General features: G+C 39.0%; 5 protein-coding genes across 6 annotated transcripts; 1 reads left to right on the top strand and 4 right to left on the bottom strand.

Moving 5' to 3' along the window:
* Positions 1-22,496: 22,496 nt before the first annotated feature.
* LOC129775300 (zinc finger protein Xfin) lies at positions 22,497-24,964 on the bottom strand. The gene is made up of 3 exons (XM_055779869.1): positions 23,774-24,964; positions 23,517-23,714; positions 22,497-23,451 (listed from the first exon to the last, which is right to left on the bottom strand). The coding sequence occupies exons 1-3, from the start codon at positions 24,834-24,836 to the stop codon at positions 22,826-22,828; spliced, it is 1,887 nt and encodes a 628-aa protein (XP_055635844.1). The 5' UTR covers positions 24,837-24,964; the 3' UTR covers positions 22,497-22,825.
* A 352-nt stretch (positions 24,965-25,316) lies between these two features.
* Positions 25,317-43,078, top strand: LOC129775298 (coiled-coil domain-containing protein 39). Of its 2 annotated transcripts, none has more exons than XM_055779866.1 (3): positions 25,317-25,766; positions 40,106-42,451; positions 42,512-43,078. In XM_055779866.1, the coding sequence occupies exons 1-3, from the start codon at positions 25,394-25,396 to the stop codon at positions 42,670-42,672; spliced, it is 2,880 nt and encodes a 959-aa protein (XP_055635841.1). In that variant the 5' UTR covers positions 25,317-25,393; the 3' UTR covers positions 42,673-43,078. The 2 variants fall into 2 exon arrangements, with proteins under 2 accessions (XP_055635841.1, XP_055635842.1); XM_055779867.1 differs by lacking the exon at positions 25,317-25,766 and adding an exon at positions 34,567-34,715.
* Positions 42,718-60,694, bottom strand: LOC129775299 (E3 ubiquitin-protein ligase RNF168-like). The gene is made up of 4 exons (XM_055779868.1): positions 59,853-60,694; positions 49,843-50,311; positions 49,420-49,779; positions 42,718-49,350 (listed from the first exon to the last, which is right to left on the bottom strand). The coding sequence occupies exons 1-4, from the start codon at positions 60,277-60,279 to the stop codon at positions 48,423-48,425; spliced, it is 2,184 nt and encodes a 727-aa protein (XP_055635843.1). The 5' UTR covers positions 60,280-60,694; the 3' UTR covers positions 42,718-48,422.
* A 1,261-nt stretch (positions 60,695-61,955) lies between these two features.
* LOC129774495 (uncharacterized) lies at positions 61,956-64,082 on the bottom strand. The gene has a single exon (XM_055778240.1). It carries the CDS (start codon positions 64,080-64,082, stop codon positions 61,956-61,958), a length of 2,127 nt encoding a protein of 708 aa, XP_055634215.1.
* Positions 64,083-64,200: 118 nt separating this feature from the next.
* LOC129774494 (uncharacterized) lies at positions 64,201-67,305 on the bottom strand. The gene is made up of 4 exons (XM_055778239.1): positions 66,759-67,305; positions 64,909-66,609; positions 64,547-64,849; positions 64,201-64,502 (listed from the first exon to the last, which is right to left on the bottom strand). The coding sequence occupies exons 1-4, from the start codon at positions 67,303-67,305 to the stop codon at positions 64,201-64,203; spliced, it is 2,853 nt and encodes a 950-aa protein (XP_055634214.1).
* Positions 67,306-72,089: the final 4,784 nt, after the last annotated feature.

The raw sequence follows: 72,089 nt of genomic DNA, 5'->3' as shown, positions 1-72,089 counted from the left end.
TCCCGATTATCCGTGAATAGTTGGGATGATTTTTAAACATAGAAACTATTTTTTATCAATACAAAAATAGATACAGATACAGATAATCGGGGTACAGATACAGATACAGATAATCGGGGTTCTACTGTCATAGTCTTATTTATCGAATAAAAACATTTGATTGCAGATAATATAATTTGCATATATTTTCACAATCTAAAATAATCTGGCATCCCTGAAACTGAAAGGATCAGTCTGTATTTGTGAAGCGAGTATTATGATGTGTTTTTGAGAAGGAAAAACGTTTTAAAGTTTTAAAGTGTAAATTATGAATGAAAATTAACTTTTCCAAATCAAATTAGTATTCTATGTGAATGCAAATCACTTTTTTTCTGCAAGTGGTGAGAAAATCCCATACAAATATTGTATCTGAAACTGACGTTATATAATAATAATAAATTTTAGTAGGAATATCTGAAAATTCATAGAAAATAGGTTATGTTAGAGTTAGGACTACGCGCTTCAACTAGTTAAATAATACCAAGTAGATATTTTCATTCAAATTTTATCAATTGAAAATTGCAATTTAGCCTTCTAATCTAATGGAGAATAGTTTGGATCCCAAACTCGAATGTCACCACTAGCCATCGCGGATATTTTCGTTGTCTCGGGTTGAGGGCGATATTGACCGTGTAAGGTGGCAAAATATTGATTGAGGTTAGATCGGATGTCGAAAGTCTAGCTGTCACGATATTGAAGGCACTTATTGTCAATCAGTTTGATCGTGTAAGGTGCCCATAAGGTGCTCAATAATGAAGTAATGCAACTCTTTTCGAGGTTATTGAGAATGACAGAAAGTGTTTATTTTGTTCATTTAGTCACCCACAAAGTAAATGTCGTTCTGGAATTATGTATGTGATTTGGCTTCACTTTCTCCACTAAAGATGACAGCTGTGCTTATCTCGAGAATGAGGAAATATTGCAACTTTTCTCGAGGCCAGTAATATTAACACTAAACCTACCACGAGGGGTCAAATGACCCATTTTAAACTTTTAGTCAAAATTTTCTTGCAAATTATATTGTCACAACATAATTTGCCTACACTACTTTTCTTAAAACATACATCGAATGTATTTTGCCGCTACCGCAACGGGTCATTTGACCCGTGCAAACATTCATATCAGAAAGATTTGTATGTGTAGTTGTGATACAAAACCATTGCATTACACATTTTTGCTATTGCTTTATATATTTTGTTGTATTAGTGAATGAATAGTGAATGATTAGAATTAATTGTATTGCTTGTCCGATCGAGCTAACAGTAACCATTCCAAGCTACAGTGCTATTTTGCGTGTCAAAAAAATATTTTCTAATAATTCTTCTTCTTTTTGGCTTTAAGAGGGTTTAAACTTTTCAGTTCATTCGCCTCTACGAGTTTTCTAATATTTGTTATCCAAAAATTGTCGAAATATACAAGAGAAATATGGTATGCCACGTTTTTCAACAAAACTATATAAATCGAGTCATTGTTTACTAACTATTCATAAAGGGTCGTTTGACCCGCTGTGGTAGGAATAGGTATACATGAAACATCGGTAGGTTTATTGTTAACAGAAACGTTTCTTTTGAGAATAGCGCAAAATGAAAATTTTGCAGCATTCCAAAATAATATCCGAAGTTATAAACAAGCAACTTGAATAAAATAACAGCGTATTTCTACGTCAACAAGGCGGTCATTTCATGGACACAATCTCCCATATTTTTTTTTTACTTCTTCCTATAAAGACTTTCAACACTTCTGGTGTTTGCCGTTAACTTTATAATTCAACTAGAATGAAGTAGAAATATATTTTAAAGGATCATTGGCAATCTTGCAGAATTTGTTGCCACGGGAACGATTCAAAGGAAAGGAGAATGAGTATCACTTGAATTACTGAAAATGTCATTCACAACCATTTCAATATCACGGTTTCCTTTCTTCCGGACAAAGAAAGAAGAGTTTTACGTATTATGACCAGCAATAAAAAGCAGATCTACGAAAATTCCAAATGCAAGAAATCACAGATAAATTCAAGAAGTTTAGAAATATATCCTAAGGAGGGCCGTCTGAAAATGCTGCCGTCTTGAAATTATATTGTGTTTTGGTGGTAAACACTGTTGATCAATTTTGGTCGTTTGTTCTTAAGGCAGTATTCTAGTCTAGAAATTTGAGAAAAATCAATTTTTTCCCTTCATATTTCTGTAGTTTAGGCATTCAAGAATATACCCTAGAAAGGACTTATCGAAAATCCCATTATTCACCGAGTTAGAGCCATTTTAGTGATGCGGTATCCAACCTGGTACGGCCAATGAACTTCAAACGCGTTTTTCTAAAAACTTTTTTTTTCAAATTGGCGGACACAATATCTCAAGTTCTACTGAACCGATTCATGTCGAACTTATATGAATACAATCTGTATGCATCTCTCTATTCCATGAACCTCTAAAAAATATTTTTTTAAATTTTACTATTTTTAAAAGATCGGGCGGCCGCCATTTTGTCAAAAAAGATGTTTTTGACCTGTCCGAGGTTCCTGCGATAGCGGCATTTTTACTGATTTAGAATCTGTTCGATTTTTTTGTTTCAGATAACCATAAGGGCTGGAATCGTGTACGCCATGGCACAAATTTTTTTGAACCGCCTCACTTCATCAACTTGTAACTGTTCTGGTTATGAATATTTTTTCTCCATTCAATTTTAGTTTTACTTTTAGAAGATAGATGAACAAGTAATGATATAATGGAATTTAAGAATACTATTTGTTTTATTTTCACGGAGCTCGAAAAAACGTCCGAAATTCGTGTCTCTACACTAAAATACCCCCTTAATCGCTCAGTGTAAACTATTCCGTTGTGGAGAGTAGAGCCCTGAAGTAATCGCTGGGCCATATGATAGTAGATAGTCGGGAGCTTCACAAATTTTCCTGCATGTGTCTGCTGCGCATTCGTCTTTGACATAATTGAATAACCCAATAGAAGAATTATTTCTTGTTAGGTTTCATCACATTTATGTCAATGTATGAAATACATTACATATCGATTCAAGGGCAGTCCAAGTCCAATAAACTAAAATTATTGGACGTTTCAGAATTTCATAAAGCTTCGGTCACTTAAAAATCGGTATCACTGCTTATAACAGTGTCCCTATTGGTCGACTCCGTAACGTTTCGACAATAGTTCGATTCAGAAATGTGAAATCTTCGTTACATTTTATTTTGTATTCCGTGTGTTTTGTTGAGAGAAGAAAATTGGTTTAGACATTCACGTAAAAAAAACGTTCTAATGAAAAAACTGGTTTCGAATTATTTAATTTTTGTCAGCAGGAGTCGGAGTCGGAGTCGTTACTAATAATTGTGGAGGATCAGAGTCAGAGTCGGAGTAGGGAGATTTTTCTCCGATTCCACAGCCCTGAAAAAATGTTCGTAATATATTCCAAATTGAAAGTTGAAGTTTCAAAATGAGGTATATCCTATCTTCAGGCGTTGGTTTTCATGAAGTTACAGCATTTCAAAAACCACCTAAAAATTTCTGTATTTTTATGTTTAGTGTAGTACAAAATTGGAACAGATTTTGCAACAAATTATGTCTTGTTGTTAATCTATGTCATGAAAACTAGTTCGAGAGTGTGTAAATTAGGGTGCCAATGAAAATTGTCATCTCGAATTTCGAAAAGTTACCCCAGAAAAATTTTCACCACCTCGAAAAAACACCCCATGCAAAATATTAGAATTAAAAAGAAAAATATTATTATTAAATTTTTTTTGTCAAAAATCGACACTCTGGAACATAGTTTTTCTTTCAGAATGCCAGACAAAACGTACGGTTTTGGGTGGCAAAAAAATTGTTATATCAATTTTTCATTCGGAATTTGTTGCAAAATGTTGTTTCGCACGATAATATACCCAATGCAAGTGTCGATTTTTGACAAAAAAAACAGGAAGTGGGTTATATCTATGGTATAACCGCAAGGGTGACGTAGGACTATCGTTGATTTAGAGATCATTTGTTTGAAGTTGAATCTGAATTCATTCTGAATGAATGAATATTTGGGGGACCTCGAAAACGAGAGTGTTACGAGATTGGATACGGAAATATTCTACTGATGGGGAAGAATAATCTTCAGAAGCTATTCTGTTAATTGCGATTGATCGAAAAATCACAAAACCAAATGTATTTGGTCACAGTGTTACATGGATAAAAAACATTAAAATAAACTCTTTCACATGAATGTAATTTTAAATTCCCAGAGGAACTGGCAGATTATTTTCAGTAACGATTAGATATTACCACATTTCCCTCGATACTGGAAGCCCACCAGTGGTTAATGCTAACTCGATAACCATCTGTTAATAGCACTTGATTGAAACATATTTGGTCACAGTGGTACATGGATAGAAAACATTCAAATAAACTCTTTCACATGAATGTATTTATAAATTCCCAGAGGAACTGGCAGATTATTTTCCGGATCTTTCTCGATGCTGAATGGCATCCAAACGGAAAGAATTCCGTGCGTGTATGTGTGTGTGTAGCGGCTGCTTCGATGGTCACCTTCTCTTCTCCTGAAGGAAGGAAAAAGGTCTTGTATTATAGAGACTTTAAACTTTTGCAGTTCATTCGTCTCTAGCCTTGAGAAAGGCCCTTTGAAAACTCTACTCTACTCCAGCGCTACCACCTCCGCCCTCTTGCCTTGAGAAAGGCACTCGATCCCTGGCCGTCCAGCTCGTCCAGCAACGATGTTGTCCAGTCGGTGTCCACACAAAGAATGTTCTCCTGAAGGATCGGCTTCTCTGTGCTCCCTCACAGGTTCAAACAAACTGCCTGCGTTTCAGGGCAGTCTCGATCCTTCGATCCTCCACCCTCAGCAACGATGTTGTCTTGTCGATGTCCTCACGAAAAATGAATGCGTCTCACCACCAGAATATCGCTTAAGTATGCTTTTTGTGCGTGATTGAATCGAGAGAAGGCGTGGTTTACGATGGCAATTTGGAAGGCAAACTAGAGGGGAATGAACTCTCTGAGCTCGGAACTTTCGGCGACTGAGCAATAGTCGATTGCGGGCGCATACAATATTGGATACGAAAATATCCTACTGATGGGGAAGAATAATCTTCAGAAGCTATTCTGTTAATTGCGATTGATTGAAAAATCACAAAACCAAATGTATTTGGTCAGTGTTACATGGATAGAAAACATTAAAATAAACTCTTTCACATGAATGTAATTTTAAATTCCCAGAGGAACTGGCAGATTATTTTCAGTAACGATTAGATATTTCCACATTTTCCTCGATACTGGAAGCCCACCAGTGGTTAATGCTAACTCGATAACCATCTGTTAATAGCACTTGATTGAAACATATTTGGTCACAGTGTTACATGCATAGAAAACATTCAAATAAACTCTTTCACATGAATGTATTTTTAAATTCCCAGAGGAACTGGCAGATTATTTTCCGGATCTTTCTCGATGCTGAATGGCATCCAAACGGAAACAATTCCGCGCGTGTATGTGTGTGTGTGTGTGTAGCGGCTGCTTCGAGATCTTCCCGGGGAACAGTTTGTGGCATCACTCTCCTCCTGATGGATTCCCTTCTGGCCTAAGGTGCACAAACAGGCTCTTGGTGACACCGTTCATTCGCGCTTTCATGATAAACGAAGAGCTTCACCACAACAGCGACAACATGCTCCAATCGCTGTTCAATTAGAACTGAGTGGATTTCCGAGCGGCGCTCGCTTATATACCGATTGGTGATTTCAATAGCCTGTTTTGAAAGCAATTTTAAGACTATTGAAACAAGTTTTAGGATCAGAAAGTAACTAGTATAGAACGCGTAGACATTTTATCTATCGAATGAAGTGTTTATCATACCATTTCGTTCAGTTGTTTAGGAGCTATTAACGCTCAAAATCTCGGTCTCCGGCGTAAAGCTTTCGTTTTCGAAACTTTGATTTTACACCCCGGTATAGAAATGAAAGACGTAGTCCTACGTCAAAAATTTTCAAGATGACAGTAATTCTCTACGTTTCTTGCAATTTTAAGACATTTGGCATTAAATGATTTTTTTGAAACCCTCGATTTCCTCTACTCAGTGATTTTTTGATTTTAAAAAAACTCAAACTTTGACCGCTTTGCGCCATTCTCGCTTAGGTCCGATTGAGCTGAAATTCTCATAGGATGTTTTTAGAGGTGGTGAACATTTTGTATAGGGTAACTTTTTGAAATTTTAAGGTCGATCTTTCCCATACATTCATTGGCACCCTAATGTACATTATGTAGAAGTGTATTTTCAAATATTCTTGGAAACCCTTTAGAATTGGTCAATCAGTAGCTGATTCGAGTTTGGCAGTTAACTGATCCAGACTCGACCTCTTTGTTGTCTGGTTTCGTTTCAGTGATCAGTATTCGGGTTGTCGGTATTTAAAGAAATTTTTGCATTTTTTTCAAAACGAAACCAGAATCTTCTTCTTCTTCTTTTTGGCTTTGAGAGGCTTTAAACATGTCAGTTCATTCGCCTCCAATAATTTTTTTAAACGCAATAAATTTTAATCTACATTTGGACTCCTTAATTTTTTTTGTCATCAAAATCTTACCAAGTTCTAATTGATTTTATGATTTCTATCTGAAATTGGGAATCTTAGAATCCAGATTCTAAGTATTTAGTACAGGGCGCACTCGATTATCTACAGTCTCCGATTTATTTTCACTTGGTATATAATCGAGGCAAATTTTTTAAAAAATTTGTTCGTTTTTTGAATATACAATAAAAATTATTTTGATTCATCTACTTGAAGCCAAAAAACACCTTTCTCACATAAAAAAATATCCAGAATCACTCGAGAGGTTGATAGATAGTTGATATGAAAAGTTCATATTCCAGGCATAACTGTACCACCATGTATTTTTCGTAGATCCATAATAAATAAATCGGTACTAGTACAAGAATTTTATGACACGCTTTCAGCAAGGCTAATGTACTCATTTCTGGTTTGGAAGAACGAACTAATTCTTAAAAAAATAAAAAAAAGTTTAACAGAACACGTGTACACCTTGTTAGCGAATGCCTTATAACAATGAGATTTATATTCAGCAAAAGTAATGCAGATACTCCTTTATTCATAAAACGATGTTTTTCTGCATAATCTTTCGGAAAAATAATTGAGTGAAACGAGCGCAATAGTTAAATAGTGTCTCAGTTCGTAGGAAATTCCTCTCATTATTTCCGTGTTAACATCAGATTTTTGGGATCCGAAACGACTTTTCTATCGTTGGTTTTGATTACTGTTTATATAGCAATAACTTGGGTTGTTCTTGTCACGTTTTGGATCAGCTAGATGTAAGAAATCCTAAGGAATAGGATCGATTCAAAAGTATTACAGATCACTCTTTTATTCATAAGAATATGTTTTTCTGCATAATCTTTCGGAAAAACACTAAAAAACATATTGTTTGTCCCTAGTATTTCAAATAACAACAGCAAGTTCAATTGTCTCATGTTGATATTCTAGGCATAACTGTCTCACCATGAATTTTTAAGCCCGTAACCAAAATTGATTGATTCAAATGAGGTGTTTTGTTCACATTTCATTAAACAACAGTTTTCTGCTTATAAAGAACCCAGTGTATTGCTAAACTGAAATGTTTAAAGCTTCTGGTAGACAAATATGTTAGAAAACATTGATTGCGTTTATCAACTGGCGATGTAGTTGTTACGACCCATCACAGGCACTGTTCCAGACAAAGATAATACCGACGAGGCAACGAAGAAATAAATTATATTTTTTTATATTGTTCTGTAGTTTTAGCTAATTAGACCTAAGTTAATGATTATGTAGTTATAATATATTCAAATAGTTTAAGAAGGTACTGTTTGATGATGGCTCTTTATCCACTTGAGCCTAATTAAATAAATAAAGGAAAAAAAATTGCGTGTTTCTCAGTTGCTGATTTTGGAACATGGGACAACTATGCGTAGAACGGCAGTGTAGCATTTGATACTACTTGTATGCCGACAAAAAAAATGGAGGAACTTTGAGCAATCGTTTTATTGTTACTTAAATGAACTTGTGAGCTTATGAAAGTTCAGATTTAATCATAAATGTACCTGCCTGTACAGTGCAACGTTTCTAATTGCATTTTCTCAATCTTAATCATTGTGAAAAATGATACACAAAATATTTCCGCAATTTCATCAAATGATTTTTGTCATACGAAAATAATGTAAACTTTTGTAACACCTCAACATATATTCTCTTCAGGTCTAATATGACGTCTATTATCTATTATTACCTAGGTAGTGCGGACTGAATCAAAACGGCTGTCAAAAAAGATCCAATGATCAGGAGTGTTATTTTTCTTATGATAACCAACACTATGAAAAAGGTATTGTTATCAAAGACAAAAATAATTAAACTAAATAAAATGAACGAACTACATTTTTCCGTAAAATTTTAATGACCATTGCATCTCTGAAAGAGCATCTTATATTGCAAGATATCAGAACCTGAATGAATATAAACAATCTACGAATAACGCTTAGTTCACTCCAAGATTTTGATGTGGGAGCAAAATTCGACATTGGCGAATTTCGATACGTACATACATAGCAAAAGTGAAATTTTTGGGAGACGTTTTTTTCTAACGTCGGTGAAAACAGCTTTGCTAGTGAAACTGACTGAATGAAATCTGATTAATTATGATCCGCTAGTCCTGGTGATGAATATAACGGTAAAGCAATCTGCGCTTCGTGTTGATGATGGACGTAATCTTCTGAGTCAACTACCGGCTTAATTGTGGAGAAGGCATTACGGTTTCTCACGAGGTTTCTTTTCCGTTTGGAATGTAACGATGTATTTCTATCAAAATAAACCTGAAAATGTGTATGAAAGGTTTGCTACACTTTTGGTTTTCAATAGTTGAAACATCGTACTTACTCCACAGACACGGGAACCCTTATTCAGAACTAGTTTGTCGTCTCCGCAAAAATCGACCCAGCGCATTTGTAAATACGTTTCCGAGGGTATACGATAAAAGCTAACGCGAACATTTTCACTCGTATTCGAGTAGCCTTTCACTGAGCAACGCATTTTTAATATTCACTTTCCCTGATATAATATTTCTCCGAACGTAATAAAAACAAACGAAGTCACAGTCACGTAAATGTTTACTCCTGCGATTTGAAAACATTCGATAAAAAGTGGAACGAAAAGTTGCCAGATGATTGTTAAAAAAAATCTGTAAAAATATGTGAAAGTCTTTTAAAAATGTGGAAATGTCTGTAAAAGTGTGCGGATCTGTAGAAATGTCTTCTAACGTTAATTTTCATAGATTCATATTTTGTATATATATACAGCCATTCCATACCAAACCGATATAGTGGATCTCAGATTTCGATGAAAAGTGGTAGTTTTGTTCTTTATCGCAAGACATTAGACCCGTATTTTTTTATTTTTTCATTAGGGTGAACATTTCCATTTTAGGGTGGTCCAAAAAATAATATTTTCCCCATCTTTTCCCAAAAATTCATATCTTCAGAATCACTGAGCCGGTTCAGATTATCGACATATCTGTGAGCCAATGGGCTAGCTTTTCATTAAAAAAATATTGAACTTGCAAAAAAATGAATTTTATTTTCGTAACTATCGATTGTATTTGTTTTGTATTGTATTCATGGCTTTGGACTAGAAGGCGCTATATTTTTTATATTTTTCTTGAAAGCTAAGGATGTTTTACATAACATATCTCGATTTCAGAGATGCAATTTTTTTTTCGTTTTTTAGACATGATTTTTCAAAGTTAACCGGTGGTCCGGAAAATTATTTTTCCCCTTGAAAACGAATGGAATGGCTATATATATATATATATATATATATATATATATATATATATATATATATATATATATATATACTAGCTGACCCGGCGAACTTCGTCCCGCCCAAAATTATTGTTTTGATATGAATTCTTCAGAACGAATTTCTAAACTTTTTCTCATCTTAACTTTGTTCTATGGGCTGAATACAACAAATACAACAAAATGAAGATTGCTCAAAAGGGACCCTTCATTGGATTTTGCGATTAGCAACACATCTGGCCTTCCATTTTTATCATTTTTATTTATATAGTTAGATGGATAGAATATATAGGAATGCGTTGTTTTGCCTAAAAATCCATTTCCACTTTCAAACAAATATCAACTTTGCTAGCGCAAATATCGAATGGCCTAACAACGCGTATTATGATGTAATTTCCGAACACGTTGGAATTAAATTTTCCGAATTTTCCGACCTTCCTTTAGAGTTTTCCGAAAATTTTCCGATTTTGCTCTCCACTAAAAGAGACAAATACAACAAAATAAAGAAGCCTAAAATCGGGCCATCATTCTTCGGGTTTTGCTTACGAACAGATTTGGCTTTCCATTTTTATTTGTATAGATAGATATACGCTAACAGTGCGAGGTTGAAGAGATGCTCATGAACTGGGATGAAACGATCTCCGTTATCACTTGGATGTAGTCAATCTCAATATTACTCAAAGATGTTCAGTCAGGGCTTTGAGAATCCACTCATTGTCGTTTGCTCAAAAGAGACCCCTCTGGGAGTCATTTTTAAGGAAATTAGCGACGCACTTGTCCCCGTCCGCACGTTTGCTAAAAATGATTCGCTTGGCGCCGGTAGCGCTAATTCGGTTTACTTGGTTTGTCGCCGGCCGTTCTTGACATTATCGGGAAATTACAATCTGATAGGTTTCACCAATCTCATCGATAGTTCTCTTTTCCCTCACTGTCATGAAATTTCGAAGTGTAGTATAGTAAATGTATAGTATGTATAGTAAATGAATGCAATTTTTCATTCATCGTAAAGAATCGTATCGTCTGTTTCGTCTGCAATGATGTCAGGGCAAAAATACTCATGAAATCATAAGGTACGTTGACGTGCACAAGTTATTTTTTTTTTAATAATTCGTTTATTTTTACAGGCTCAGTTACTTAAGTTTGAGGGAGCCGAATTCTTAAATATAATTTTAAAACTATATATATAAACAATTTCCTTACATCTATGGTTAGTAAGGTGGAAAACCGATTACTCGCGGTGTACTCGAGTTTAGGAGGGTGACATATTGGAGAAGGATGGGATATAAGGAAATTGTAACAATGTTGATGAACACTCATTTCATAAATCTATTCGTATATCTATAGTGTATTTACATTTCAACTTATTCTACTGTTTATAGCAAGGGGACGAATTACCCGCAAAGGAAGGAAAGGATAAGGATGTAGGAACAATCACACACGAAGATCTATAGCTTTAAGGAAAACATATATATGGGACATGTAATCAAGGTCTAACCGAGCCAACACATCTCTCACCGGCACATTGGGCTGTCTTCCTCGGGCCCGAAGGGAGTTTTCTAAATTCGATCTGGCGACCAGATACACCTCGCACGATCAAACAATGTGCTCGATGTCGTGATAACCTTGGCCACAAATGCAGAGATTGCTGCTGGCAAGATTGAAACGAAAGAGTAGTGCATCTAACGAACAGTGATTGGACATGAGTCGGGAGAAGGTGCGAATAAAGTCCCGACTCAAGTCTAGACTCTTGAACCACGGTTTGAGGCTAACCTTAGGGATAATCGAGTGAAACCACCGGCCCAATTAATCTTCATTCCACTTGCGTTGCCAGTTAGCGATGGTATTTCTGCGGACTAAAGAATAAAACTCATTGAAGGCGATTTAACGCTGATAAATATCGCCTTCAATTGCACCTACCTTTGCTAATGAGTCAGCCCTCTCATTACCCGGAATGGAGCAATGTGAAGGGACCCAGATAAAGGTAATGACATAACAGCGTCTGGATGAAGCACTCAAAATTTCTCATATTCTCTCAAGGAAGTACGGCGAGTGCTTTTCCGGCCTCACAGAACGGATAGCTTCGACAGAGCTAAGACTATCCGTTACAATGTAATAGTGTTCAACAGGTCATGAGGCGACGCTGTCCAGCGCCCAATGAATTGCTGCAAATTCAGCAATATACACTGAGCAAGGATTCTGAAGACTGTGTGAGGTGCTAAAAAATTCGTTGAACACTCCAAATCCTGTGGACTCGTTTATAGTGGACCCATCAGTAAAGTACATATTATCACAATTGATACCCCCATACTTTCCATGGAAGATCGTTGGAGCGATCCTCGATCGTTGGTAATCTGAATATCCATGGATATCTTGCTTCATGGACAGATCAAAATGCACAGAGGAATTGATGTAGTCAGGGAAACAAACACGGTTGGGAATATACGAAGAAGGATCAACCTGCATGGAGATGAATTCATGATATGAACTCATGAATCCGGAGTGAAAATTTAGCTCGATCAGCTGCTCAAAATTTCCGATCACCAATGGGTTCATGACCTTACACCGGATGAAGAACCGAAGAGATAATAAATTGAAGCGATCTTTTAGTGGGAGTAGGCCTGCCAAAACCTCGAGACTCATGGTATGCGTTGAGGGTATACATCCCAACGCGATACGGAGACAAAGATACTGAATTCGCTCGAGTTTAATGAGGTGTGTTTTGGCAGCTGATTGAAAACAGAAACTGCCATACTCCATCACTGAGAGAATAGTTGTTCGATACAACATTATAAGATCTTCTGGGTGGGCTCCCCACCAGGTGCCGGTAATTGTACGGAGAAAGTTTATTCTTTGTTGGCATTTTTTACTCAGATACCTAATATAGGCCCCCCAAGTACATTTGGAGTCGAACCAGACCCCAAGATACTTGAATGACATAGCATGAGTGATCGGTTTACCCAAAAGTTGAAGCTTTGGTTTTGCTGGTCTATGCTTCCTAGAAAAAACCACCATCTCTGTTTTCTCCGTGGAGAATTCGATCCCTAGCCCAATGGCCCAGGTTGAAAAATTGTTCAAATTATCTTGTAAGGGTCCTTGCAGGTCGGATTCGTTTGATCCTACGACAGACACCACTCCGTCATCTGCAAGTTGTCTTAGGCTGCAATTTTGTGTAAGTCAATTGTCGATGTCGCTTACATAGAAGTTGTACAAAAGGGGGCTTAAACATGAGCCCTGGGGGAGGACAAGTTATTGTTACCAAACAAAACACCAATAGAATGCAAAAGATACTGAAGTACTGTCGTCGGACACTGAGTGATACTATGCTCACAACATCACCGCGATGCGACCTATTTTGCGAACGTAACCACTGTGGTTACGCCGGACGGCAAAGTATTAATGAATGACTCAAAAAATAGGTCTAACGTCATGTCATGTGTATTGATATAAACTATATATGAAAACTCTTTATGTATTAAAACTATGGAAAAACGTTATACGGTGAGTCAAATATATTTTATGTGATGAATAGAGCCTCTCATTTGTCATAAACCTGTGAAATATTGTTATATCCAAAAAGTCTGCAACAAAAATTAAAAGTATTTTACAGATATGTCTGTGAATTTACAAACATATCTGTAATTCTGGCATCTCTGGTGGTTTGAGAATTTATTGCAAGAAATCACTTGAAAAAATGCATGAATCTGCTTGAAAATGAAATGAATGAGTCCGCACCAATTAGATTAATACTAGTAAATGCAGGCCCAGTTAGCAAACGACTACTGTATCTGAAACTATTGCATCTAATCGGAACCGCAATTCATGTGACTCGCCTGAAAACAATTCATCGATCTCATTGATTGAATGGGAAATGCATTCAATAAAATCAGCACCAAATATTGACATAGATGGGAACAGTAAAATAGAAGCAATCTCGAGCTCAACGAATTTTATATGTAACCGCAATCAAAGTAACACCGGAGGCGATATGTGTTGTGGCAAATACATTACCTGTCGAGTGTATTGTTTTTGTTATCGGCAATTTCACACACAAACACAGCGACCGCTGATCACTCTTTATTTTCTGCACACACAGCTGTTCTTGATTCATCGCATCGCATTGAGCTTTTCAGCGGAGTCAACGTCACACACAAACACACCGTCACTGCACACTTGGTTTTCCCTCAATGTTTATCTTCCTCTTTGCTTCGCAAGCAACAGAGCGTTTGGTGATAGAGGTGAATGAAAAATGGAACCCTCTTGGAAATACATAGACAGCGCATCAAAACCACACAGAGCGCACGAAGCAAGGCGAACAACGCAAAAGTAAAACGAGCGAAGATAACAGGGTAGAATGTCACTCTGCTTATCACTAATGATTTCGATATTGTTATAAAATTTCTTCCATTACTGCGCTGCTAAGTGTCTTTTCTGTTTATCTGCGGTAAAACATTAGCATTTCGTGTGCTCTTTTGTGGAACATATCTCTACCATACGCACAAGACCTCCAAGTTTTCCCATAAATCAAGCTATCGCGTGAGAAAATTGAAAATCAATACTTGGATTGGACCTTGCAGTAGGTTCAATGGTTTATTGCAGAATATGCAAGAGTCTACCATATGAATTCTTCACTTTTCTTCGCTGTTCATGATTTTAGCACGTTCCATAACGTTTAATTACCGAGGGTTATACTTTCCCAGCTGGAATGAAAATAATTTTCACACCCGAATCTTTTCAAAATGTCTGTTCACAACACACACCCGCAGTGAGTGCGAAAGAGAGCGAGATAAGGATTTTCCTCGGGCAGCACAACCACAGTCGAGGAATCGCGCCGTGTATACGTCTGCCGTCACTGAACTCAATTCGCGGATTGAATTGAGTGTGTGAAGCTCCGAGCTATCGAGCCTACGCGACGAGTCGCCCCGATGAATTTGAGAACGTGGGGATGTTACGGATATTACGAAGTGGTCCGGTAGAATATCTTTCTGATTACAAACTTCCGGGAAAAATGACTGGTGCGATTGTCAATATATTTGCCAGATGTTGAATCAGCTATAATTGATAGCAGAATTCGTGGATGCTCCTTTCACAAGCAATCAGCTGTGATCTGAAATGAACTCCGTTCACAGGTTTCGCTCCAATCGCTCGTTGGAAAAACAAGATTTATACTATAGTAGGTGCAGTATGAATGTAGAAGAGAGCGGTTCATACATAAAAAGGTTTACAGTTCACTCGAAGCACAATCATTGATCATTTCCGGGAGGCCTAGTGTTTTTCAGCAAATTGAAGAACAAAAAGTATGTATTTATCTGTTTTTTTGACGTAGGACTACGTCTTTCATTTCTATACCGGGGTGTAAAATCAAAGTTTCGAAAAGGAAAGCGTTACGCCGGAGACCGAGATTTTGAGCGTTAATAGCTCCTAAACAACTGAACGAAATGGTATGATAAACACTTCATTCGAAAGATAAAATGCCTACGCGTTCTATACTTGTTACTTTTTGATCCAAAAACTTGTTTCAATAGTCTTAAAATTGCTTTCAAAGCAGGCTATTGAAATTACCAATCGGTATATAAGCGAGCGTCGCTCGGAAATCCACTCAGTTCTAATTGAACAGCGATTGGAGCATGTTGTCGCTGTTGTGGTGAAGCTCTTCGTTTATCAGCGCTTTCAGCTGATGAACGGTGTCACCAAGAGCCTGTTTGTGCACCTTAGGCCAGACATGAATCCATCAGGAGGAGAGTGATGCCACAAACGGTTCCCCGGGAAGATCTCGAAGCAGCCGCTACACACACACACACATACACGCGCGGAATTCTTTCCGTTTGGATGCCATTCAGCATCGAGAAAGATCCGGAAAATAATCTGCCAGTTCCTCTGGGAATTTAAAATTACATTCATGTGAAAGAGTTTATTTTGATGTTTCCTATCCATGTAACACTGTGACCAAATATTTTTCAATCAAGTGCTATTAACAGATGGTTATCGAGTTAGCATTAACCACTGTTGGGCTTCCAGTATCGAGGAAAATGTGGAAATATCTAATCGTTACTGAAAATAATCTGCCAGTTCCTCTGGGAATTTAAAAATACATTCATGTGAAAGAGTTTATTTTAATGTTTTCTATCCATGTAACTCTGTAACCAAATACATTTGGTTTTGTGATTTTTTAATCAATCGCAATTAACAGGATAGCTTCTGAATATTATTCTTCCCCATTAGTAGGATATTTTCGTATCCAATATTGGATGCATAAAACCTTGTACCTCCAACGTAACGCTCTCGTTTCCGAAGTCCCTCAAATATTCATTTATTCATTCATTCAGAATGGATTCAGATTTAACTTCAAACAAAGGATCACTGAAACAACGATAGTCCTACGTTACCATTGCGGTTATACCATAGATATAACCCACTTTCTGTTTTTAATTGGAGTTTCCAAAATTGGCGATTTTCGCTTGATGATTATAAATATCGATGCTGTAACAGATTTATCTCAGATGAAAAGATGAAACAACCATTCACGAAAAGTTTATAACCGTTCTGTGACTAAATTCATCCATATTCATTCAGTTTGGGTAACCAAAGCGAGTGATTTCTCCCCTGATGGGATGCTCTGGCAGATGTATGATAAACCCCTCGAGTTGACGTTATCTTCAAAAATTCGTGATTATAGATGTTGGTTTAGTTCGACCAATTTGTTTTTTTTGCAAATGTACGGATCAGCACATACTTGCCGCACAAATGAAGCATTTTCATCAATTATTGTAGCCGATGCATTATGTGAGACTCCTCAAGCGCATAGTTGTAGTCCAGCCGTTCCAATATTGGATTGCTTACCGTTCCAAAATTGCTTTTCAGTAGAATATTACATAAGTAATTGAGTGAAGCGAGCGCAATAATTGAATAGTTTCTCAGTTTGTAGGAAATTCCTCTCATTATTTCCGTGTTAACACCAGATTTTTGGGATCCGAAACGACTTTTCTATCGTTGGATTATGAAACTACGATGTCCGCTTAGGCGTCGTGCACAAATTACCTAACGCTTAAAATTCGGATTTTGCCCCCCTCCTTCATGTAACGCAATTTCCTATCTTTAAAACACAGTGAGTAACGCAACCCCCTCCCCCCTTCTCGCGTTACGTAATTTGTGCACGACGCCTTACTAAGCAAACGAGGGTACAGATTGGTACAGATTTTTTCCACTTGTGAAATTACTTAGATTTAAACCAAGGCGCCTAGAAGTATATCCTAAGGTGGGCCAACTTCCTAAAACCACTCTTCAGCCATCTTGGAAGTCTACTGTGTTTTGTTTGTAAACAAAACACAATACGCTAGGGCCGAAGCTCGCTCGTGATCAGTCTATCTCTTTCACGCTACAAGCAAATAATTCCCCTTCTGCTTTCTTCCGTTCTGTTTTCATATACCGCTCCCCTAACCAACTTAGTGACGAAACGGCCTCACCTAGTACCATAGACCCGTCTTGATTTAAACGAAGCAGCATTAAGGTACATGACGACTTTTACGCCGCAATATCGCTTGGTGCTGCTGATCATGAAAGCATCTATAATGCAATGATTGATCAGTTTCATAAGGACGGAATTCCTAACAAGGATCGTCTGAAAGGATTCGCGTCGGACGGTGTGACGTATATTTTGCTTCAGATCATCAGATTGTCAGATCATTTCAAATGATCATCATTTGCGTAGTTTGCGTAGGTTCGATCTTCCGACGCTCAAAGCTGCGGCAATGTTAAATCCCAGAAACTTTTCCACTTTGACAAGCATTAACGTTGTGTTAGAGGCGTTTCCAGGGTTCTACAATAAGAATATACAAGATCTGGGGAATGAGTTCCGTACCCTAAAGGTAAAATTACTCCCTAAGGAAATCACAGTTTCAGAAAACGAGCATGTGCAGTATTGGTGGACAAAAATTGAATGCCTGAAAAGAATTGACGGTTCGCTCGCATTTTCGGCGCTTCGATGCCTTGTTTATATCGTTCTCATTATGTCTCACTCCTCGACAACCGTCGAGCGATTTTTTTTTCTGAATATAATCAGAACAAAAAAAGCTTCTAAATCGACACAGCAACGATACGATGAACGCTATTTTAAGATCAAAAGATTTGAATAAACATTGTGAAACCAATTTAGGCGAACTACGATGGGCCGATCATAGCCATTAGAGTTTTGTGCGACTCAAATACTAAATCAATTACACGGTCTCTCCCAGCAGCAGGTTTATGATTTGATACACCTGTGTTATTTGTACTTCTGGTGCGACGTACAACGAGAAGTAGACCTAGCGCAGAACTATTTGCAAATCAAAGGATTGTCTCTGGGTAACGTTGTGACGAATATTAATTTGCTACTGGAAGAAGAATTCCTCATAAGATAAAAAGGCGGGAATGTTGGAGTATATTGGTCATTCTTATCGGATACTAGCTGACCCGGCAAACTTCGTCCCGCCCAAAATTTGATTTTTGTTATCAATACCTTAAAACATTCACGTTTTCTTACTACGTGCAAGTTCATGGGTCCAATCGCAGAACTGTTCATTGATTGATCTTCCAATCGACCCCGTTGAATTTACCTTTTACTATAAAATTTCTAGTACTCCTACCAAAACTCATCATTATAATATCAAATTATTTTCAGACACAATTCTCGTTCAAGATTTTTCAACCACTTTCAAACAACATGTTTCTCCGTTACATGGAATAAATGTTTGATACAGACCCCTCCCCTCTTCTCCCCTTAGAGAGGGGGGAGGAGTATCTAACCACCATAGAATCATTTATTGCACCTTGAAACCTTCACATGCCAAATTTGGTTTCATTTGCCTGATTAATTCTCGAGTAATGTAGAAATTAGTGTTTCATTTGTATGGCTGCCCCCACTTAGAGAGGGGGGGTGGAGCGTCTAACCACCATAGAAACATTTATTGCACCCTAAAACCTCAACATGCCAAATTTTGTTTTATTTGCTTGATTAATTTTCGAGTAATGCAGAAATTTGTGTTTCATTTGTATGGCAGCCCCTCCTTTGAGAGGGGGGAGGAGTATCTAACCACTATAGAATCATTTATTGCACCCTAAAACCTCCACATGCCAAATTTCGTTTCATTTGGTTAATTAATTCTCGAGTAATGTAGACATTTGTGTTTCAATTGTATGGCAGCACCTTAGAGCTACCAATTTTCATGTCGATCGGTTCAGTAGTTTCCGAGTCCATAAGAATCAGACAGACAGACAGAAATCCATTTATATATATATATATATATATATATATATATATATATATATATATATATATATATATATATATATATATATATATATATATATATATATATATATATATATATATATATATATATATATATATATATATATATATATATATATATATATATATATATATATATATATATATATATATATATATATATATATATATATATATATATATATATATATATATATATATATGGTGGATATATATATATAGATTTTAAAAGCGGCAAAAGCAAAGCCGAAATATTTTAATCAATTCATGATCGACAAATGTAATCAGCACCTGACAGCGAACTGAAAACATCGATTTGACAAACTGGTAAATTCCTACATTAGCTAGATATACCAAGATATACCAAGGATATTCGAAGACCGCTTAAATTGAACTGGACGATGTCAATCATTAGACTGCTTTGGGTCGGTTACAGTTCATCGTGAAGTGTAACTTCCAATAATTGCTTCCAATTCTTACAGTGAGTTTGAAGCGGCTACTAACTGTTTGCGTTTCTGTTGCGTCCTGTGGAAGAGGCTCATCAAAGTTTAAATTATTGAAAAAAATGCAGTCAACGATGGGGCAGGGTTGGCTTTGTTGTCAATTAAAAGTGATTGTGCTTACTTTATTGAATTTGTGACTTCTTGTTCATTCTATTTAATATAATAATAAATACATTTCTTGCTACGTTTAATTTGACAAAGAGTTGATAACAAGATTTTACCCAAGAAATCCACCTCAGGTGTCACCCAGTCAGGCTATGCCACTGTCCCAGAGAAAAACCTTTCTGGCCAATAGTTTTCCACACAAAAATAGCTGCAATAATAGAATGTATAAATGTCTGCCTCAAAAGAAAATATAGACATGCTAACATCTGCACCTTCTCAGACCAGTGTTGAAAAAATCGTCTTCGCTAAGCTCAAATGCATAGATTTTCGGATCTATACATCGGATGAATCGAAAACCTATACATCCAAACGAAAATCAAAATGTCACATTTAGACAACCAGTGAATATGGGCAAATTAACTTTTGTTCTTCAATATGTTTTGAAGTTTATTTTTCCACCCAGTTTCATTTTCATCTTGATTATTAAAGACATCAGAATTGAATTTCTTTTTAGCCAAATGAATATCAGCTGTTGTTTACTTTTAACCTGAGACTGCTGTGTGCGATTTGTTTTTATTTAGTTCGAACTTTTATTGTACTGCTGCTTAAGTCTTTCAATTGCAATACAGCATTTAAGGATTGTTCGCGGTTTTTTGCTTATCACTATCCAAATGTTTCATGAGCCCGTGCTTCTTTGCAGCTGCCGGATGCTGTGTTCGGAAATGAAATTCCCGATATTGCAAATCACTTGACGGTAGCTACAGTCACTCGGTGTATCCTTTCTGCATAAGCCGGTGTTACCGTCTCGCCAAATAAAATCCTTCGCGATTTCTTGCAATATTCGTTTCATCGAACTCTGGCGTTTTTGTTTTCTAAATGGTCCAGCCTTTTTTTTTATATTGAATTTTTACTCAAATTCACTGCCAGAACGAATGTCATTTCGAATGTGATGAATACCAATTTGTTGCTTCTGATATTCAAAGTATAAATAACAGTGAAGTTATGAACCCCACTCAATGCCGCACTCGTTCTTTATAGCAAATTTGTTCATGCATCAACGATATGAACAAAATGAGCTCGTTTGTTATTGTCATCAATATAATGAGGCAAGTGTGTTTCAAGCTGAAAGAAGTCATTTACATTGATGAATGAACTAGCAAGATGCGGCTCAAGCTCACCCTTCACTGGTCCAGAACCATTCTGTGGAATTTCTGATTGTGTGTTGAAGAGTGAGCTGAAAAAAATGAGAAGACCGAGTGGTAATCGCCAATTGGATGGCTGTACAACTTAACACATTAAGGCTGATGTCACATTAGGCGGATTCCGCGAGTAAAACCGCAGCGGAGGATCTACAGTGTATTGTGAATGAGCCATGTCACACAGAACGGGGCGGTTTTGAAAGCGAATTTTTATTGAGCTACGAATGAGATCGTTTTCTTCGGTGTGGATGAGACGAAGGCGAACCATCGGTAGGTCTTGTGAGATTCTTGGCAGACCATTGATTCAACCATCAAGTGTAGAAAACACGCGTTATTTCGTGTTCCATCCGTAATAGACGGAAGGCGAAGCACGAGAAATCTCGTGAGCGGTCCGCAAGGTGTTAACCGGTAAAAAAATTGTCACGTCGAATCTTAAAATTATTCAACAATTGCTGAATCTTATTAAGAAAGACTTCAGCGCATTCCTTGGTCTTATAACAGGACACTGTTCGAGCAAATACCATCTTAAAAATGTTCAGTACACGATGATATTTGTCGCTTTTGTAATGCCGAAAGTGAAACCTCGGAACATTTGCTCTGCAATTGCGGAGCTGTAACAAGACGCAGACTTAAACACCTTGATAAGGCTATTCTGAAGCCCAAGGATGTTTGTGTCGCCGATCAGGATTATTATTTTCACCAGACAGATTATTCCTGATTGGCACCTATCTTGTTATAGCTTTCAGTCCACTTCTTCATCAATAAGCAGTAGAAAAGCGTGGAGCGTAGTAGGAAAAATGGGGCATACCACAATAGTTCAAAATAATGGACGCAGTGGTTCATACCCAACAAGGAGATAAAAGGATCAAGTTCTTTAGGAACGTCAGTGCTTTTTTTTGTTCTTAGTTACGGTTTTCTTTCCTGACTACTTTTTTAGTTTAATGAGACTCGCCTCCTGAATAATCATGCGAATCAAAATCTTGCGATATAAATATTTGTTCCTCTTAACTAGGGATCCTCAAAGTGGACGATATCGACGCCTTGGGGGTCTTAGTCCTTAGTCCGTAGACTTAAACAGTAGAGCACCGATCATTCGCGGAATTGGATGGCATGGACGCCGTGGTGATCAAATCGCAGAAAACGCAATAACAGACTGAAATTGAGGTCTCACCACGAAAAAGATATTTCGGCGTGGAAACTATGTTTTATTGGTGAGGATCGTGTACATCAGTAATGTGCAAGCGATGACCGAAACTAAAGAAAAAAAGCCTGACGTAGTTTGAATAAAAAAATTCCGAGATGATTTGAAACATAGAACTTTTGCTGTGATTACAATTCGGATCTTCAACTGAAACACCCGAATACGTCATTTCTATAACTTCACTAACAAACATAGCTAATATTATGCAGGCGGCTAATGCTGAATCCTCAAGCATTGTAATTGCAACTGTATCTCGCGCGCGGAGAATTGAATTCACTCCCCAAAGTATTGAATATAGTAGCCGATGGATTACCAATTAACTCTTCTTCAATCCTGAACGGATTACGGCAATGATGGACTTGATTGTTTCTTTTTGATATAAAGTACTGTTCAGTCGAAACATTTCGAGTTATCCTCGAGTCCGTTCGCATTCGAAGAACTCTACTTTGTAGGTGGTAGAAGACAAAGTCATTCAATTTATATTTGTATTTACATTGCAATATTAATAATGAAATCGACACGAACATAAAAAAAGCTTACTTTTTATGTTGAACACCCATTAATCTCGAACAGATATAATGGCCAGCATTAACGCGAGTATTAACACCACCAATCAGTTTGATGCGTTGGATACCACAACATCCCAAACATCCCATGCATCTCATTCTCCCAACAAATCTAATTTGATCGAATCGATCACCTCCATCGATTCTCCGTCGAACGCTATTACATCGCGAGGGCCAGGCGACATCAGACACAGATTCTCGATCCGTGGGACGATCCCCGACTCCCCATTGCTCCCCGATTGCAACTGATTGGTGTGATGTTGCGACGTCGTGTTAGACATGGTTCCGTAAAAGTTTTGCGACATCTGTTGACGATGATCGGTGTTGTCCTCATAGCTGATTGTATTTTCGCATATGCCCATCTTGTCGTAGGATTCGTTGAGTATTTCATCCAAGGCTCGGTTGATGTATTCCTCGGATTTAATGCAGTCGTTCAACTCGGACTGATGCTGTTCAAGGTTCTTCGCAGACGAAGGCCGTTCCGGATCCTGACCCGATGGCTCCCCGAGGGTTGGCAGAATGGCGGACGATTGGAGTAACTTCTGCAGAAGATCGCCCGTTTGACGAACGACGGTTCCCGGTGGTTGTGCGAGACACTTGTGCGTTCTCTGGGACACTTTGTAGCGGAAGCTTTTGTCACAGGCGGTGCACTTGTACGGTTGCGTGTTTGTGTGGATACGTCTGTGAACAAGATAGGAAACTCGCTGCCGAAAGCATTTGCCTGTTTGGATGGGAAGCAGAATAAAGGGACGCTGAAGTGAGGGTCATTAGTTTGCCGGAGGTTACCACAAGTTTCGCAGGAGAATGGCTTCTCGCCGCTGTGAATTCGCTCGTGATTGTGGAGAGTGGACAGTTCCTTGAAAGCTCGGCCACAGATCGAACATATGTGAGGCTTTTCGTCGCTGTGATAGAGAAGATGTTTGTGGTACGATTGTTGGAAAGTGAACGATTTGCCACAGATTTGGCAAGAGTATGGCATTTCACCTGCAACAAACCCACGATTAGTTGATTAGGGTGGGAGGGGATTTCATCGGTGCACTAACCTGTGTGGAGTCGTTTGTGTTTCTTCAGAAAGTATTTTGTTGTAAAACTCTTCAGACAAACGTCGCACTCCCATTGCTTGTTGCTTTCTACGGAATTGGGATGTGGCAGTGGCGACGGTTGGGATGGAGAAGGAATGGATCCTACACTCTTTGGGGATGGAATATTAGGATGCATGGGATTCACCATGGTGCGTTCAACGATTTGCTGGTGTTGATTAGTAACGTAGATAAATTCGGCAAGTTGCCTTGGATCGATAATTTCGATTATCTGTGGATGATTGATTGGAGCAGCGATCGTCAGTGGTTGTGGCTGCTGTGGTTGCGGCTGTTGTGGTTGAGGTTGTTGGGGTGGTGGCGTACGCACGTTATTCGGTACGATGTTTTGCATCATGCCATTATTTTGGTAAATTGGTGACGCAGTAATGGTCGTGACTGTGGGGGTTGTACCACTACTATCGCCGCTGCAGTTCGATGAATTCTTTTTTGAGTAACCTAAATGTACGACCCGAATGTGGATTTTCAGCGAGCCTTTCATTTTAAATGTTTTTGAGCACATGTTGCACTGGAAGCGATTCTCTTCTTTGTTTACGTTGATTCCTTCTCCTGTGGGGATCTGTGGACTACCGCTTGGTGTGCTGGGAAATCCGTGAAATACCGTTGTATGCATTCTCAGTAGACTTTGGTCGCGAAATTCATCCCCACAAATGTTGCACTTGTTGCTGTTGTTCACTTGAACTGTCTGAACTGTCTGTGTTGGCTGTTTTCGGGCAGCTGTCAGTGCACCATCCCCCGAAGGCGATTCTTTTTTAGGTTTCCGAACATTTTTCAATTGGTTTGTTGACACTTTCTTTTTCTCCGCGGGGACAGGCTTCTCCTTTTCCTGACCAAAGATCGAATGACCAAACAGATGAATGGTTAGCTTATCCAATCCGAGTAGTTCGTCAGTACATATCGGACATTTTAATGGCCGCGACGTAACTTTCAGCAGACTAATACGTAAGGCGTCGATGTTTGGAAAGTTCGTCTTACAGCAGAGTGGACATGACAGACTTTTTGTACACATCTCGGGTAATCAATTCTGACCGTAACCACTTTAAATCCCGTACACTTTCCCAATCTGGGCAAATTTATTTTTCTCCAATTGCTCACATTTCCTTTGATCGAAAATTTTTCACATCTTTCCCTGCTGATTAATGTGTTACGAATGGTAGACTTTTCTCTTGGCCTCACTCTCGGCTGAGAAAGGATGCGCCAAAGGCAGTCATTTTTCAACCGTTGACTAAACTGACTGCGCATCTCTCTCGCGTGTTTGTCATCAAAACATGCAAGACGCGCGCTTTAAAAATAGACCCGTTCCGATGACTGTGAGACGATTCAACGGTTCCATCTGTTGCAGTGCTGGAGTATTCCAACCACCAAAGCAAAATGCAACACGTGGTCGCAACCGCATGCGCGCGCCTTTTCTTTCAGCTCGCCTTGGATACATCCTAGTAACCGCTTCTTACCACGAGTTGTGAGGTTTGTTTATTCGGAAAAACTTATATCCTACCGTTGGTGGAAAATTTCATCACTTGTATTCTTTAGTCAGACACAGTGTTGAAGTGGTGAAAAGTTCGCAAAATGGCACAACCGTACGTAATCCGGGTGATGGAAGAGATGGGCTTGGGTACGGATGGAAGCTTCATACCCATTGCCAGCGAGGAGAACAAGAAACTCCTGGAGAGCGTCAATCGATTGGGCGATCGAAAAACGGAAGTGCTCGATCGGGTTCAGTTGAGCAACCAGCGGTTGGGAAACTTGCAAGTGCATTTGAAGAACGCTCGGGTGGAGTTTGATCAGAACCTAAAACTGCTGAGCGAGGACAAACGGCAAATCGACACGGAACATGGGATGCTCAAGGTGGCGGAAAACGATAGCGGCCGGCTGCGAAAGCTCGCCAAGGAGGTGCAGTACGGACGGGAGGAGCTGGAAAAGCATGACCAGCGGACACAGAGTAGGTTCGATGATGCAATAGAACGGAGAAAACCTTCCATTATTTGAATTCTAAATTGGAATTTATGCTTAATTTTAATGGATGATGTGGTAGGGTAAATGATCTTGGTTTGTTCGATTTGGGGTGTTTTTACGTAACTAGTAAATGCAAATTGAATTTTCTTCATGAAACTCACATATAATCGATACGAGTTTGGGTTTGTTGAAAAGCCCCAAGTCTATAGTTGCAAATACTACCATAAGGCGTTGAAATTATTCAAATTTTCTATGTTTTTTAACGATTTTCCTCAAAGAGGAATTATGATCATGGTTTGACCACTTCTGATCATGGTATGTCTAAAAAATGATCATGGTTTGTTCAGATTTAGAAATCACCATTTTTGAATGAAAATATTGGAATTCTCAAGTAGATGTTGCATTTATTATTGCTTTAGTTTACTGTCATCATATTAATCCATTCATAATTTGGGCTTTCTTCAGAATATCGCATTTTCTTGGGCATTTTAAAAGTGTTCACCTCAAGACACTCAACATAAAGAAACTTTATTTCTGCTGTACGCGAAGGACACACTAAACAAACTGCAGCGCGCCAAGCGGTTGCCATAGAAATCATATGGACAGAACAACATTTTTGAATTGGACAACTCATGAATTGAGTTCATCAAACTCAGAATTGAGTTCATCAAAAAGCGTTAATTTAATGGTTTAGCTATGTAAATATCATACAAATGGTGTGCAGGAATGATGTTTACAATATTTGTAAGTGTTATAATCCAGAAAAGGTCTGAATACGTGCGAAATAATCATCTGGTGATCGATTAAAAGGTAGCTCAATTGAGGGAAAAAAAATAAATATACCATCCGTAAAAATATACTATAAAACTACTGTAAATCATGAAAAAGACAATTTTATTTATATGTTTTGAAACATTCGAATACCTGATTTGACAAAGGAGTGTTGAATTAGAGCATTCAAAAAAGTGGACAAACCATGATCACATTTTGAATCATTTACCTTATTTGATCTGCAGTGAAAATGTGCATGTGATTTCGCAGCCCGGACAGGGGCTTTAGACCGCATTTTAATGAAATACATTCTATAAAAATCATTCTATGATTTACAACTAAAATACTGTATTATGTTTTTCTATACAACAGGTTTCACAAATTGATCCTATAGCTTAGAGTTTGCCACCATCACAGACCGAGAATAATTCAGTTACTGTTCTGGTTCGACCCACGGAACAAACAGTTAGTGAGCGCCATTCCGCAGGAAAGACAATCCCTACACTGAAGTCCTGCGGATTTTATCAGTTTCACGTTTTCTGGAATACTGTTGCTGCTACATTTCACATTAGCTCTATTCTGCTTTGATACTACCATGTGTGCATGGCCATTCAATTGCACGATAGCACACAAAATTTAGGTTGAGAGATTTGTTGTGTGCGATCAGGCAAACCATCTACTCTAATATCAATTCTAAATTCAGACGATTTGTAAACAAGTAGCCCAAATATCACGGAAATTTTAGTCAATTTGGGCAATGCGAGAGTTTCATTTCCAATGTTGGAGGACTCCTGTAATAATCACCCTTATTCCTATTTTTCGTTCGAAAGTTTTGTCAAAGTTTTAGTTAGAAGCAGGATTCGAACGAAAACGAGAATGTCTCTTTGAGAGTAGTAGTAATAGAATTAGTATTTGGCGATCTTTATGAATAGATGAAATGACCTTGACGAATCGATTTTCTAAACGACGTAGAGATGGATTCACTGACTAAATCGGTATTATAGAATCGATACTTTTTGAATCGATTTTTGATTCATTTTTCAATTCATCTACTTATTCAGTGTGGTCTTTTCTTTGAACAGGAAATAACAGTTTCAAAAAAGCATTTCCAGAGCATTTAGCTTATGTCACCATGGAGTCATGCAATTATGTCAAAGCCAATTCTTGGGCGATAAACCTTCAAAGTTGTAGTAAACAACCTTTCGGCTGGTACTGATGTCACTATTTATTTCTGTGATCGCATGAGCCACTGATTACAGTACATCGCTCCCCTGAATAACTGCCGCAAGTTCTGATCCTGTCAGCATTTGTACGGAAGTAAATCGCATAATAAACAGACTGGCTTTGTCAGCAAGCTTATTAAAGCGATCCAAATGATGACATATATATATATATATATATATATATATATATATATATATATAAAATTCTCGTGTCTCGGCTCGACCTATTTTGACGAAATTATGCACAAAATAAACTATATATGATACCGTTAGGATACCGATTACCATATATTTAATACTGATTAAAGTGACCCTATGCAAAAAAAAAATCTGAATAATTTTATTTTTGTAAAATTTTTCTTCAAACCGTATATATATATACAGTAGGGTGCCAATGTGGGAAAAAATCGACCCTTAAATTTCGAAAAGTTACCCTATACAAAATGTTCACCACCTCGAAAAAACACCCTATGCCAAATATCAGCTCAATCGGACATAAGGGAGAGTGGCGCAAAGTGGTCAGAGTTTGAGTTTTTTGAAAATCGAAAAATCACCCAAGGGGGGAGTAAAGGAAATCGGGGTTTTCGAAAAAAAAAAATTATTTAAATTAAATCCGCCATTAAATCCGCCAGGATGAAGACACCCAATAACAAAAAAAAAGTTGGATTTTTGTAGTACAGTGGAACCTCGATTATCCACGAGCGGATGATCCGCGGTGCGGTTTATCCGTGGAAGTGAGTTCCATAGTAATTCTATGGACTTTCCCGGAATTGATCAGTGAGTGATAGGCTTTTGCTATTTTGTTTTGGTTATGGCTTTTACATTAATTGACCCCTGGTGTGTACGACTTTACAGATGCATAGTTTAATGATGCCTGTATTCATAAAACTTAGTTATCATGCCGAAATATTTTTTTTTTGTGTTCGAATCTCATTTTTAGTAATTTATTACGTTATCCGCGATTTTCGTAATCCGCGGAGGCCTTGCCGCACTATTCCGCAGATGATCGGGGTTCTACTATATTCACGACTTAAGTGCGGGTTGAATTCAGCTTTTGCTCTTGATGACAAAACTGTTTTTTTTTTCGAGAACTCCCAAGGATTTCTGAACATTGAAACGAACAACAATTTCTTCCATGAGTGTACGGGCCGTATCTCTGGAGATCTATTTCTTGCAATGATGTTGTTCTTCATTGATGTCTGGTAATTTTTGTAATGCGCTTCTTTTGAGTTGTCTGGAAAGTTCATGCTGCTACTGTTGATTAATTAAAAGACAAGATTAATCTTTCATGCACATGAATTAGTAGATTCGCTACAGATGTCGAAAATCACCGAAATCACAGAAACAAAACATCACGAAAAACATGCATGCAACATGCAAACATGCAACACTGCGTGGACTACATATTAACCCATATTACGGAACCCGATCGGATTTGACATATCGCAATCCGACGAAATAAACTTTTGCATTCCGCATTTCAAGGTTGCAACATTTGTACAATCCGATAGGATCTGACTCGATCAGATTAAGGGGGATAGAGACCGAATTTCGGACGTTTCTTCGAGCTCCGAAAAAGTAAAACAAAGAATATTTTTACCATCCATTATATCACTATTCGTTTATCTATCTTTCAACAATAAAAAATATATCCATAATTAGAAGCTGATCAAGTGAGGGGGTTCAAAAAAAAGTTTTGCCATGGCGTACAAGATTCCAGCACTTCAGGTTCTCGAACAAATCGAACAGATTCTGAATCAGTAAAGATGCTACTATCGCATGAACCTCGGACAAGTCAAAAACGTGTTTTTTGATAAAATGGCGGTAATTTGAAGAAAAAAATGCTGTTTAAAACATTTTTTCAAGTTTCTTGATTTTTTTAAAATAGTAAAGTTACAAAATCATGATTTTTTATAGGTTCATGCGATAGAAAGATACATACAGATTGTATTCATATAAACATAGATCGGATAAGTAGAACTTGAGATATCGTGTAAGCCAGTTTGAAAAAAACATGTTTCGAGAAAAACGCGTTTGAAGTTAATTGTTATGGCCGTACTAGATAAGATATCGCATCACTAAAATGGCTATAACTTGGTAAATAATGAGATTTTCGAAAAGGCTCTCCTATGGTATATTCTTAAATGTCTGAATTAGAGAAATATGATGAAAAGAAATTGATTTTTTCAAAATTCTAGACTAGAATACCCTCTTAAAGAACGCAACATTGTGCTAATTTCAAATCCGACCGGATTCCGGAATAAGGGTTTGTTTTACCGAAAAACACTTGAAGGGACTTATCGCAATCTGCGATTCGTTTCATAAACGCGACAAAAATACATATTTGTAACGAATTGGAAAGGGCAAATCATTTACAAGAATGTTGAGTTAAAAAAATCTTAGCAAGTGAATGGAACCCCGAAGCAGGTTTTCGCTTGAAGAAAGCTATGGCTGGGTCTGGTAGGACTGGAAGAAAATCTGTATCATGAGCATCTACCAAGCAACTAGTTCCGATGAATTCCAACAAGTACTGCTAGCAGCTGAACGTTTGAAAATCAACGATCCAGAACGCTTCTAGGGCACTTCTAAAACTCCACCCGCCTTACACACCAGATATTGCATCTTCAGATTCTTAACTGTTAAGATTCTTGTAAGAACTTCAACTTACTGCATAGCATAAGTTCTGAGAGGATGGAATTCTCAAGTTGCATGAAGGATGCTGAAATACTCAGTTAAAAACGGTGCATCTATGATCGAAAAAATGTATGTCTACAAAAGTATGCTTTTGGTTTTTTCCTTAGAATCGGCACCAAGTTTTCAGGACAATATTTAGCATGATTTAACAATTATGAGTTGAAGGTCAACGGAATCATCGATCACGATGATATTGCAGATGTTTTGTTTTTACTAGGTTCATTATAGCCATCAGGCACTACCGAACCTGTAAAAGCGAAAGTCATTGTTGTTTAGACGAGAAAATTTTCAAACAAAGTGCTTGATTTCATTGTCTGATTTTTTGAAAACTCAAACAGCCAGCCAGCTTTAATAAAAATCCTCGAGAATAAGCTCACAATCGATATTTTAAAATGGATATGGAGATAACGTAAATAGAATTCGGAAAAAAATTATGAGCTCCCGGACAATGTTGAAAAAAATCGAAGATTTCAAGACAAATCGTTACCATTGGTAAGGCTATAATTTTTATCAATATACATATGGAATAGAAAATAGAAACAAACCTGAAATGAAATTTAAGCGAAAAAAATAGAATTTCTTGATTTTTTCCTTAAAACCGGAGGAATGTCCACGTGGACAACAGGGGGAGGGGTATAAGAAATGTCCACGCTTGTCCACGGAGGGGGAGGGGGGTGTCTAAAATCATGCTTTTTCTGTCCACGTGGTATGTGGACAGCCCCTTAAAAGACTTAGTGCCAAAATATTTTGTTTTTCGAGATAACAGTAAATCTCGAATGCATTTTAAGACATCTGGCATCAATTTTTTTTCGAAAACCCCGATTTCCTTTATTCCCCCCTTGGGTGACTTTTCGATTTTCAAAAATCTCAAACTTTGACCGCTTTGCTCCGATCTCCCTTATGTTCGATTGAGTTGATATTAGGCATAGGGTGCTTTTTCGAGGTGGTGAACATTTTTTATAGAGTAACTTTTTGAAATTAGAGATGACAATTTTCATTGGCACCCTAATATACAGCCATTCCATGCCAAACCGATATGTGATTCTCAGATTTTCGTGAATATAACCCCAAATTTTAAACCCCATCCCATATTTTTAATCGCGATTTTAGTAGATTTGTATAAACAATATTCAAATTTTAAAGTGTGTCAAACCCTAGAATATGTGTGACTATAGTGCAAGCAAGAAGGGTTTCTTTGACGAAAAGTCACAGGAGGGTTGTGTCTGAGACACGACCGCATAGTTGACGTAGGATTCCGTTAGGCTATCTGTTGATTTTGGATATGTTTGAAGAATTACATCGTTAAACTCTTTGATAATGATTTGGTGGCCCTGAAAATGGCCGTTTTGTTTGGTTGTTGGGTATTGTTTGTTCACTCCACCAGTGTTTACCGAGTGATGATGACAGAAGAATGGTGAACAGTCGTTGGATGGTGCGTATGATGTAAAAGACACCGAAGTGGAACGAGCTATGATGAAAACCGCCCTCTGTGATCCTAGACGAGATGCCTCCTGTGATGAAATAAGAAAAACTCACCAATGTGAGTATATAAGATAATTACCAATGCCGAACAAAATTATTAATTTTTCTCATCAGTTACATCAAAACATGTTACTTTAATATAGAGAAAACATATTTGAAATGGAAAAGGTAATTTTATTTTATAATTTTTACTTTATGAGTGTTTATTCAACCCAGTGCGAATTTTAATTGGACTAACAACACCAAATACTATATGTAGATCATATGGGAAATCTTTTTTTCTAATATTTCTTCGCCTTTCCAATTTTTCTATCCATATAAATTTTCCTTGGGTGAAATGAACACAACAAAATAGACAGCTTAAACCAAATGACTCGTTCTCGAGCGGGAACATACATTGGTTTTTATTTATGAACATTGAAATAAATCGTTTCATATATGAAGTCATTTTTAACACAACTGCTACCATATACAATTTTACACTTACACTCGGCTAAATTTTTCACAAGACGGTCATTGATATGAAATTTCATGAAGCAACCAACATTAAAGTTCCAAATTTAAATTTTATTTGCTAGAATTTATCGTATCACTCACCTTACTTGCAATACAAAAATGCCTCTGACTTGCATATATTCGCAATGCCGATTTCCCCCAGGCAGCTTGGCTTTGATGTCTCTGTTGGGGAACACATTTCGGAACAAATGTTCCCCCTACTTTGATGTATTTGTAATGTCGATTTCCCTCATGCAGCTTGGTTTTGATGTCTCTGTTAGGGGCCTTTCGCATGTGTCGTCAATTTCGACCAATCAGAAGTGGGTATTTCCGTTAGGATAGGGGTTGAGATTTTTCAATAGTTCGATAGTTATTTTCATGACATATATTATTTTCTTCAATGTAAAAAATTGTTATGGAGTGCCGAAATCGATTGACGCAAAAATTTCATCAATCCATCATGAAATGACTTAGCAATAAGCGTTTGAAATTGGACAATTTTCACGATGTGCTCGATTTTCGATTTTCAATTTGTACCCCAATATGTTCCCGAAAGACGTAATCCTACGTAAAAATTACCCCAGCCGTTCTGAAGAAAACACAACAGATATTGCATAAACATTTAACATCGAAACCCCGCCACAGCTACTTCATTCATTATGAACATCATTTATCATTTTGAATTAATATTTCTGAACATGCGGTTAGAGGAGACGAAACAAACAAGAGAATGGAGGGTTCTAGATGGATGTTTATGTGTATCGTATGATGATTCCATGCGGCCAGGACAACGTCATTCTACGATTTCGTGAGCAGTACCAAGGTAGAGGTAGAGAGCGAACGACTACGATTCTTACGACACAATAAACAGGAACGGCGTAAGGAAGTACAAAGTAACACATTTACTTGCGAGACGCTATCATAAGAAATGCCGACACAACCTTTGCTTTTGCCAGACCAAGACGCAATGCACATAACATTACAGTACGCGCGTTCCAACACAGTCAAACAAGTCAGTTCTACATTTGTCATCGCAAATATAAACAAATCAGACTATTTCACGAACACTAACAAACCACCGAGTTCGTGAAACTGAAAACTTTTTTTTTTATTACAGAGTCAGTTTGGCACTAACTCAGTTTTAAAAACGAATTCGCTATGAGTTGATTTCATCAGGTGCGCAAATGCTTTAAAACGTGAAGCGACCCTAATTCCTCCATATATGTATGTAGAGACGCTTGGAGAATGCTTCGCTCCATTTTTTCATATTTCATTGAAGCACACTTGCGCTTTGTCGTCAAGATCCAAAAGTGCATCACCCTTGTCGAAAATCGAACACTTCTCTAATTACATTATGTTGTTACCGAGTCTATATTTTTTTTCCGTACATCAATTTTGTTATTTTTGTGCGAGTGAAACAAATCTCAAGTTTCCATTCGGTTCGTGGCAGTTCAACACACACGGGACATTTTTTGATTACTCGGCGCATAATTATTTATCGGCAGATATAGCGGGGTAACTCCAAGCGCCTCCCCAGAAATTCGAAGGTAGAAGAATTAGTTTGTAGAATTAATTTCGGAAAAATAGAAGAGTCGAGAGTTGCACGCTAAAACGATTGGTCGAGTTTTAGTTGTATGAAAGAAAGCCAAGACCGTTCAGGCAACGCTACAAGTGGTGACAGCGGTGGGATGCTGTCCAAGTGGGGACAGCAGCCCACCCATCGTGGTGTTTACAAAGTGTTGATTTCCTTGAAGGTAATCTGGGAATCGAACAGAATCCCTAGTTGAGAAAATGTGCGTGGACAGAGATTGTAGTGAAAGAAGAAAAAAATCGAAAAAAATATGAATCAGCATAATGCGGTACAAGAAGTGACGTTCGAAAATGAACATATCGTAGTGAAAAAAAAAAATGTGGGAAGTTATTAGTATAGTTGAGCCAAGTAAAACCATCCCCCTGTGGTAGTGATCTCCAAAGAAGAAAATTCCTGTAATGAAACGATTGTTCCGGATCGATCGAACAATAAGGATATGCTGTCGAGCATATACAGCAAAGTGAAAAACATGTTGAAGAAAAATGATTCCCACACGGAGTCGGTTGGAGAAGTTCATTTGGTTGAGCCATCGTTGTCTGCTGAGAAGTTTGATTCACGATTCATGTTTTCGCTGGACTGTGGTCCCGAGATGTCTATCTACATCGGATCAAATGTGGTAAACTATCCGTTGGTCAAAGGAGGAAGACAGGAACAAACGTCAGTTCTCGGAGGAGCAAATGTGAGTCGGACAGACAGTAATCTCACTGCGATACGGATCTAACAAGGTGACAATCTAGAGGAGCACTAATTTCGGTAATACTAGACATAGGAGCTATATGATATTCCATCAACTTTCCCATAAAGCATTAAAGTTAAAAAAATTATCAAAATTAAAAGCCAATTAATTCATCAAGGGAAATAATCGTATTAGATGCGAGGCAGTTATTTTTTTGTCAATATTTAGACGATTGTCATATTTGGAAAATATTCAAAGTTAACATGAAGTATCTAAATCGGATTCCGCGTTCCATGATCTTTTATTATGTACTGAAAATCCAACACTAAAATAAATAGAATAGCAACCATGTTTGGAAACCAGATAAAGAATTCTAGTAAATTATGTAAAACAAATAATGTGAGGTCGTGCGAGCTGTATCTTGTCGCCAGATCGAATTTAGTAGTCACCCTTCGGGCCCGAGGAAGGCAGCCCAATGTGCCGGTGAGAGACGTGTTGGCTCGGTTAGACCTTGATTACATGTCCCATATATATGTTTTCCTTAAAGCTATAGATCTTCGTGTGTGATTGTCCTTATACCCTTAGTTTTTCTTTTCCTTTTCCTTTGTGAGAGATCGGATCCCTTCTTAAGAATAAGATGAAATGTAAATACATGTTAGATATAAGATAAGTTTAAGAATTGAGTGTGATGAGTGTGATTGAGAGTGTGAGTGTGATCATTGTCAACATATCCTCATATCCCCTCCTTTTCCTGAAGAAAATATGTCACCCTTCTAAACTCGAGTTGACCGCGAGTAATCGGTTTCCTATATTATTAACATTAGAATTAAGGAAAAATGTATATATACTAGTAACAATACAGTAAGGAGTTCGGCTCCTTTAAACCTATGTAACTGAGCCTGTAAAAATAAACGATTTAAATAAAAAAAAAATAATGTGAGACCGATTTAAACCTTGCAAATCGTTGGTTCAAAGTGTAAAAAAAACAGATGTAATATATGAAAAATTTATATAAAAGCTAGACTACTATAAACGAAAAAACAATTGTTGGCGACTGCAAACTATTTCATTGTAACAAATTAGGACAGCAGTGAGAAAGTGAAAAGGACCAATTTTTTTTTTCTCTCAAAACAACCAAATTTTAAAAAAGTGAAAAGAAAAAGCTTTTTCCTAATCAATTCAAATCAACTGTTGGAAGTATAATCAATTTTTAAATAAATTAGGAGATTTTTAGAATAAGAGCGATACAATGTGTGTGAAAGGAAACTATGCACCTAGAAGAAAGTTGTACGATCTAATTCTTCTAATGCTTCAAGAATGTAATACACAGACTGAATTAATTTAGCAGAGAAATTTGAACCCGGCATAAAAATATGAATCAAAGAAGGGATAATTATTATTTAACAATATTCCGTCAATTCTGGGAAGACTGCTTATTCTGTTTAGAAAGACACAATCATATCTCCCGTACTTTAATTGTATGGACAGGGAAAAATGGGGAAATGTACTTATCGATAATTTGAATAGGTGTGATTCTAAACTTTACATACACACTTTGAAGTGGGATTTTAACAAAATGTAAAATGTTGAGGCATATTTGTCTACAGCCAATTTATAACAAAAATGTGTCCATCAATCGCAATAATAGCTTTTGAATGTACCGAAGGGCTGGAAAACCAGGAATGAATTACTGTAAGGACATGTATGCCCCAATACTTACTTAACAGTTCATCAGTAACTGAAATGTGGGATTATCGAGAATAAAAATGTAAACAAAGTAGCGCTATAAAAGTGAAGAAGAATCATGGGAGATGAATTTACCTCCAACAATAAAGATTGAAATGAAGAAAACTAAATATTGAAGAAGATGAAAGATTAAAGATTAAAAGAATATGAAAGATTAAAGATTAAAGAATTAATGAGAGGGAGATATATTCAGCAAGAATGATGAAAATAAACATATTGCACCAAGAAATTTTTAAATGAAGCTGTACAAGCTCATCAACAATGATCGATAAGACTTTCGGGGAAGCTTTAAGGAGATATGACCATTTTTGTTTCCATTTAGAATTGGGGAATTACAGAGTTGAGGGAGTATGTTTTATTTTAATTACAACCGAAAAAAAAAATCATTTAAGTTCTTATGACTGAAAAGAAAAAAATCAAAAATCAAATACATTTATCTAATTATTACATTATTGTATAATCTGCTTGCAATAACCTCTTCAAGATTATTACAAGCTCTGTAAGTAAGGGGGGATGAAGCGACCCTAATTCCTCCATATATGTATGTAGAGACGCTTGGAGAATGCTTCGCTCCATTTTTTCATATTTCATTGAAGCACACTTGCGCTTTGTCGTCAAGATCCAAAAGTGCATCACCCTTGTCGAAAATCGAACACTTCTCTAATTACATTATGTTGTTACCGAGTCTATATTTTTTTTCCGTACATCAATTTTGTTATTTTTGTGCGAGTGAAACAAATCTCAAGTTTCCATTCGGTTCGTGGCAGTTCAACACACACGGGACATTTTTTGATTACTCGGCGCATAATTATTTATCGGCAGATATAGCGGGGTAACTCCAAGCGCCTCCCCAGAAATTCGAAGGTAGAAGAATTAGTTTGTAGAATTAATTTCGGAAAAATAGAAGAGTCGAGAGTTGCACGCTAAAACGATTGGTCGAGTTTTAGTTGTATGAAAGAAAGCCAAGACCGTTCAGGCAACGCTACAAACGGCGGCGAAAGAACAGTGAGTGCGCGAAAAAGTTTTGCACGTATTCTTCAAGAATAAGGATCTGTCACATCGGGCCGTCGAAAAAAAATTGGGAATCGCGAATTTCACTGTGTCTGCTATCATAAATTGGTTCGCAGAACGTGTGACTGTTGATCGGAAACAAAGATCCGAAAAAACAAGTTGTCAGGTCAACGAGAACGATCACAAACGCATGGTGGGGCCTTTGAACGGAAATCGAACGCCTCAGATGTGGTTAAAAAATTGCATGTGAGCAAGACTTTCGTGACGAATACGAATACGAATACGAAAACAAAACTCGAGCTGGACTACGTACGTTTAAGGTTCAGAAGACGAGACATATGTGAAGGCGGACTTCAACCAGATTCCAGGAAACGAAGATGTCGAAGTTCGCCAAGAAGTTCTTAATTTGGCAAGCGATTTGTACGCGAAAATGGAGAGCACCTTTCGTTACCGCAAGCACCATGAATGGACAGGTGTATTTGAAAGAGTGTCTCCAAAAGCGGTTTCTCTCTCTCTCCTGAAGGCTCACGACGATCTGACGATCTTCTGGCCGGATGTGGCATCGTGGCAAAACAAGCGAAAAATCTGTCTGTAAGGCCATGGTTGTCAATAGAGAAAATCCACGAAGAGAATCGATCAAAGCTGATGGGTCTTTTTCAAGGGTTACGAGAGATTTTTCGTAAGCTGAATGCAGGTTTTCATGAACTATTCCAGCTGGGTGATTGAAATGTGCTCATTTTCTATGAACTTTGACGAGCAGAAATCGTTTGTAGAAATTCATAAAAAAGGGACAAGTCTTCCTTTGAGTATGGTCGGCTTTTTGACACCCTTAGGGGAATTATGCCACCGCGACAGTATCTTTCTCCATTCGTGCTTGACAGGTCCAAAAAGAACAAGTCTACTGGTTGCGTTACATGTGTTGTTGGAGGAAGGCATATGAACTAGATATTTTGATTCTTGCCACCTCTTAATAACAGCTGATGACAGGAATTGAACCAATCCCCAAAAACGTTCTCATCAAACCAAACAGAAGAGATGCTCTTTCTGGTCCATTTTGAGTCCACGAATTCCACAAGAAATTTGACACGAAAACAACGTACGGAGCATGTGCTCCCGTGCTCGAGTGGTTAGCGTAACACATTATCATGCCGGGGGTTCGGGTTCGATTCCCGTTCTGGTCGGGAGAATTTGTCGTCAAAGAAATTTTCTCCGACTTGCACTTTGGTCACGGCGTATTCTAGAGCTTGCCATTCAAATGCGTTCAAGGCGTGTTATTTGGCACATAAATCACAACTCAGTACTAATAAAAATGACGCAAGTAATACTACGTTGAGACGGCGAAGTTCCTCTAGGAACGTAAGAGCCGTTTAAGAGAAGAAGAACAACGTACGGAAGAATCAAGTTTCCGGCGGCACTTCTACAGAAGGATGACTGAAGTGACTGATTTGCTGAAATTCTAAATGTTTTCGAAATTTTTAGCCCCTTGTTTACAAATGGCTTCTTTTACCCGAATTTAGTCGTTAGGTCCCAATTAAAAACATTTTGTGATGTCCTTGCTGCAAGTGGGTCATGTAGTTGATGACAGTTCTGCATTGATATTTGCTCCGCAGATATTGATTTTTTGCGCCGCGAATCTATCTCGCAAAAATCGACTCGCCCAATCCATTCTCGGGTATGTTGTTTACAGATTCGGAAATAATTCGATTTTGCTTATTGAGACAGTTCTTATGATTCCCTGTAGATCGTTCGCTCCGACATGGAATCCCCAATTGCTATGGATTTGCTGCAGCTTGTTCTAATTGCACAACACTAAACGCGGGACGCGACAGGACACAAGACTTATTGTTCTTACAAACGTAAAAAGGATATTAAATTTACATTTTTATTCGACCGGTTCCGGGCTCGATGCTGCCCATCTACGGGACGATGTCCGACTGATTACAACGAAAAAGAAAAATAGCTATGTACTGGTGTAGTACGCGTCGAATAGAATTCAGATCATTGGATGTTCGGTTTCGTCAAGTTGAAAAAAGATTATGTAATCGGAGCTTCAAATTCATTCATAAGCGGCGGCTCAGCAGTGTGGATGAACATGGATTCCCATGCATTAAGATGAGACGCCACACTTCTGAGTTTCACATTGTCCCAGTCAATTTGATGATTTGTTCTAATTTGTCCTCATTTATTGAAGCCTTATACTCTACACTTCAGACGCCTCCACTACCGTTCTCTTACCAATTTTAACCTTATCCGGGCACTTCGAAAGTGCATCGATGGGCAGAGAAAAATATTTCCCAGATCCATCCAATTGGCGAAACGTACGCACCATGTTTACCGATCATAACCTGAAAAACAACAAAGTGCTACTTTGGGTACAAAATCGATATGTACCCTGGCTATGTATTATTTCATATTATTTCATTAGCAAAAGTAAAATGAATATACCCCAAGTAGCTCCCCGGATCAAGAGTAATGTCGTCCGACAGTAGCTTTATCCTAATCTTAAATATAAACAATTTCGTTTTCATTTTAAATCCGCCAATGCTTTATTTCTTTCAAATCCACGAGTGTTTATTATAAAATATATTATTTTTAAAAAAATAGTAATATCGGTTCTTTTTAATTTTCTCCACCAGAGGAGATGGCCAAATACGCGGCCAACATGGAGCGATTCACCGAGCGGATCAAGTGGGCAAAGGTGGCCCTGGTCGAGTGGAAACAGGTCATGGGAAACGGCGATGAGACCAACCAGCTGATCGCCAAGTACTGCAAGCAGGATGCCAGCAGGGCGGAAGCTCTGGAAGCGAAGCGAAAAATTCTCGAAGACAAGGTGTCCAAGCGACGAACATCGTTGGTAGGGCTGACCGAGGAGTACCGTTCGCTGGAGCAGGTTCTCGAGCGTACCTCGCAGCTCTACAGACAGGCTCACCAGGAGCGGCGACATCTGGTGCTGACCTGGAAAGAGGCCGTCAAGCATATGAATCAACGAGAGGGGGACATCAAGATGGTTGAGGCGGAAATCGATTCGGCCCGCGAGATGAGTGAGCTGCTGAGTGAGGATTTGCGAGCGCAGGTCGAATTCCTGGAGGAACAGCAACGCAACAACAAAGAGATCGAAATCGGCATTGCGGAGCTGAACGTTGAAGTCTCTAAGCTTAGAAATCGTTTGAATGTATTGACGGATAGTGTCCAGTTGAAGACGAACGAGTATCAGATAACGAGGAAAGCAGTTCAGAATGTGTCGAACAAGTTGACCGGAATGCGTAACAAAACCCGCCAAGCGTTAATTGAGGAAGCTGAGAAGGAGAAGCATATCCATACAAATTTGAGCCAGCTGGAAGAACTGAGAGAGAAGTATGACAACTTCAGGAGTAAAACACTATGCGCACAGGAACGCTTGAGGCAACTCAATGAAATTGTCGAGCAAGAGGAGAAACAGATGAAGGTGTTGAGTGATGAAACTGCGCGATTGTCCACTGCACTCTACAGGGCTCAAACGCAGCTGGTCGCATTGAAAGACGAGGAAAAATTGCTGCGAATTGAGGTTCACTCTTTGGAGTCCGGAGTCGGTAAGATTAAGGCAGCGATGAAAACCCAAGCTAAGGAAATTATCCGGCAGACTGAGATTTCGTATAATGTGGATTACACTATGGAAAAAATGGAGGAAAGAATAGCGAATATGAAGGGAGAGAACAAACAAGAGGGTGCCAATCGGGCCCATGCGAAGCTGGTTCAAGCTGAAGCTATCTACCATGCTCGAAAGCAGAACCATTCGTTGCTGCAGGCGCAGATAGCCAAAATCCAAATCGACTTCCGAAATTTGAATGCCATTTATCAGCAGGATTGCGTCGAGATTGAACGCATGATTGGAAAATTGAAGGAGGAAACGTTGATAGTAGAGGGAGGCGATAAGAAACTGAGACAATCCATAACGGAAAACCAAGAGCGGTTAGTAGAGAAGAGCTTGCTGAAGATGAGAATCAGTCAAATGGAGTCGCGGGTGGATAAACAGAACGACAAGATGTACACGCTGGAGCGACATCGAATGGAGTTGGAGACAGCGATTAACGAGAGACTTATTGATATCCATTCCCAAAAGGATATGCTCATATTGAAGAAGAAGTATTTGCAGGATGAGAGAGCCCAACTGAAGGCAGATATAAGTGAAAGGGCGTTGAAAATCGAGCAACTTAAGAATCGCTACGAATTGTCACTTGACTTGCTCGGTAAAAACGATGACGGAACAATAGTGACAGCTACGCAGATCAAGATTCAGAACGCTCAAGAGAAATACATGTTACTGAGAGAAGGTAGCGAATTGAACGTGAAAATTCTTAAAGCAGAGGAAGACCTTAAGGCACTGGAGAACACATTGAAACTGATGAACTTTTCGAACGAAAGCTACAAGCGTGGATTCCAGAAGGTAGATGCGGACAATCCCGACATACAGCAGATGAATCAAATTCAAAACGATTATTGTAAGGCAGTTACAGCGCTAAAAAGTGTGCGAACCGACTTGGTTCTCAACACCGAAAATCTCCACAATTTGAACGAGGAGAGAGAGGAACATGATAAGGCGTTGGAAGCGGCTCAGAAAACTCGTCTTGATAATAACGATATTCTGTTGAAGATTCAGAAGGAGCTTCTTGGTCAGAAAACGAAAATTCAGCGAGCTGAACGTGAGCTTCGGTTGGCAATTAAAGCCGCTAAAGGAAAAACCCACGACGAAGATTTGCTAATGACATTCCAGAAGGATATAAATTTGAAGGAGCTCGAGGAGAGGAATAACATGGCCCTGCATCAAATGGCGGATTTGATTGAAATCGTTTCGGAGATGAACCCAACCGTTCATAAATACTTTTACGACAAAGGACTTCGGCTGCCGGCGATTCGTCGTACCAAGAGTCAAATATCATGGCGTAGCGAAAACTCGCCCGGATCCGATTATAGTGGCCGTGCAGATACTGTTTCCTCCAAACCTGGTGAGTGTAACTTTTCTGGACAGTTGTTGTTGTTTGTTAATTTATAAACTTTGGTTACAGTCTCAAAAATGTCGGCTTGTTCCACATCAACGCGTTCGTCAGATTCATCGGATAATATCGCAAAGTCATTTGATAATCGGATGAGCGCGGGTTTGTCGGTCATCCTGATTGATTTCCCCGGCTCCAGCGTGAAGAAAACCCAGGGGACAGCGAAGAAGTAGAATGCATTCTTTCAAATTTCCAATACAAAACCCTCACTCGATAAATATCGATTGATGATGATGGTAACCATCATGTTTATTTCTGGCGATTTATATAATTTTTTTTTTCATCCAATTTCAGTAATAATTAAAACTAGCAGTATCTTCAATTTGTAGACGCTTGATAATTTGTAGCACAAAAAAAAACAATGAGTCAAATATGCACATCATTATTTTGAGTGACTGCGTGTTGTGTTGGTTGTGTACGACTTTTCAAATTGTTTATCTTCCTTGTAATAGTTGGAGGTTATTACGATCTCTTTTGCCCCTACTTATAGCATGAACGATTGCCTCTCCCTTGACTGAATTTTTGATGAAATAAAATCACAAATCGAGATTTGTATCACTATTTTTTTCGATTTTTTTCCTCTTCACAATCCGTTCTCACTATTTACAGTGACTATTGTTCGCATTGTTCCATTTAAATGCAAATCGTGTCTGCTTTTCATGTGAAAAGCCATCGGATTTATGTATTAAAAACATGATACGCGCCTGTGTAATGATATTTACATAGAGGAATTAGAAAAAATAACAATCAGCGCCGATTAACATTTTGCTATGAGTGTGTGTAATGGATTGTATTGGTTGGCTGGGGAAATTGATTTATCCATGAAATGGTGATAGTCCAAACATCAGTTTTTTTTTGTGGTTAGGGTAACACCTAGCTGAATTGTCTACTGTTATGTCTAATACTTTAAAGATTTGTGTACTCACTGGATCTAGAAGGGATTTTTGCTATGCAAAGATTCAGGTTTTAAGATTTTTTTTCTCTCGGTTAGAGTGTTACGAAACGAGAGAACGTTTTATCGTCGTTTGGTTACAGCATGTCGATCTTTCGCTAAATGTTATTTATGGATTCAATGAATGCAGCTCGACTTTGAAAATAACTAATGCCTGAAGAAGCTAAATCAGTCGGAGAGCTTTCTTGAAATTTAAAAAAAAAATATGACGTGGAAAAACGAGACCCCTAACTATTTGTGCGCCGTTCGAAACCGAAAGATGCCGTCTTCATCCAAATAGCTAATCCATTCGTAAACAATTGCGCTTTTTTTCTTGTTTGACGTCTCCGGACTACTGCAAGTAAAGTGGGCTTAGTTTGCCTTCAATCTAGGGTTCAATCATGTGATCCGTGTGATCCATTGTCAAGGGGATATTAAGGTCCCAGTTCATAATTCTGTTCCATGCAGAATTCTGCGTTGTATCCAAAATTGGGTTTGTAGCTGGCGAGATGTATACCGGTTTCCTGAACAACAAGAAAATTTCCTTTGCAGAATTTTTTTTCATTTTACTTCCAGCCTATTTTATTGAAAATCGCATATATTTCACTTGTTGCTTATGTATCAAACATAGCGTTCGGCAGTGGTGTAATGTAGGGGGAGCGGAGGAGGTGGTCCATAGCATGGGCGCGAGCGGCATGGGGTGGCATGACCATGACAAATATATTATATTAAAAAAAAAACATGATTTTGAATGAAGGTAACCGGTTATTACTTATGGTATTATTTAACAGTACAAGTTACTATGGAGCAGTCCATGTAATAGAATCTTTCTTGGTTTTTCTATGTTCATTATTTCGTCATACTACATTTTCAGTTCTGTCCTGGAGTGTAAATTCTAAGTCTCTGAAACGAGAGGGTTACGTTCGAAGTACAAGATTTTGAGTGTTGAGATCTCTTTACCGGAGAACGAAGTTTTATATTAACATTATTCGAAAGATAAGAAATCTACGAGAGATGTTTTTACTTATTAGCCGTAAAAACTTGTTTCAATAGCTCAAATCTGCTTCGAAAGCAATCTATTGAAATCATTAGAAATAGCGATAGATTCTTGAAATTTCATTTCATTCTCGATTGTTCTGCGGTTGATGCTTGATGCATGATGCTTCGGCTGGCCAACCTCTGTTCGTTTCTCTTTTGCTGCCGTGAAGAACGGACACGCACAATCGTTTGCTTGTGGATGCACTTAAGGGGTAAAATATAATTTCGCACACATTTGGGCAGTTATATTACGGAAAAGATATTTCGGATGTACGGAGAATTAAATAAAGTTGTCTTGAGGATTTGAGTGTCGAACGTCAAGTAGAGATCACAAGCGAAAGAACATTATGTTGTATTGGGTTGGGGAAAAAGAAATGTCGTATATTGTCAATATATGGCAACACTTAAACATATCTTGTGTTGTACTTATCGCATCGGGTCATACTATACGGCTATTTAAAGACGACAATCTGTGCTACAAGTGTCGTTTTGACAGTGTTGTGATTGTCCTTTTCAGTCTCAAGTTATAGCGCGCCAAAGATTGAGTCCACCAAGCAAGAAATTCGCCATATTTTACGTTTTTACTATCTGCGAGGTAAAACTGCGACGAAAACGACTTCTACATAACCTACATAAACTACATAAACTACACGAAAAAATTCGTGTAGTTTATGGACCCGATACTGTAACGATTCGCACAGCACAGCGTTGGTTTGATCGATTTCTTTCTGGTGTAGTAGCTGTCGAAGATACACCCCGTACTGGTAGGCTAATCGTCGTGGAAACCGATAAAATCGTTGAAATAAACCAAGTAGACCGGCATGTGAGCACTCGCTCGATTGGCCAGGAACTGGGTATAGACCATAAAACCGTTTGGAACCATTTGCAGAAGATTGGATTCCAAAAAAAGCTGGATGTATGGGTACCACACGAGTTGACGCAAAAAAACCTTTCAGGCCGAATCAACGCCTGCGATGCACTGCTGAAACGGAACGAACTCGACCCATTTTTGAAGAAGATGGTGACTGGTGATGAAAAGTGGATCACGTACAACAACCTAAAGCGAAAAAAGTCGTGGTCGAAGCGCGGTGAGCCGGCCCAAACCATCGCCAATCCGGTTTGACGGCAGGAAGGTTTTGCTGTGTGTTTGGTGGGATTGGAAGGGAATCATCCACTATGAGCTGCTCAAATAGACCCTCAACTCGGTTCTCTACTGTGAGCAGCTTGACCGTTTGAAGCAGGCGATTGACCAGAAGCGGCCAGAAATGATCAATAGGAATGGTGTTGTTTTCCACCAGGACAACGCTCGGCCTCACACATCTTTGATGATCCGCCAGAAGCTACGGGAGCTCGGATGGGATGTCCTATTGCACCCACAGTATAGTCCGGACCTGGCTTCAAATGATTATCATCTCTTCCGGTCCATGCAAAACGCTCTTGGTGATACTAAGTTGACCCCAAAAGAGGCTTGCGAAAACTGGCTGTCTGAGTTTTCTTTTGCAAATCAGGAGGGAGGATTTTATAAGGGGGCGATAATGAAGTTGCCTTCTAAATGGCAAGAAGTTTGCGAACAAAACGGCGCTTATTTGACTTAAATTGGATAATTTTAAGTATGTTAAATAAAGCGTCAAATTTCGATCAGAAATACGACATTTCTTTTTCCCCAACCCTATATATATTTGAATTGACCGCAAGACAATTCCAAGGAAAAACAAAATATCCATTCATCAATTTATTAAGAATTGAATTAGATGCAACTTCAAACAAATGATTACTAAGCCAATGGTAGTCCTACGTTAACCTTGCGGTTATATCACATATATAACCCACTCCAAGTTTTTTCGTTTTGGGTGGGAAAAGCTGCAGATTTGAATGACGGCATCTTTCAACCACTGGAAGCTCAGGGATTAGTTTTCATGAAGTCCCGTTCACAGGATATTGGCCGCCACGTCCAGGATCAAATGAAGGAGTTCAGGTTTTGTTGAGAAAGCAAAACAAAAAACACGTATCCATAGGGTTTGTAGACAACTTTTTGGGCTTATGAAGACAACATGATTTTGCTAAAAATCTACATCTAAATCGTTTTTAGCAGTTTCAACTGATCGCTGAGAAATGTTTCTGAGTCACACAGGTGTGTTGTTAAAAGATTGTCGCAAACTCGATGGAGTGCTCATTATGATGCTGTGAAACCAATTTATGGGCTGATCGTAGCCACTGGAGTATTGTGTGACTCAAATATTGGATCAAGTGCACGGTCCCTCCTACACCAGAATTTTATGATTTAATACTTCTGTGTTATCTGTACTTCTGATGCGTTGTACTACATGAAGTAGATCTAGCGCAGAGTATTTGCAAACCAAAGGGCCATCTCAGAGTATTGTTGTGATCAAACTCAATGAAATGGTTTTTTTTTGGCTGTTGAAAGAACAGTCTAGTCGAAACGGCCATTAAGAAGGTTTTATTGAAATCCAACGATTAAAAGTTTGCTACTAAAAGAATTTCTCATACGATGACCCAACCAGGCGAAAGACCTTCCGGAGCCGGTCCAACGATGGAAAAGGGAATAATGGAGTACATTGGACATTTTCATCGGTGAGTTGGGAAAAATATTATTGATATAAAGCCATAACTAATATTGAATCATTATTTTGAAAAAACTGTAAATCTGTATAAAAACCAAGAAAATCTGTAATCTGTATCTACAGATTCTTCGTTTCAAAAAGTCTGAAAAATCTGTATAAATGCAGATTATTCTGTAGATATGGTCCCCCTGCTACCACTTCTACTCCACTCCGACATGTATCTCTAAAGATTACAAACTAATTCCATTCTTACTTTTTGTATTAAACAGGTTTTAAACTTTGCCATTCATTCGCCTCTTAATCCTATCGCTGAAACTTCTCGGAGAACTCCTTGGCAGAAGAAGAATATAGCATCCAAAAGTGCACTCTGTGAAGATTATCGGAAAAAAATTAGCTTCATGAGAGTGGAAATGACTTGTTTTGCGTGTACACGGTACACACTTGATTCGATTTTCAGAGAGGGGTAAATTAGGATCACCAATTTGCTTGAACTCCTAAACTAAACACGATAAAACGTTCTCCATTTTCGCTCCAATTTTTTCATAGTAAATGCACTAGCCTGTTTCCTAGATAACATTTGACTGCTTCGTTCCGGCAAACCTTTTTATTACTGCTCTCCTTAGGGTACGGTACATTACAGTATTTTTTCTTTTTATTCGTTTTAATCTGTCTCAAAATTTTACGTTAACAATGAATGGTAGGAATGCTTACAAGTTCGCATTTTACTTCCGTTCTCTCGTCTGGTTACGCAACCCCGTGTTCTTGGTAGAATACTAATCTAGGCAGACTTCTGGGGGCTGAACAGTGTTCTGTTATTTCCTATCTCGTTTCGCTGTCCTTAAAAGCATTCGCCGAGTTACAACCTGGGTATATATTTTATATAAAGATTTCCTTTCTTCCATCTAGCTTTCGTTCTTGCCCATGCCCACTGAAAAAGATTCACAGATTCTAGTTCGAATCACTTTTGTGGTAATCTGTTCCAAAAAAAACCTACATCGAAACGTTTGACCGAAAAACACACTTTCCAATTACAAACGTAAAATTAACATTCGTTTCTGTTCGTAACAAAACAATGAGAACTGCTAAATTCAAGATTACCATTTGCGTTTCAATTGAAGGGAGAGTAAAAAAAATATTCGTATTGTTGTAAGTAATAGATAAATATACCAAACACACATGCACACATACGATCCTAGGGTTTACTTACGCACACACTAACGTCCCACGTACGCCTCATCCACATTCGAACAACAGTGTGTTTGGTCCTAAGATCACATTTACATCAACGCTCAAGCGTTTGTTTGTTGGCTCCGCTGGTCGCTTCAAAAGCCGGGGGATTACAAAATAAAAACTGAAACAGTACGGTATTATTCTAATGTCTGTTCCGTGTAGATCGCCGGAGAACCCTGGGTTCTTTCAACGGTGCGGTCGTTGATTGCAGTTTGGCTTTTTTAGCCCGTGGCTGTCCCTTATTAGTGGAGTTCTCTTTCGCCGTTGAGGTGGATGGCACCGGCGTGAGTGGCGTTTCCGGTTCGGGCAACGACGTCGTTCTTCGCTTTCGTGAGGGTTTCTCGGAAGGCATCCTACAGCTGGACTGTTGGGGTTCAACCTTAATGCTGTTGCTAGCCTGGACGAGTGCCACAGTCTTCCGTCGAAGTGAGTACGGATTAGCTTGACTTCTAGGCGGGGGGACTTCTTTCGGGACAGATTGTACGTTCAAGGAAATAGCACCCCTTGTGCGATTCAGTTTCTTCTGAAGTCTTTGTGCGAATTCGAAATCTCTACGTTCCTGTTCGATCATCGCTTGCCTCCGTTGCTGATCGCTAACGATCAGCTTCTTCAGTCGGCTCGATCCTTTTCTGGAACTTAGCCGTGTAGTTTTAGTCGATCTAGTAGCTTTGTCAGGTATCGCTTCCGGATTCGCCTCCTTCTTCGGACTCTTTTTCGCCTTCGCATTGGGTTGGGGTGAAAATTTGAGCTTTCGCTTGCCCCGAATCGTCCCCGTAAGTGGTTTCTTAATTGATTTTCGTTGGCTTGTTTTGGTTTTCCTCGACTTCAAAGGTGTTGATCCGGTTTCAGATTGTTTTGGCAATCTATCACCTGTTGTCAGCTTATCAGTCGAGGATATCAAGAGATTGATGTTGACTACGGAGAAAGCCGAACGACGTGGAGACGATGGGTCGATTGGTTTGAATGGGGTCTTACTTGGACCAGGACTTACAACGATTGAAGCCATTGGCGTTAGACCGGTAGCCTCCGGTCGCATGGAAGGAACACGTACAATTGCTTTAGGTGAAAAGCTGTAATTGAGCAGATTCATTTACGTTATATAATGACAGAAAATCTTTTATGTGTTTGTCTATACTCACCAACTTTTAGGAGTAGTTGCGAGGATCGGTTTGAAATGGTTCAGCTCCGATCGCAAGCTATCTCCATCATCCCCGTCATCTTCGTCTTCCCCAGCTTGACTAGAGGTTCTTCGATGTAGTTTGGTTGGTTTGACACACAGTTCACTCTTGTTCAGATCAGCCATTGTGAAACTTTTCTTTCCTCCACCGGACGCAATCTTGTTCGAGAGAGAATTTGTTTGGGGTTTCTGTTTGGTCACATCGCTACCGCGACCATTTTGCTGTGCGACTGATTTGATCAAACTGTAACGACTCGAAGCGGACGAGATACACGAGGAAGATGCCGCCGAGGCAGACGACGTAGACGAAATGGAAATAATGCTAGAAAGAAATACCATTATTAGGTGTGAATATTGTCAACTACAACTCTGGCGGCCAACAAACCTTCCATTGGACACTGACTTGGAAGTATCCGGACGACTAGCGTTAACATTGCTACTGCTACTAACCACAGTCGATGACGGCGGCTTATGCTGCTGATTGCCCTTTTGATTGTTAGCGGTGGAACTTTTCTTGATGGTAGTCGGTGGTTGGAAGGTAGAGGAGCCCGATGGTCCGGCCTCTTCGTCATCTTCATCGATCTCGTGCGCTTCATCATTATTCTGCTGCTGCGAGGCTTCCGGTTTCTTTTCCAACTCGGGCGTACTCGTGGAAGATGAAATGGACAAATGGTCGCTGCTGTCCACGAGATCGATAATACCCTCCTGCTTGTACAGATTTATGATGTACTTCTCAGAGGCGGCCAGTTCCTTCTTCTTCTCCTCGATCAACTCTTTGCGATACCGTTGAAGTTCGCTTTCATACTCTTTGCGAATTTCGCCTGGTTCACTCAAGTGGATGACAGTTCCGGCTTCTGTTGGTAAATAAGAGGCGTCAAAGACTTGTTACTCATAAGCTCAGATTTTACTTGATATTTTGTTTGAAATTAATTGTACGTTTGTGAAAATAGTCCCATGAATAACCCTCTACAGCCTAATCCCGCCTTTAGGCGGGCTTCGCGGATTTTTTTTAATTATTCAGACATTATTTTCAATGTTCACCCACACTAGCATGCCTTCAAAATACTTTAATCTATCATACAAACAAATTGGTTTTATGTTGGCTAATTTCTGCTAGGAGTATTTCATGTCGAAAGTCGGAAATTCGAGATAAAAAGGAAAAAAAAATTATTCGATTTCGGTCGCGCAATCCAAACGAAAAACAAACACACTTTTAGAACATTTTATTGGTGAAAAAAATGGTCGGTAAGTTTATTTTCATGAGTATTTTACATCCAACATCAAGTTTTGTTATTATGGTAAAAACATAACCCGCCTTGAGGCGGTGTTGGGCAGTTGAGCGAAAAATAATCAGACTCCTGCTGAAGTGTACTCTACTAAAAATTAACATCGGATACATCTGTTTTGCAGAAATTGAATCTATTTTTGTGTTTTTTATAGGTTTGATTTCCAGCACGGTATGGGGACATGACGAAGTAGATCCTGAAGACGGCTTCGGGAACGATGGTGAATACTGCAACGACCAGAAAATTGAAGAACAAAAAAAAACGATAGATAAAAAGCAGTCAGATGTGTCAGGCCTACTTGTAGGACCCGGAAAGTTCACTGGATTCGCAGATAAAACTGATCTGTAGTCTGCTAAACAAAAAAAAACATAAAAAAATCAGATTGTTTTTGGAATCCTCATTTAAATATTCGTTTACCGAATTTTCGGACTGAGGTTACGAAGTCCTATCAAGCCCAGACGTTTTGCAAAACTCCCGATCGCCCACGTATGATCACTACAAAGAAACCATCCACTTCGAAGCGAACGTATGTTCCACCCTTTGATGTCAGGCTAATAGAATGGATCATTTCCCAGATACTCCGGAAAGAGGACTTGCAAAAACCCGAGACACACATCGGAAACGCTAGTCATATTCCTTAAATGCGTCTTCAATTTACACGTGCAGAAAAACCAGAATTGTTTTTATGCTTTCCATCATAAGGAATAACTACTACGAGCAGTTCAAAAGAAAAATGATTTGTTTCGACCAGATGCACAACTCCGCCTTAAGGCGGATTACTGGTTTTGTGGTATATATAAAAAATCCGTGACCTAAAAAAATTGCCGTTGTTTTCCGATTTTCTCATCAGAAATACGATCTACTATAACTTTTTCACGTGAATAAAAAATTTGGGTTTAGAGTCATTATCATTTAACAACGCTTCGATCGCAATTGCGTAATTTTCATTCCTGAAAATGTCATATAGTAGAACTGAACTGGGATTTAACTCAAAAACACTGGGCTGTACAAAAATAGAGATAGGCAAATAAGGAATCTGACGAATCAGCGTACACTGAAAATAATTTTCATATAGATTTTTTTTGGCTTAATTTATGTGCAGCACATAATTATGCCCGAATGATGCTAATTGATGTCCACTAAATTCAATAACAAGGTAAATTATTTTTATATGCGATGCTATGAAATATAAATGGTTTCTATTTACAACTAAATCACAAAATAACAAATTATTTTATTAAACGGTTTTTTTTTAGCTTGAACTATTCGTATGTATGTTTGTATGTCTGTAGGGTTGTCCCAAATTAGTAGAAATTTGACCAAAAGGAACTGACCGAATTTATAAAATATCTTTATCTCTGCTGTCATTTAAAAACTGCTTATCTTGAAAAATCAAATTTAGCCGCCGCTACAAAATAGCTGATTCCATATCATCTCAAAAAAAAAGGTTGAGATATGTGTATCAAACGAACGAACTGGACTTGGAGAACACATTATGTATTTTCTGCAATACACTCAATATCGGTATCAAATGAAATTTTTTGACTGATGGAATACAGTACAATGGTTTTATTGTAGAGAAATATTCTAATGAAACAAATAATGTACTAAAAACTAGAAAATAAAATAAGTAAAACAACTTTTTAAGTTAAACGGTTTAATTGTGATTAAACATAATAATGTACTAAAAGCTAGAAAATAATTAGGCAAGTAGCATTTAGCAGTTATCATACCTCTCCTTTATTAATCTAGGGTATTGATAAGACTAAAATAAAATCGTGGGGCACGTTGGATTTTCATTATCCACAATTAGCGAATTCAGCATCTGTCCCACGATTTTATTTCAATCTTATCAATGCCCTAGGATTGAGAAGGGAGGTATGGAGAAGTATGATAACTGCTAACTGCTACTTGCCTAATTATTTTCTAGCTATTAGTACATTATTATGTTTAATCACAATTAAACCGTTCAACTTAAAAAGTTCTATTTTACTTATTTTATTCGGAGGTAACTTCACTTCAAGCTCTTTATTTTAGTCATATTTAACCATAAACCTTTATCAGCTGGTGGTTACAGTGCATCGACTCTCGGGGTCATAACAAAAACGACAAACAAAGGATTTATCCGAAACCACACTGGTTGTAGATGTCGATGAAATCTTATAGCGGATTTTCACATGGTATCAAGATCGCCCGCTCTCTACAGTCTCGTAACCAGATTGATGCTGTTTATACAGATTTTTCAGCCGCGTTCGACAAAATCAATCACGATATCGTTGTCGCCAAACTCCAGCGTATAGGTTTCCATAGTTTTCTTTTGAACTGGTTACACTCATATCTGACTGATCGTGTGCTGTCAGTGAAAATCGGCGATACCGTTCCATCTCCTTTTCGGGTGACTTCGGGCGTACCTCAAGGAAGTCATCTCGGTCCTTATATATTCCTGCTTTACCTCAATGATATTGATCTTTATCTTAAGTGTTCCAAACTTGCATATGCGGACGATTTTAAATTGTTCTACACTGTGAATAGTGTCGATGATGCGATATTCCTACAGCAACAACTCGATATTTTCTCTGATTGGTGCGGAACCAATAGAATGGTTTTGAATCCAGCAAAGTGTTCATTCATATCGTTCACGCGGAAACGATCGCCTGTCACATTTTCGTATAAAATACGCAATATCTCTTTGAAACGTGTTGTGACTATCAAAGTTCTTGGTATCGTCTTAGACTCAAAGCTAACGTTCAGCGACCATATCTCATACATCATCACCAAGGCAACTAGGATGTTAGGTTTAATTTTTCGCATCACAAAGCAATTCAAAGACCCACATTGTATCAAAGTTCTTTATTGTGCATTAGTGCGCTCTCATCTTGAATATGCGTGCATAGTATGGTCTCCCTACTATCAAAATAGTGTCCAGCGAATTGAGATGATCCAGCGGAAATTCGTCCGTTTCGCCCTACGCAACTTGCCCTGGAGAGATCCTTCGAATTCACCCAGCTATGAGGATCGTTGTAAATTGATCGAACTCGATTTGTTGAGCTTACGTAGAGATGTAGCGAAGGCAACATTTATATCCGATCTAATTTCCTCGAAAATCGATTGTGCTGATCTTCTTCAGCCGATCGATTTCAATATACGCCCTCGTAAGGCGTCGTGCACAAATGATGTAACGCTAAAAATCCGGATTTTGGACCCCCTCCCCCCCCTACGTAACGCAATTTCCTAACTCTAATACACAGAAAGTAACGCAACCTCGACCCCCCTCCCCCCCTTATCACGTTACGTAATTTGTGCACGACGCCTAACCTGCGTTCACATACATTTCCCTGTCTTCCTTACTCTCGCACAAACTACGGTTACAACGAACCCGTATCGAATATGTCTCGTGTATTTAACCGCTGCTACTTATCTTATGGCTTTCACTTATCTCGCGCAAATTTAAGGAAGGCATTCCTGACCGCTCTTTCCAGTTAGGCATAATTTTAAGTAAATTAAGTATTTTAAGTTATTACTTTATTAGGTATCATTAGGGCACTCATGTTCAGGTCTGTTGATAGTAAGAAAAAAGAAAAAAAGAAAAAAAAATAAGATACCGTTAGTTTACTTAAGCCTCAGCTTCAGTAAGGTTTAGCTGCCTTAGCGTATGATTAATTCCTTTGGTATGTACCAGCTGAAATCTCTACTGGAAAACTCTGTCACAGGAAAATCACTCATGGAAAGAAGTAACACGGGAGAATTCACCAACCCAAGGACAGAAAGAGCTTGTAGGCATAATAGCGGAATATCATCTGAGTCTTGGAATCAATACCACGGAAAATCTATTGGACGACTACGTCTCATAAATTGTTAATTTTTTTCAAAACAAGAAAAACTTATACTAGTATAAAATGAATATTATTATCAATCTAAGGTTAGTCTTATGGAAGCAATAGAATTTCTCCTAGAATTTATTTAAGTTGTAGGTGAACAATGAATTGTTGGCGATTAAATGATCATTTTGAAGCCATCTCAAAGATAAACATCATAAACATAATAAGATTGAGCGATATTGATGGGCATCCAATATATGTTGACAATATCATGAACAAACTTTTGTTCCGAAATACTAATGAGTTCTCATCAATGGAAATGAAGATGATTAGGTGCTACTAATTATTGTAAGAGTAATATGTTATCAAGTTCAATAATAAATTTATCATGCCATGCATTTTTGTTTCCCTCTCGAATAACACAAGTAGGGAATAAGAATGTTTCACTGTTTTTACTTATTGTACACAATGTTCATATAATTCCTGACGATAATATGTAAAAACATTGCTGAAATTGACTTTTTATTCTTCTTTTTTAGGCTTTTAGTTAGAGGGGTTAAATTTTCCCTATTTTAATTATATAAAGTAAAAAGAATCCATTTTGAGTACAGTAAAATCTGTTTTTGTGCGGTTTTTTTTGTGCAGCAGCAACACGTTTCGATATGCAACTAAAAGCATAAAACAGCCACGCGCAACCGAAAAGGCAAAGTGTCCCATCGCAAAACAGGGAAACAAAAGGAAATTGAACGGTGAATGACGTGGATTTGAGTTATTTTCTTGGGGGAAGCTTTTTTTATGCGGTCCCTATCTACCGCACAAAAAAAGTTTTTTTCAAAATGTGTACCGAACGCGATTTTTTAAAGCTGCTGGTGAAGTTTTGCACGATTTTTTTATGCGACTTTTTTTTGTGCGGTCCCTATCCCCCGCACAAAAAAAGGTTTGCCTGTACATTTCAAAAATGAATCCATTATTATATGCAACCGCACATAAAATTTGATTCCATGTGCAAGATTAATCTAATGTAGGGTAACACGGGGTGAGTTGGACATACGGGGTGATTTGGACCACCCCTTTATCTCAAAAAAGTACGGCTCAATTTGGTTTTTTTCTAATGTTATCTCATTCTATTGTTGAACCGTATGTACCTAACGTAAAAAAAATTTGGTAAAATTCGACAGGTGGAAGGAAACGGGTAGCATGAACACAACAAGCACTTTGATTGTCAAAAAATGTGCGTTTTCCGATCGTGGCTTTAGGGTTTTCCCCGTTGATTAAACAAACTTTTCGTGTATTGTGCAGTAATGTTCTGTTCGTCTACAGAAGAGGAACAATTTGATGTAGCGAAACTGTCAGTTGGATAACAATAAATGGAATTAATTGCATTCTATTTTTTGCATGTTGTGTGGGGTGACATGGACACGTTTTTGTGGGTTTCAGGTTTGAGGTTTTTCTTTGGTCTAATTGATTCCAGATGCCGCTGAATTACAAAAAAGGATGGGCAGATAACGTTGGAAGAACGGAGAGCTTGAAACAGCAACGCATGCCATCAAGAACGGATTTTCTTCGACCATGCATCGAAAGTGTTTGAAAATGCTCGAAAACAGTGAAAAGATCCATGCAGAATTCGAGATGGTCTCAATCCTATCTTTCTGGTCTGGAGACCAAGACACCTGGTATCGATCCCAGAACACTGTTACTGATTGTAACATTATTCCAAAATACTTTACATAAACATAAGTATGTTTTTTTCGATGAAACACACACTGGACCAAATCACCCCGCATCAAATTTTAATGTCCAAAAATCATCTCTTTTATTTCATGATATATTTGTTAATTTCATGCTTAATATAATGATTAAACATTATTGATTGAGAGAAAACAAGGGTAGCTCAGTATGCAATGTGACATTTTTTTTTATTTTGACCGTGGTTTGGAAATACAGGTCGGACTCGATTATCCGGAATTTTATACTCGATTATCCGGAATTTTATACTCGATTATCCGGAGTATTTTATTTTTGATTTTCGGAAATTTTGAATAATTTGTATAATAATTCTATATTGAATAGCTAATATGGGTATCAAATGAAAGGACTTGACTAGTAGAACACAGTTATTTATGAGAAATGCAAATCCAAGATGGCGGCCACTACAAAATGGCGGATTTCACATTTTCTCAGAACCCCATCAATATGGGTATCAAACGAAAGGGCTTGACTAGTAGAACACAGTTATTTATGAAAAATGAAAATCCAAAATGGCCGCCATCGCAAGATGGCGCCATACAGAGAAACTTCGATGTAACGTACCCTCGTTATAACATACCCTTGATATAACGTCACTCGATATAACGTACACATTTCCAAAGTGCAAAGGAAATTTTCTTTCAATATTGTTTTTCTGATAGAACAATGAATTATCTGTATTGTGATGCTAAAACAAGTTTTGTACCTTCAATCAATCCCGAAATACAGCTGGTTTTGTGATTTCGGATTCTAAATGAATCATGCTTTAATCAACAGTACGAAGGGAAACATCATGAAAAAGGCTGGCTTCGTCTTCTAATTGAAGTTATTCATTAACTGTACTAAAACAGCAACACAATAATGTATTATAGACTTCGTTTGTGAGTACTTTATTATGCTTCGATATAACGTACAATTCGATACAACGTACGATTTTGAATGTGAAATGTACGTTATATCGAAGTTTACCTGTATATATTTTTTTCACAACCCCATCAATATGGGTATCAAATGAAAGGGTTTGACTAGTAGAATGCAGTTATTTGTGAAAATTGCAAATCCAAGATGGCGGCCACTACAAAATGACGGATTACATATTTTCTCAGAACCCCATCAATATGGGTATCAAACGAAAGGGCTTGACTAGTAGAAAACAGTTATTTATGAAAAATGCCCAAAAATGTATCAAAAGAAAGTTCTCGAACATAGCAGATAATGAAAAATCCAATTTCAAGATGACCGCAGTCCCCAAACAACTAATTACTTTTTGAATGATTTCATTCAGCTTGACCTGTTGCTATGTTTGTTGGGTTGTCCCACATTAATAGAAGATTGACCCCGTTCCTGTTGAATGATTGATGTGAAATTTGGAACATACGTTTAATTCTACTGTCATTATAAAACTGCGTATTCCATGATCTTGAAAAATTCAATTTGGCCGCCGCAAAAAATGGCTGAATGGTTTGATTTGGAGAATACACTACACTATGAACACTATGAATAAATTCGAAGAGGTCGCCGCCATAGAATGGTCAACTATGTATTTTTTGCAATCCCCTCAATATTGGTATTAAATGAAATGATTTGACTAATAGAATACAGTACAGGTCGGACTCGATTACATACAGACTCGATTATATACAATTTTGGACTCGATTATATTCAGTTTGGAATTTTTTTTTTTATATTTTACGTATGACTTATTTCATGAAGAAATGTAATCTTTAAACGTTGAGGTGAAGTTTAAGTGGCTATAACATGTACAGTGGGTTAGCTTGAATTGCACCAGGAATTGTTTATATCGATATTGCAGCCAAATTAGGAAGGTCAAAGAACAAATTGTGTAACGGTCAAAGAACTTCATTTCAATTGATAGAAACAATCTAGTTTAATATAAATTTTTAGGATAAAATTAACAATAACACATCAAAAATTATTAACTTTTAAGTGTTTCACTTCCAACATGTAAAAAAATTCACTAATTTAGTTGTTCCACTACTATATCCTGTATTAAATTTTCTCATCTTTCAAATGAAAGTATCAGAATCGTCTTCCGTAGCGTACTTTTTAATGTAGAGCCAGTATGAAGCAACAGAGTCCGAAACAAAATAAAAAAAGTTCTGTAACTCTGTCATTGTTGAAATTCGAACATATGCGTAGGAGGATTTTTTTCATCAAATATGATCGTCTATCACATCCTGAGAGAATCTGGAAAAATATGTTTTTTTTCATGTGAGAAAGGTGTTTTCTGACTTCAAGGGGATGAATCAAAAATCAAATTCCTCTTTTATTTTCAAAAAACGAAAAATACATGCAAAAAAACAAATAAAGAAAAACTAATTGTTTTGACTCGATTATCCGGAGTGAAAAAAAAAATCAATACTCCGGATAATCGAGTCCGACCTGTATTAGGCGATTTGCTTAGGTGGTCCAAATTCCCCCCTTTTCCCCTATATGCGCGGCTAGATTGCAAAAATATATGTGTCGTACAGATAAATCTGATATGAAAATTTTTCTCGGTGTACCATATCGTACAGTTGCAACTCATATCGTACCGAGTACCCGCTGATTATGAATATCATATAACAGCATGTAGTAGATATTTGTCGTTGAAAACGACGGATGAAAGTGATATTTCAATAAGTCATTTTCACTACCATAAAAACGAACGAACTTTCATTATTTTTATGATACCATATTGATATTTCTAAGGCTCTCAGTGTCGGTAAAGCATTTCACCGAAAATGTTACTGTTCGAGAACTAAGAATACGACTGCTCCTGCACCACATCAATAATAGAAATAAGCGGTCAGTTTTGATCAATAGGAGATAAAAATTGTGTTTCATTCAGGTCGAGTTCCAATCTGTCAATTTTGTCGGTTTATTCTGACATACTTTATTCCGTTTTATTGAATTGTATGTTGTTTTGAGATTTGCATGCATATATTTATATCTATGAAATTGCACTATCAGTTTTGTGTACATGAAATTCTGTGTGATGTGTAATAAGTCTTTATCATACTGTTTTGCTTCTAACAGAATCTAACTTTTCGGTCTCATTCACATTCCGAAGATTTCCACAACTTTCGGTCTGAATTCTTTCACTATCACACAACGAAAGCAACTTCAATCTGTTAATCAGTTTTTTTTTTCTTTTTGTTTACGAACGAACGCACAATATATTTGTATACAATTATCTCTCACATCGTCGTGCAAAGTATAGTCATGTCACAATTTAAATCAATATTCATTTTGTGTGGCTATATAGCCCCATTTCCCCCAGAGTTAAGCTATGATTGTAAGAACCTGTTGTTTCACCTAAAGAGACTGAAACTGATGATTGTTCTTCTCTGCGAACGAAAACGAAATAAAACACATTTTCATCAAATAATTTGACATTGCATAACTATCATCCAGCACTATGTTTTAAGAAAAAATAGACAAAACACAAGTGCTTATTTCGATAAACATCCGTCCCACACTCTGTACTCAAAATTGTGTTTTTAATTATCAGTACCCGAGACAAATCAATACACCCAACTTACGTGGTACGAAGCAGCTTGCAGCACTTCCGTTCCCATTGCAGCGGGTCCCGTCCTCCTCCAAATAGTCCCTAAACTGGTTCTGTATCGCACTCCACAGCTGCTCGTGGACCAGCTTGTTGACCCGGGATGCGTTGCGATACCACGTACCGAATCGCTTCCGACAGCAGGGGCAGTTCAGGTTGTTCTTCTCGATCGTACCGCTCAGACAGTTGCGACAGAAGCGATGCTGACACGGTAGGAAAACCGGTTCCACTAGCACAGATTGACACACGGTGCACAGAATGTCATCAAGCTGCAGATTTTCGAAGTTTAGCTGTGATGAACCGTGGCCAACACCTCTGGCACTGGCGGCGGCTCCGGCCGCAGATCCGGTCGCCAGATGGGGATTTGTACTTGCCGATGGATAGTTCAGCAGCTTAGAAGACATTCCCGTATGACGACACAAACGAAATCAACACACAAAAACAATCTTCTCGTTTTTCACCTTTGCTTCGCGAACACTTCCCTGCCTGGAACGAAGAGGGAATGCCGGCAGGAACAAATTTTTCTCAAGGACTTTTCGCCACTTCTAGTTTGGTTGATAGGCTTGCAGCGAGTAAATGCAAGAATATCCCATTTCAACGTAGTAAACCGGTACGCTTGGTTGCGTTTTTATAACTTTGCACATTAATTTTACCAATGATCAATACACGCATGAATTATGTGAGCTGAAACAGGACAGAATCCAGCTTCATTCAACACTACACACGAAAAATGGCAGCTTTTACGCGAACAAAAGTTAGTTTTTTTGTACCCTTCCGTGCTTCGCAGTTTGGGCTGTTTGGCGTTTTGTCTTCTCCCTCGTGCTACTCTTTTCTCCCATAAGTGCGTGTTGCAAAATTTGAACGTCAAAATAAACGTTCACAGCGCAGTGAAATGGTTTTCGGACCGCGTTCAAGACGAGTAAGCTGTGAAGGTGGATCGGCGACAGGAACATTTTGGATATCTTTGTTTGGCGTATTGCGTTATTTGAACTTATGAGCGAATATAGCGAATATATAATATATATTTATGCGAAATACATTACGTCTGACCTGTATGCATACGCCTCGCCTCTGCCAAAATATAAAATCAAACTTGATAGGATGCAATGTTTAGAACCGATTCGCACTCGTTCCAAATCGATCTCACCATTTGATGGAGCTTGTGAATCTTCAATATTTTGGTTAGTTTTATCCTCATCTATACGTCGTTTTTTTTTGTAATACACGTATTGTGCCAAATCACTGCCAAACAAGATTCACAAATTCGCATTGTATTATCCAACGGATGGGTATATCTCAGTAAACGTATTTTCTCTATCACTGTTGATGATAACCGTTGTAGTTTATTACGGTTACACTCGGGGTTGTTAATACCAGCACTGCATTTGTATTCCTTGCAAATCATGGAGACCACGGTGTTCGGGGTCGTCACAACAAACTAATTTTCAAAGCAGCAATTTTCTTGTTTCGCAGCTTGAAACTGAAATTTTATGTATTTAATTAATCTCATTTCTTTTCTTTTCAGGTTCTACTCACATTTTACAGTTTCTTTATTAATTTTACAATATTTTTCTTTTTTTCAGGTCTCTCAGGATCCAGCAGTTATTTGGCTATCAGCGGCTATCAAAACATCGATTGGTCAACATTATTCTTTAATTATACAATTTTTAAAATATTACCAATAAATTCCTTTTAGAAATTCTAACGATTTCTCTGTGAATTTCAATACACTTTCAAAAACTATTCAACTCAATTCATCCGTTTGCCTTTTGTTTATCTATTTTCTCCTTTCTATACTGTTTTTATTCACTCTGGTGCCTTTTTGACATTTCGTCGCAAGATGGTTAACTCATGCAGGTAGGCCTTAGTCGACTGTGCGTAGCGGTGTGTACATAGCCCCTCCCCGTAACTCTGGTGCGAAAGCGTCAGCCGCAGTAGATTTACGACCCTGGACTTCAAGCACCGCAAGCTTCACCACCGGCCGCCTGAACTCACCCTTTGCTGTTTTCACCAAAGCCTGTCTGATCCTACCATCAGCACCACTGAATACCTCGGTTACAACCCCTCTAACCCAATGCTTTCAGATATTCTCGTCCGCAATATACACAAGATCACCTTTTGCAATAGGAGGCATTTCAGAGTGCCATTTGCTGCGATGATTGATCGTTGGGAGATACTCAGAAGTCCATCGTTTCCACAAACAATCAGCCAAAAACTGTGACCGCTTGAAGCTGTCCCGCAGTGCCTCTGCTTCATTGGTAGGTCTGATAAACGACTCAGAACTCATTAGTCCTACGCCGCGAACAAAATGGTTTGGTGTTAGCGCTTCCTTTGCATCAGGTTCCAGGCCAGCGTATGTCAGTGGCCGAGAATTGATTAAATCCACCGCTTCTGCCAACACGGTCAGGAGTACTTCGTCCGTCATTCGGCGGCCATCATCCAACGCTTTCAACGCCGTCTTAACGGAGCGCACCATTCGCTCCCACACCCCACCCATATGAGGTGCGGAAGGCGGATTGAAATTCCATCTGGTTCTCGAATCGGTGAACACATCTTCACAATTAATCTCCATCTGCTTAACAATTTCTTTGCTGGCGCCATGGAAATTCGTCCCATTATCTGAGAAGAATTCAAGAGGACCTCCTCTGTAGCTCACGAATCGCCGTATGGCCATCAGGCACGATTGAGTCGTCAGACTATGAGCAACCTCAATGTGAATAGCTCTCGTCGTCAAACACGTGAACAAACAAATCCACCTTTTCTCTGATCTGCGCCCGACGGAGACAGTCAATGGACCACAATAATCCACCCCTGTGTAGTTGAACGGCTGCAACCCAGGCGAGATCCGCGAAATCGGAAGAGGAGCCATTCTCGGATGACCTGGCTCACATTTCCTCACCTTGCATCGCATGCAAGCTCTTGAAATACGTTTCGCTCGGAGATTGGGAATCCAAAACCTTTGTCGTATTTCATTTACCGCCGTTTCTTGATTGCCGTGTGCCACTCTCTGATGATAATGTTCCAGAAGTTTAACGGTAACTGGATGTCCTTTAGGGAGTATAATTGGGAAACGTAGTTCGAACGGTAAGAACGTACCTTGTGCGGTTCTCCCTTCCATCCGAAGAACGTTCTGTGCATCCAAAAATAGGCTCAGACTGTATAGACTGCTCGATTTTTCCAGCTGTCGTTGTTTCTCGTTCCCCACTTTAAGATTTTTCTGGAGAGTTTTCACCCCATCCCCGTATGCTTCCGCTTGTGCGAATCGCCACAAATATGCTTCTGATTTTTGGTATTCGTCTCGTTGCAAAGGAACTACCGTAGATGCAATTTTTGCCTTTACTTTTCTCTTGAGAGCATCGGTCGTTGGTACACCTTCAATGGCCAATCCTTCCTTTTTTCGCTTGCAGTTCGAAACAAACCGGTAGACGCAGGCTATCGTTCGAACTAAGACCTTCCATCTTGAAAAACGCAACGGATCGATTACAGGTTCTGACAGTGAAATGTCGTGGAACAGTATGTGGGCACGTATCTCTTCAGGCACATTCGGTGTTACGCGCTTCTGTTCTGGCCAGGAATCTTCCTGATGGAACAGGAAATGTGGACCCCGAAACCAAGGACCGTTCGAATTTAGATTGCGTCCTCGATCCCATTTGGTTAGGTCGTCAGCGATGTTGTTTCTAGTGGAAACCCACCGCCATTCATCGAGCTTCGTGAGACTAAGGATTTCACAAATTCGGAAAGCAACGAATTGCTTGTAGCGTCGCTGATCCGAATGGATCCAAAAAAGTACTGTCCTCGAATCTGTCCAAATAAACCGCTGTTTCACCTCTACGGAATGGTTATCGATGATGGAATTTAGCAATCTAGAACCTAGTACCGCGGCCTGTAGTTCCAGGCGCGGAATTGACAGCTGCTTCAAAGGTGCAACCTTGGAACGTGCCATCACAAGCGAACAAATAGGACCAGAAGCAGTCATGACACGGAAATATGCAACAGCATCATATGCATTCTCACTAGCATCGACAAGAACGTGTAGTTGCAACGTACTGTAGTCCACAGATAATCCTCCCGTGAAGTGATAACGAGGGATCCGCACTCTTTCGATTTCTGGAAGCCGACCGACCCAACGATTCCATTTCTCGCTACACTCGTCGTTGATCTGCTGGTCCCAGGCACATCCACTGCGCCAAAGATCTTGAATAAGCATTTTTCCATAAATAGTGAAGGAAGCCAAAAACCCAATGGGATCGAACAAGCTCATGATGCAGCTCATGACCCCCCTTTTCGTGGGCCGCCTCTCTCCTATCAGGTACGGCAGCAAATCTTCACGTAACCTTGCTGAGAACGTAAACTCGTCTGGGAAAACTGGTCGCCCCAAAGGTAGCAACTTCCATAATAAATACCTCCGGAGCGCTGGCTGGATTCTCTCGGAACAGGAACCTCTGCGCTTGCTTATCTTCTTTTCGAATTTTCAACTGATGATACATCTCTTTGATGTCTGCACCAAAACCCACTTTTTTCTCTCGAAACTTGCAAATAACTGCTGGGAGAGCAGTCAGCATATCGGGACCCTTCAAGAGTTTTGAATTCAGGGACACCCCAGCTACAGCCGCAGCTGCGTCCCAAACTTCGGATTAATAACCACGTTCAATGGCAAATACCACACCTTACTCTGGTTGGTGTCTGCTAGCTCCAACTCTGAAGCTTTGTGCGCATAGCCCTTGGTTAGGTACTCCGAGACCATGCACCGTACTTTATCGTACAGTTCATTGTCCTTCAATAAACGTCTCTCTAAACTCTTGAGCCTTTTCACAGCCATAGGATAGCTGTCGGGGAAGCACGGACTATCATATCTCCATAATAACCCCGTCTCAAAACGATCACCTACTCTTACCGTCGTTTGCGTCAGGATATCTTTCGCTCTCCTATCCTCTTCGCTTTCCGGTAGCAGCGCAACCGAAATGCCAGACTCTTCTAGCGTGTAGTGGCTCTTCAACAGATCGTGGAGGTCCTCGTTCGAAACACTGCTGCACGCATGATGCTCGACTCAACACCACCGCTTGCAGGTCCGAATATGGTCCAACCAAGCTTGGACCGCACAGCGATTGGCTCTTCCGCTTTCCCGATTCGTGATTCTAACGGTGCACACAAGTGAACGTCTTTCAGTCCGATCAGAATTTGCGGAACAGTATGTTGGAAATCCACCACGGATAGATCTTGAAGATGGGGATACTGCTTGACTACTTCCGTCAGGGCTAGCGTCGACTGGGGAAGCCTCAAGTTATCCACGGTATGAGCTGCTTTTATGTGGAACCGGCGACTTGAACCTCGAGCCGAAATATACAGTTCTACTTTCTGCGAGTCCCTTTCCAATCGGGACATTCCAGCCGTCCACGTCACACGAAGTGGTTGCGTTACACCATTCGTCCTAAGAGCGCTAGCCACCGACTTCTCCACCAATGTGTAGGACGACCCCTCGTCCAGGAAAGCCACTGTGTTCACTGTATGATTTCCCCAGTGCAATGTGACCGGAATCATTCGAAAAATCACCGATTGCTTGCGTTGAAACGAATGAAAGTTGCAGTTCGATCCCGATTCCGGGCCTGCCGCGTGGAGTAAAGGATGGTGAGGCTCTCTACAGGTCCCGACATTACAGCGGAAATTCAGCTTACAGCGGGCATTTCCATGCTCATTGAGACACATAGAGCACAACTTCCATTTACGCACCGCTTCCAAACGATGTGGTACGGAGAGGTTCCGGAAGGCTACACAATTTCTTACCCGGTGATCAGTACGGTCGCAAATCATACATGGCTTTCTCACCCTCGGCGCCTGAGTTTTGTTGGCGTTTTCTTGTCCACAGTGGGCATGGAGGAAACCTTCGTGCTCTTTATCCTTTCCTCTGGACTTTCGATTGGCGTGGTCTACAACTACAGGTGCTTCACAGTATGACGTCACCTCGCTGGCGTCTTTCACGATTGCGGACAGAAAGTTGGCTAAAGTTCGAATCGTGACTACACGGTCTCTCCTTCTATACCGCACCCACTCAAGTTGTGTACTTGCGGGCAACTTTTCGGTAATCTCCTGAATCAGCATGGGATTCAGAAGATGAGAAGTAAGCTTCGTTGCTTCCAGGTGATCTGCAAGCTGCTGGACAATCATCCCGAAATTGATGAACGTTATCAAACGATCTGCTCTCGGTGGGAGAGCCTTTCTCACCTTCACCAATAGCATATTTAGAAGGTGCTCCGGGCGACCGTACAACATCCGGAGAGTCTCAATGATCTGTGGAACTGCGTCTGGAAGTAGGAGCCTACTACGAACTGCTTCCAATGCTTGGCCCTTCAAGCACTCTTGTAGTCGAGCCAGGTTCTCGACATTCGAAAACCCACAAGCCTCGCTAGATGTTTCGTAGCTGCAGATGAACATCGGCCAGTCCTCTAACTTTCCGGAAAATACCGGCAACTTCTTCGACAGGAACTGCCTGGCGGACAGCTGAGCTTTGGTAGGTCCTCGACGACATCTTTGTTGCTTGTTTTGACCAGCTTGTACTGTCACCGATTCGTGATCCTCATTTGATTCGCTGGATTCACTATCGTCCTCATTTGCTTCTCGCACGTCATTTGAAACCGCGTCGTTCTTCTTACTTTCGATCTTTTCCTGTGTATCACCTTTTACGGATTCCGCGTCGACAGGCGGAATTTCCTCCAAAGATGGCGATGTGACCAACGGAACTAAACATGTTTTTGGAGTGGAGTATTTTTGATATGCTCCTCGAAAATCTCCGTTGCCAGTCTCGACCAGATCCATTTTCCTGGCTTTGTTTTCTCCAGTCCCGACTGCTTCGGCTTTTCTTTGTCACTCGAGCAATCATCTTCACAACCTTCAGCTTCTTCCGTTTTTTCTTTCACACCACTATCGAAATCCTTGCTCCGTTGCTGTCTAAGCTTATTCAATTTACCGTGCATCTCCTTTCTCATCTGCTCACTTTTCTTCTGGAACGATTCTTCCTCAGCGATTTCCTTCTCCAACTGCTCTTTTTCGAAGGCTAACTCCATTTCGCGTTTCTCCTGTTCCAGTTTTTGTCGCATCAGAAACATTTCCTGCTGCAGCTCCAGGCGCCGTTTATGCAGGACTCTTTCCTTCTCCATAGCTAGCTGTTGGACTCTTTTTTCTTCCTCGAGCCTTTTCAATCCTTGCTCCAACTCTGACGTCACGGAACTACCAGCGGCATTTTTCATGCACTTGCCGCATATCCACGATGAATCGTCCTTTACCGCATTCGTTACACCGGCACATCCAAAATGATACCAGTTTTGACATTGGTCACAAAACACCATATCCTTCTCTGCGTGATCCGGTCGCTCACAAGCGGCACAATTGTAACCCGTCTTTTCGGCAGCTTCGGGTGAAAGGGTCAATTCTGCCATTGTAAAATTTTCAAGTTTGTTCGGGGTCGTCACAACAAACTAATTTTCAAAGCAGCAATTTTCTTGTTTCGCAGCTTGAAACTGAAATTTTATGTATTTAATTAATCTCATTTCTTTTCTTTTCAGGTTCTACTCACATTTTACAGTTTCTTTATTAATTTTACAATATTTTTCTTTTTTTCAGGTCTCTCAGGATCCAGCAGTTATTTGGCTATCAGCGGCTATCAAAACATCGATTGGTCAACATTATTCTTTAATTATACAATTTTTAAAATATTACCAATAAATTCCTTTTAGAAATTCTAACGATTTCTCTGTAAATTTCAATACACTTTCAAAAACTATCCAACTCAATTCATCCGTTTGCCTTTTGTTTATCTATTTTCTCCTTTCTATACTGTTTTTATTCACTCTGGTGCCTTTTTGACATTTCGTCGCAAGATGGTTAACTCATGCAGGTAGGCCTTAGTCGACTGTGCGTAGCGGTGTGTACATAGCTGTGCGTAGCGGTGTGTACACACGGCTTGACTCATGTTGCTAAACAGTGTCACACTATTCTTTGTTGAATTCTGATGATTACGCAGAAACAAAATAATGCTATTTTTTTCCACCACTTTACATTTACTGACGATCACGACTGGAAATTTTTTAATAGCTGCAGTGCCATTTTATTCATCCTTTAGGTATCTGTACAATCCATTTCTTATTATCATATCTACAGTAATCTACAACAACTATTCGATACTTGACATACCGATCAAGAGATTTTTGGCAGATGGTTTTTGTTTGAGACTTGTTGTTGCTCTCTGAATTAAAACATATTGGGTCTGATTCTCGAATACACTTCACGGTGGAAACGAAATAAACGGCACGCCATTGAACTACGTTTTACGAGTTAGTGAAGTGTCGAAGACAGGGCCCGAAATATTCGAAGGTGAAAAATGAAGACCGACTCTACTCCCAGTAGCTTCGCTTCGACTAGAACTGCTCCGGCAGTCGCCGCCAACAAAACATGACTTGACTAGAAAATGAATTGACTAGCGAGGATGACTGGTGTAGTCAGTGTTTATTTTAACTGACTCGACTAATGAATACAAATCTGCCTCTTCATTCAACTGACTTCAATCCACATTTCCATTTCCCCCTGAAACTAATTTTGTACCCGCGTACGCACGTCCATATAAAGAGGAACGAAAACTTGATTCTTGATGCAAAAAAGTAGGTACCCCATCAATGGATGAGTTTTTTTTCTACCCATCGTGAACTCAAACCAACGAACTTAGACATTTTTCAAGTATGCTATTAATGTCCTCGCATTAGTATTAGTTAGTATTAGGCGTGCAAAATAGCGCACACAAACTGCACGTTGTTTTATACGTGTGAGTAGTTTTCGTGTAGCGTTTGTCAAACCACGGTGAACTCAAACATCGATGCATGCAAACGTGCATGGGAGAGAGAGAGGAACGAATTCGTTTTGGGGGAAGTCACTTCAAAATGCAATGAGGACAATTTGACTGGGAAGAATGGAATGATATAGTCGAGTCGGTAGAGGGAGATAGCGACTAAACGCCCGACTGACTGTTCAGTCGTTTTGGCGGATAAACTACGTGAAGAGCCAAAAGTCATTTACCGACTGACTATGGATATAGTCAGTCGGTTAGTCAGCCAACTATCCTTTAGGGGGAAACTAATCTCGTATCCAGATGTCGACACCATACCGTTGTCATCGCGGATACGTTTCGTTACGTTTCCACCGTGAAGTGTATTCGGAGTGTATTCGAGAATCAGGCCCATTTTTTTTGACCATAATAACAAGCTGAAAACTGTACCTTAGCATCCAAGGGACACGATAAATCCATTTCTACTTGTTATTGTTTTTTTTCTATAACTGTACACAAAAAAAGGAAATTCTCGAGAAAAAATGTTTTGAGAAAATCGACTGTTAGTCTTCGAAATCGATTTTTGACGTAGGACTACGTCTTTCATTTCTATACCGGGGTGTAAAACCAAAGTTTCGAGAACGAAAGCGTTACGCCGGAGACCGAGATTTTGAGCGTTAATAGCTCTTAAACAACTGAACGAAATGGTATGATAAACACTTCATTTGAAAGATAAAATGTCTACGCGTCATATACTTGTTACTTTTTCATCCAAAAACTTGTTTCAATAGTCTTAAAATTGCTTTTAAAACAGGTTATTGAAATCACCAATCGGTATATAAGCGAGCGCCGCTCGTAAACCCACTCAGTTATGATTGAACAGCGATTGGAGCATGTTGTCGCTGTTGTTGTGAAGCTAATTTCGTTTATCATGAAAGCGCTGATGAACGGTGTCACCAAGAGCCTGTTTGTGCACCTAAGGCCAAAAGGGAATCCATCAGGAGGAGAGTGATGCCACGGTTCCGCTTGAAACATCGGAGCAGCCGCCACACACACACACACACACATACACGCGCGGAATTCTCGTTGCTGAAAAATAATCTGCCAGTTCCCCTGGGAATTGAAAAATACATTCATGCGAAATAGTTTATTTTAATGTTTTCTATCTATATAACACTGCAACCAAATACATTTGGTTTTGTTATTTTTCAATCAATCGCAATTAACAGGAAAGCTTCTGAATATTTTTTTCCCCATCAGTGGAAATTTTCGTATCCAATGTTGGATGCATAACATGAAAAACGGAAAATGTTTTACATCGCGAAAATCAATTCATTTTCGAGCGATTTTTTGCTTTCTACTCATATAATGCTGCGACCAAATACATTTCGTTTTGGATTTTTTCAATCAAGTGCGATCAACGAAGACCACGTCTTTCGGCAATTTATTAGAGGTGCAATGAATATTTAGGAATTCCCGCTCTACGCGCACTGGCAAACAATGTTTACTCAACAATTTCTCAAACTAGAAATGGGTGTTGTGAGAAAGGATTAGCGAACGCGAAAACGACAAACGGGAGAAAGATACGTTTGGAGGTTGAAGGAAATTGGCAGAAAACTTCTTCATTCTATCATTCAAATAATGTGATTCATACCACATCGTTTTGCCAGAAAGAGATTATTAATGCTCAAAGGAGGAATCGAGTCCTCCGAGGAAATTACCCAGCGCAAATTAGAATCGACTATCGATTGCGGCATTCGTACACAAATAATTTTATAATGCAGTTTCACCAAAGTGATTTCTTCGGATATATTCACTACATCATGTCATGTATTTCATATTCTTCATTAAGAAATCCATATCCATGGCACCTATCGGTAACGAATTATTATCGAAACCACGATTTTCGCTAAATGCTCCTTTCAGTTCGGCCTGTAAAAAACTTTTCTGAACTCTAATCCATCAAATTTGGAGCCCTGAAAAGGGCTGTTGATTATATGCTAAGCTAATATAGCACGCTCTCCTCGGATACGATGGGCCAGCTGGATGTCCTTGGGCATGATGTGACGCGTTTTGCATGGATAGCACACAAATTGGTATCTTCGAATAAGCCTCCTGCAGCGTCTTAACCGCGGAACTTTGGAAGCGCAAGTCGGTTTTGAAGTCCTGAGCAATTCCACGAACCAAATGCTGCAAAGGTAGCTTGCGGATCAGCAATTCGGTCGACTTCCGATAGCGATGAATTTCACGCAAAGTTCCCGGTCGATAGCGATGTGGCTTCTCCACCTATCCTGCTACTGGTGCGCTTATCCGAGCTGAGTTCGTGTGCCTTACCACCGAATGACTAACGAGCTGTCTGCGAAAGACTAACGAGCTCGAGTCCTCACGGTGCGAGAGTAGAGTAAGAAATGAACGAAAGCAAAGGAAGCGTCATTTTATAAACCGTAAAAGTATAGAATCTAAATCCCACCCTTATTATATTCGTGAGTATACAGTAAGCTTATACAATAAAGAGGGTGGGGTTTAAATTCGATTCTTTTATGTTTTATAAAACGACACTTCCCTTGCTTTCATTCATTTCTTACTCTACTCTCGCACCGTGAGGACTCGTTTCATCGGGACTAAGCAGACAGCTCGTTAGTCTTTCGGTGGTAAGGCACCACGAAAGCAGCTCGGATAAGCGAATCAGCCGCAGGAAGCATGAAGAAGCCACATCGCTATCGACCGGGAACTTCGCATTAAATTCGTCGCTATCAGAAGTCGACCGAATTGCTGATCCGCAAGCTACCTTTGCAGCATTTGGTTCGTGGAATTGCTCAGGACTTCAAAACCGACTTGCGCTTCCAAAGTTCCGCGGTTATGACGCTGCAGGAGGCTTATTCGAAGATACCAATTTGTGTGCTATCCATGCAAAACGCGTCACATCATGCCCAAGGACATCCAGCTGGCCCATCGTATCCGAGGAGAGCGTGCTATATTAGCTTAGCATATAATCAACGGCCCTTTTCAGGGCTCCAAATTTGATGGATTAGAGTTCAGAAAAGTTTTTTACAGGCCGAACTGAAAGGAGCATTTAGCGAAAATCGTGGTGTCGATGATAATTCGATACCGATAGGTGCCATGGATATGGATTTCATAATGAAAAATATGAAATATATGACATGATGTAGTGAATATATCCCCATATCGAAGAAATCACTTTGATGAAACTGTTTACCGTTTGTCGTTTTTAATTGTTGGGAAAGGGCATTATTTCTGCTGACTAAATTCCAAGAAAAAATCCATTCCTTCTTTAAGCGTGATTCATTCTGCTTCGGATCAACGGAACAGTATGATAATCATTTCATACAAAAGATAAAATGCCTAAGAGTTATATGATTGCTATTTATTGAGTCGAAAAATTGT

This window comes from Toxorhynchites rutilus, chromosome 3, assembly GCF_029784135.1.
Source record: "Toxorhynchites rutilus septentrionalis strain SRP chromosome 3, ASM2978413v1, whole genome shotgun sequence".
In the NCBI taxonomy this organism is placed as follows: Eukaryota; Metazoa; Arthropoda; class Insecta; order Diptera; family Culicidae; genus Toxorhynchites; species Toxorhynchites rutilus.
The sequence above is the reverse complement of the archived record's forward strand: the minus strand, read 5'-3'. Positions and strand labels throughout refer to the sequence as shown.

What these genes read in the sequence shown, in the direction of transcription:
- LOC129775300 (XM_055779869.1), bottom strand. Translation starts at nt 24,836, where the DNA reads ATGTGTACAAAAAGTCTGTCATGTCCACTCTGCTGTAAGACGAACTTT. An exon ending in ACACAAACGACTCCACACAG is followed by an intron (nt 23,715 to 23,773) that starts GTTAGTGCACCG and finishes GGTTTGTTGCAG; the next exon opens with GTGAAATGCCATACTCTTGC. An exon ending in ATTCTCCTGCGAAACTTGTG is followed by an intron (nt 23,452 to 23,516) that starts GTAACCTCCGGC and finishes CCATCCAAACAG; the next exon opens with GCAAATGCTTTCGGCAGCGA.
- LOC129775298 (XM_055779866.1), top strand. Translation starts at nt 25,394, where the DNA reads ATGGCACAACCGTACGTAATCCGGGTGATGGAAGAGATGGGCTTGGGT. An exon ending in GCATGACCAGCGGACACAGA is followed by an intron (nt 25,767 to 40,105) that starts GTAGGTTCGATG and finishes TTTCTCCACCAG; the next exon opens with AGGAGATGGCCAAATACGCG. An exon ending in TACTGTTTCCTCCAAACCTG is followed by an intron (nt 42,452 to 42,511) that starts GTGAGTGTAACT and finishes CTTTGGTTACAG; the next exon opens with TCTCAAAAATGTCGGCTTGT.
- LOC129775299 (XM_055779868.1), bottom strand. Translation starts at nt 60,279, where the DNA reads ATGTCTTCTAAGCTGCTGAACTATCCATCGGCAAGTACAAATCCCCAT. An exon ending in TGCAAGCTGCTTCGTACCAC is followed by an intron (nt 50,312 to 59,852) that starts GTAAGTTGGGTG and finishes ATTTACCAACAG; the next exon opens with AAGCCGGAACTGTCATCCAC. An exon ending in GCAACTACTCCTAAAAGTTG is followed by an intron (nt 49,351 to 49,419) that starts GTGAGTATAGAC and finishes GCTCAATTACAG; the next exon opens with CTTTTCACCTAAAGCAATTG.
- LOC129774495 (XM_055778240.1), bottom strand. Translation starts at nt 64,082, where the DNA reads ATGCTTATTCAAGATCTTTGGCGCAGTGGATGTGCCTGGGACCAGCAG.
- LOC129774494 (XM_055778239.1), bottom strand. Translation starts at nt 67,305, where the DNA reads ATGGCAGAATTGACCCTTTCACCCGAAGCTGCCGAAAAGACGGGTTAC. An exon ending in AAAAACGGAAGAAGCTGAAG is followed by an intron (nt 66,610 to 66,758) that starts GTTGTGAAGATG and finishes AAACATGTTTAG; the next exon opens with TTCCGTTGGTCACATCGCCA. An exon ending in TGTTGAGTCGAGCATCATGC is followed by an intron (nt 64,850 to 64,908) that starts GTGCAGCAGTGT and finishes ACTACACGCTAG; the next exon opens with AAGAGTCTGGCATTTCGGTT.